Below are 72089 nucleotides of genomic sequence, written 5' to 3'. Positions count from 1 at the left end.
CCAGGCTGACCAATTTGAAACCCTTAAAATAGGTGAACTAACCTATATCTGGTTGTATTTTTTGCTATTGTCACTTATCTAACCTATTGGTCTTCATCAAGGAGGTGAGGGAATGCTAGTGAAAACTCAAAACTTGGGTGCTACTGAGCTGCATCCCTTCACCCTGCTAACTTGTCTTTTGGAAGTCAAAATGACTTTCCTGAGGCCTTTCTTCTCTATTTCCACAACAAGAAACTGGAATGATTTCAACAAAGTGGGTGATCTTTGCAAGTTGTTTCAACTGCTAAGGATGGGATCTTCACATACAGTATGTACATAATGTGATGAAGTGAACACATATGCAGAGTTGATATGAGCAGTGATTTATGAACGAAGCAGCCACTTTGAAGCAATGAATTTGAGAACAATAAAGCCACTTTCTGTCTGTAAAGGTCATCATTATAACAAGCTCTATTCCAAAATGCTGTTGTAGCAGTTCACAAGAATACAAGGGAAGAGGACCACAACTGTAGCTTAGTCTTGTTTGAAAACGGAGTTTTTGATATAACAAGCTGTGTATTGTGAAACTTCTCAAGGGAGCAACAGAACACTGTAATACATGATGGCTATCAGCCTAACAAGACACTGGATTGTGCCTCGGAAGTGTTTTGAGGATTTCAAGCAATCCAGTATTTGTATACTTCTCATGACACCTTGCCATTCTTCTATAGTTATTGTGAATCAACCTGAAAACAGTGAGTAGAGCCTCAATTCCAGCTAAATGCTATGGAAGCACAAGATCCTCCTTATAAAACTTCATTGCAGTACAGCATGTAATGACTAACAGAACAAAAGCGATACAAGCAATGCTGCAGGTTTGAGATACCTTCCTCTCAACAATTAAGAGAACAGCCAACACCATATATGACCTTAGTTTTGAAAGGTAAAACAATTGGCTAGTTCTAAAGGAATATGCTATGAAATTTCACTACAAGCACTTTTGCCTTGGAGCGTTTGGCTAACATTGGTGCATGTTAGTTTTGAAAGGTAAAACAATTGGCTAGTTCTAAAGGAATATGCTATGAAATTTAACTACAAGCACTTTTGCCTTGGAGCGTTTGGCTAACATTGGTGCATGTGCTATGCTGCAATCAAAAGAGACTTTAGAGAGTTTGATAAACACAAGACCTATGCAAGTGGACATTAGGTCGAGAGTATGATAGCATATAATCTCATGCAAATGATAAAATTTGAAGGCATGTGAAAATTGCACTTTTTGTAACTAGGTGAAATGTAGCACTACTTGTTACTTGAATCATTTTTGTTGGCCATTCCTAGAGAACATGTTATAAACAAAGCTGAACTAAGTTACACCATGGCACAATTAACTCAAAAACTCTTACTTGTGCTCTTGTAGGTGCCATGTGACTCAAAATAGAGATGTTAGAGAGTTGGACAAATATATGACCTATGCAAGCACATATTAGATTTAATGTATGTATATGATGATCCAATTGTGTGAGTAATTGCCTAGGTTTCTTAAGAGTTGGCTTTCTCTAATTATAGCTTAGATTGAAAAGGTTAGCAACCTTAATTTTAGACATACTTATGATGAAACTTGAGCATGAATAACATTAGGAACCTTGAATCATTTTACATCTTGTAGAGGGAGCTCATTGCTGAATTGCCAAGACCCATGGACTTCAAGTGTTTCAAGTGAGTACCTATGGCTATCTCTTGCTTAGCCGATGGATGCGCCTTTGATCTTAGGAGTGTAGTGAGTTTACCTTGATGCTCGATGGAGTAGCCTCCTTTGCCAAGCCCTCTGATAGCTCCACCTCCAAGCTCAAGCATCCTCAAGCCTCCACCTCCAAGCTCCATCTTCCATAATTGCGTGTGAGACAAGAGAAGAGAAAAGAGATAAAGAAGAGAGAAGATGGAGAGCTTTACCTCCAAGATCCCTCATCCTCACACACTCCCTTTCTCAAGCACACACAAGTAAGCAAAGAGAAGAGAGGAAGAGAAGAAGAGTCGAATTTTGCCACACCAAAGAATGAGCTTCTCTGTTTACTCTTTGGCTTTTATACATAATCCTAAATTCCTTTTGGGCGGTCATTCCCTTTTTTACATGATTTGCCATTGTGACAAGGTTCTCTTTTTCATTTCTTTTTATTTGCCTTGTCTTTTTACCTATGCTCATCTACCTTTTACAATTTTGCATAGGAGGGAGTTTGGCGTTCTTTTACAACAGTTTTAGGGGCGCCTTGCAATAAAAAATACGTTTTTGCCTTTGACTTGATTTTTGAGGTCGCCCTTGCGTTTTTAGTTATTCTTCATCTTGCTTCTTTCGTTGCATCTGCATTCTTGACTTTTTTTTTCGTCTCGAATTGGGGTTAACATTACCTCCCCTCTTAGATGAGTGCCAGTCCCATGGCACTTGTGGGGCTTTGCTAACAAGGGCTTGGTGCTTGGAAGAGTGGTTGTTGAGGTCATGATGGGTCTTATGTGGGTGGGTATTGGGTGAGAATCTTGGCAAATGATTGTGTTGTTGGAGGTCGAGGATATGTTGCGTGGATGGTAGGGTCTCCGATGTTGGTGGTTTACAATATTCATCATCACTAGAAAGAGAAGAAGTGCGCTACTTGGGGGGGTGTGTCTACCTTACCATGTGGTGCATTGTGCTTGTGCGAGTGGAATTGGAAGCTGGGTCTTTTGCAAGCCTGGGTGGTGTACCACACTTGAGGACCCAGCTCGTGCATAAGGGAGGTGCGGTGGGTGCAACTTAAGGAGATAGGTCTAACCATAGGCAAGTGTGACCTCCCTAAGTATGTCCTACTCTTGATATACCTTAAGCATGTGTAGTGGGGAATCAAAAGGGCTAGGGGGTTAGGGACAGAGCCGATCGACTGAAGCCACACCGGATGCACCTAACTTAAGAATTCCTAGATGTAGTGCTTGTGGCCTATGTGAATTGAGGTGGTCTAACTGCTTTACTCGTGAGGCGCTTCTCTTTCCTCTTAGTTTTTTTTTCCCCTTTATTTATTTTTCCTTGATTATGACCTTGGAGGGGCAGTACAAAATAGAGAATCTATTTCTCGGGCTCTTGAGTGTGAGATGGGGAGGTAGGGGGCTTCAATGATTTACTAAGGAAGTTCAAACTTAGGGTACCCTTTTTGGCCTAACCTAACATGGAGAGGAGTGGTGGACAAAAATGGATGGCTACAGTTGGTGAAATGGCTATCATTCATGTCCTCAAAGAGGGCCATGCAAAATGACGGGAGTAGAGCAGCACACAGCATCGGCCAAGTCATGGCATATCTATCTATTCCTGCATTAATGTACACAAAGAGCAGCGGAAGATAGTACTCTATCGGTGTGGGGTGTTGCTTGAGGAGTGTCCTAAGTAATCTAATATAGTTACATGTCGTTACAAAGGCAGGGTCTGGGGAAGGAAGAGAATTCGCCTAAAAAGTGGGCCATGTTCTCTAAATCTTTATCTGAGAAGGTGAGTGCTTCCTCAGTCTTTGTGGCATTGACGTTGTAGATCTTAGGGAAGCCGTATCGGCCATGGATGTCAGGATCAAAATGTACTCCTACCCTTCAAGGATACAGTAGGTAGGTCGGATCATTTCCTTCGAAGGGCAGGGAGCTACAAAACGACATCCAGGCATCTACATTATCGTTCAAGACTCTTCTCCTCCATTTAGGTTGGGATTCATAGCCTTTTAGCATGTGGGCTACCTCCTTAACCTTATTTTCCTAGTAGTCTAGAGATTCCATTCCCCATGCGGTTGGATTCTTCTCTCTTTCGGAGAGCCATCAGTCACCAAGCATTCTTCCTATGGCGATCACTTCCTCTATCACTTTTGTTGATAGCACTTTGCTCAGGGCTGCTGGGTATCAGAAATTGAAATCAAAGGGCTAGTGATGGTTTTCCCACTGCTCCCACATTGATAGCTCCGTGTTTCAATTCATGGGTAAGTAGTCTTTCTTTGGTGGGATAGGAGGCTCTTAGATTGTAGGTAGTTGCGCTTTTGCTCTTTTGCGCACTTGGTCAAGCATTCTAGCTCTTTTCTTTTCAGCCTTGGCTTTCCTTTTTGCTATGGTATCTTGCTCTTGAGGGGGTTCTGGTTGTGTCGAGGGAGGTGGTGGAACCCACTCCTCATCTTGTTGCGCCCCATCATGGCTTGATCTCACTTCTGCTTCTTGTGGCTATTCCTCTTGGAGTCCTAATGCATTAACCTCCTATGGCATCAAGCCCACTCTCAGCAGATTTTCTTGTTGAACTTACCAAGTCAGATTGAGTCTTATGTCCTGGATTTGGGAGCACATCCCTTGTTTTATTGCTTAGCGAGCTATTTCCAGCTTCCTTTTAAGTGCATCAAGTGCCTCCTCCTCTTTAGAGTGTAATATTCAAGATTGTGTTGAGAAAGGCACATTGCTAGGTCTCTAGACTTGCCTGAGCGGCGTCTGCCCTGCTTTCTGCTGGTATTTTGCTTCCTTTTGCGAGGGCCAAATAGCTCGCCAGGTCTTTCACTTTTTTCTCTCTTGGCCTCCCATTCCTTTGCCTTCTTTTTCATTTCTTCCAAGCCTTCACTTTGCCTTTGTGACAAGGCCACTATCGTTGGCTCCTACCCTTTTCATTTTTATGCCATTTCTTTTTTCTCCTTTGTTAGGCGCTCGAGCTCTCTTTCCAATCTCCTTTGTTCTTCCATCTCCATTTGCACTCTATGCACTATTTCTTCCCTTTCTCTTTGACGTTCCTATTTTTCTTGTGCTCTCTCTACCTCTAGTGCGGTGAGCTCTTCCATGTTCTCTTGCAGCCTTCTCATCCGTGTTTCAAGCTTCGCCTGCTATAGGCAGGAGCTTGTACTCCCTTTGCATTCCAACTAGCTCCTAGTTCTCTTCTTCTAGTCTTTTATTGCCAGTATTTCTCCTTATCTTCATTGGCCTTGAGCTTTGCTCTTAGCTCCTTGCTCTCTTTTTGTTGCATGGCCACTTGGCGTGTCTTTTCTTGTTGGAAAGTAGTCGGCATATCTCTTTCAGCTTCTAGCTTTGCCACCACAGCTTTCTTCTCCTGCTTTGCTCTTTCCAATTGAGCATAAAGCTCCTTGACATGCTCATCATGATTAGTGGGCTGCGGCCCTACAGTGGTGGTAACCTTGACTCTTTGTCGCTTATGCCCCTACTGGGATTTGTTGGCATCCACGGCTGCTGGTCTCTTCATTCCTATAATTGGGGTCCCTGCACTAGAGTCGAGTGTTGAGCTATGTGTTTTTTCTACTAAGAACTGCACCCATGCCATGAGGTTGTTGACATCAACTGCGGTTGGGGTGCCTTGTGTTGCTACAATGGTTGGGGTGGATGGCACCATGGTGGGTGGGATCGGGTGCAGTGCAGCCTTGCCTGGAATGGCAGAGGCAAGTCTTCTGGCAATTGACCATTGGTCCCCATCCTGTCTTGCCTTGGTGGGCTCTTTGCTACCAATTCCTCGTGTCTGCATTGCTGCTCAATGGACATATGCATAGCTTGTGCCAAGTCCTCTTCTTCCTTCCTCCTGAACTCTTCATTTCTTTTGCCTTCCTTCTTTTTTCCTCCTTTTCCCTTTTTGATTCTTCTGCTATTCTTTGTAGTTCGGCCTTCTCTTTGTTTCTTCTCTTTTCTTCGGCTTTCTTGGACTTTCTTTGCACTTTTAGTAGCTCTTCATTCTCCTTCTTTGTCAATCTCTCTTCCTACTTCTCATGTGTCATCTTTTTCTTGGGCTTTTTTGGTTTTCTTTTGCTGGATTGGGCTTCTGGTTCTCCCTTCTCCTCACTAACAGTTTTCTCGCTTGACTGCTTTAGTTCAAGATGGGGAGGTGACCTTTCATGTGTTTCATAAGCTCATTTCTCTCCATCCTGTGCCTCCTTTATTGCTTCATGGATGAGAGCAGTCAAAATTCCCCCATACCCGATGAATGAGGATTTGGACGACGGTTTCTTTCTCTCAGCTCCCTTTGATGCTAGGGATTCTCAACCAGTTGGCTTGCTTCCCAAGGCTAGTGCCTTAGCGGATTGATCAATGGTTTTTCACACGTAGCCATTTTAGTCTATTTCATCCAATGAGTGAGCTGCCAAGCTCTCCAGTATGGGCACAATGATTCTCTGCACAAGGGGGTTGTATCTTTGGCTAGAGAAGAGGGAATGGATGACTTTTGCATGCATTCTGATTTCTGGGTCAGGGATGTCTTGAATGCTTATGCCATCATTTGTCAAGACTTGTTCCTTCTTCATGTTTAACATGGCATAAACGTTTTGCTTCTGTCTCCTTTCCACTTTGGATTCTAGACCCAGCATCTTCTCCACCAAGGCCTCACTGAGCTGAATCTGCACTTGCTTAACTCATTCTCCCCTCCCCCCACCAGTCAAACCGTTCCACATTCCTTGTTAGGGTTGTTGATACTAAAAAATTCCACACATTCGGTGTGGTCAAGAGCTCCTATCTAAATTTCTCGAGGTACTTGGCTAGGTTGCATTGCTCCACAACCCTTTTGGCAACCTCCTCCTTAGCTACCACCTCTTCAATATTGTGGATACTTTGAAACTTGAGCTGGTTATATGCACGATTTTTGAGGAAAAGGCTATACTTTGCTCTTTCCTCGTCCCCTTGAATGGAAGATGGTGGGCACGATTTTGTTGTGGTGCTATCTTTAGCTCTTGTCATGAGACCATGGTTTACCATTAGTGTTCTTAAGACACTTTCTTACTAGAAGATAAGCAGGAGTTGATCATGCTTTTATGGAAGAAGAACATGCTTAAGCACAAAAAGATAAATTTCCTTTGAGCAGTTCTATTCATTTCCAAAAATTTATGACACTTTTTCTCAATCACAAGTTAATTTTTATTTGACACTTTTCCTTAATCACAAGTTAATTTTCATCTATTTTGGACATTGATTGAGACTTTAAATTTTTCCTTGCATATTTCATTCGTCTTACATGTTTGACTTCACCTTACTTTACCTTACCCCCTCCCCCCTTGGGAATGAGAAGAATCCTTCCTAGGATTAGAGGTTGAGAGGTCAAGGGAATTCAACACGTGCTCTTGGTGCTTTACTTCCGCATGAGCCAAGTATAGAAATTTGGATTGTATTCTAGATCAGCATAGTGGTCCATCTCAAAAGGACGGATGCCTACTTGAGTGATGTAGGTGAGAACATTCGTGAGGAAGTCATTGGAGTTTACTCGATTGACAATGTGTAACTCCTCCCCAATCAGAATTCGATCTAAATATAGGTGGGTCAAGAGATGCTTTTCTAGGGGTCGGTTATGAATGGTGGTCAACACCCTATAGGAGGTTGGAGCTACATAAGTGGGTTCATACTCTGAGGTTTTGATGCCACATTGTTGCTTAGTGTTAGTCATGATTTGGTAGCCCTTTAGCTCCCATTAAATTTAGAGACCATACCATTTCCTGAAGAAAGAGGAGTTGGTGTCAACGAGCTATTTTAACTCCTCAATTTCTCGGTCTCTGTGGCAAGGACAATGCTCTTGTGATAGAACGTAATGAGGCATTGGTTTCATGTGTGTTCTTTGGAGATATTGGTGGCAATTAGATCCTCAACTGCTTCGAAAGCCTTAATGAATAAAAATTCCAATTCTTCCTAAGAACAAGGGACTATATGCACATTTGTCGCTATAGGCTCATCTAAAAGACTTAAATCCAGCTTGTCGTAGCTTTTAGCAAGTGTCATAAAGGTAGCATCCAAGTATCTAAGGCAAGCAACCAAGTCATTTCCCATATTTTTCGCTAAGTCTGCGGCCAAGGTTAGAATTGATCTCCGCTCATAAGAGCGTCTAAGGCCAATCGATGGGGTTGGGGTTTGATTGACGAACTAGATAGTTTAGCAAGTGATTGTTGCAGGTTTGGTTGCTCCTAAGGTTGTGGCTTGGCCTCTTGTTTGACGGGCTTGGTTGGAGCTATGGGTGTCATGCTACTAGATGCTTCTGAGGACTTAAGGGCACAAGTGTAATTAGATTGAGACATGTTGTGAGTAGCGGGATGCAGTTTTTGTCGATAGCTCAGTTTAGGCTCTGCTGCCCTAGGCTTTTGAGGTTCTATAGGTTTCGTAGCTTAAATCTCTTGTGGGATGTGTGATGGGACCTAAAATGGGCCGGCACTGGCTATGGCACTGGCCGGACCTCATGCATACAACAGACAACCCCACCATACGGCCTTGCGGGCTAGAAGCGTTTAAAACTCACTTTGCACTAAATGCTTATGACGATTTTGCGTTTGTATCCAATATGTAGTCCAACGTTCATTTTCCCTTCTCCTCAGAGGGAGATCCCATAACATATAGACATAATGCCTTGTAATACACACATAGGGAAGTACCTCTCGGCTGATTGCCGCGACTCCACTGTAACTCTCCTACACCTCGGGGATTGGCCCCTCGATGCGTCGCTTCAACATATAAAACAGAATGCACAAACTCCACTCTTTCATAATTCAGCGTTCCAGGAGATTTTGATTTGCCTCACAAAACTTTCCCCCACGGAAGCACCTGTCTAATCGACGACTTAGGTTTTCTATCCTCTCAGCGTTGATCAAAGTTTCTCAATCAATTGCAGTGCATTCCAAGAGATACCACGTGGCATGCTTGATGCAAAGTGTATGATTGTGCACAACCATTTTATGCTTAAAAAATCAGCCATGCGAGGTGCGAAAAACAACCCTTTCATGAATTTTAACTAAACGTTACGTGCTCGCTGCTTTAGGGACTAGTACTGAAACTTCCATGCTACTAGTCGCCTATATTTAATTATGGAACGATTCCTAAATGCTATGCATAAAGAGGAAAATAAGAATTTGCATCTTTTCAGCAATTGGATCGTCGCACAAACTTCATCCCCCCCCTTACCGTTTAGATGCTGCTGCGTTGTATAGGTGTAAAGGATTGTCTTGTGTCATTTTTGTATGTAAAAAATAATAAACACATATTATAACACAAAGGACGAGGTCAAACTGAGGGTTGACCTCATGTTTTAACCTCGCCAAACATTCACGCACATAAATTTTATTTTTTAATATTTTTTGAGCACGAAAAGTTTAATTTTCTCTATTTTTTACTATTTTTTTCTATTTATTATTCATAAATAATAGGTATTTTTTAAGTTTATTTGTATTAGATTATTATTTTGACTGAAACTTAATATTTTCTCAGATTTTATCTCATTTTCACTCTTTTTTTTCAACTCAAAATCGAAAAAAATCACTAATTTTTATTAAAATGATATTTTTTAAAAGAATTAATAACGACTCTAAATCATTACGAGTTTTACATTTTTGTAGTTATAGTTCTCAAACATGATGCAAACAAGGTTCAAATAAAAATTCATCGCATATGAACAACATTTGGACCATGAAACAACAAAAACAATCAAATTTCTTTCTAAAATTGGAGCATACCGCATGTCTTGCATCTTGCGGGTTTTTTAATAATTATTCTGGGCAGCCCACAGACCAACCAACAACTATTCTTCAGTGCTGAACCTCTTTCCTCAACCTCCTCTTCATCTTAAAGCAATCGGATCACAGTCGGACAAGCATCCTTCAGCCCCTCTTTTTCTTGATTTCTTGCACATGAATTGCCTCTATGCAGCAGGAGAGAGGGAGGAGAGAGAAAATTTGGTTTTTTATCTCTTTGCTTAGTGCATCATTCCTCGCATGGTCTGGAGCGATCGGAGACGCAAAGAATCTTCATCCTATAGTCAGGAGGGTTCCTCTCCATTTGTCCGATCACAAAATGATGAAAAATAGAGGAAAAATGGGACGCCAAAAAACTGACTCCCTCTCCCCCCTCCCCCATGGTGTTTCATTCTTGAGCTTTTAAGCCCTTAATTAGAGCTTTAAGCTTTAAAACACAAAAGAACCGGTTCATGACTTGGGTTTCACACAGCGCGGAAGTGGATTTTTCAGTTTTGAGGTGGCAAACGACATCGGAATCGAGATCCGTTTGGACGGGTGGTTCCGTGACGTTGAAATATACAAAGCTTGGTCCTCACGCTCTTCCTGGCTTTCTAGATCCAGTAGCTGCTTCACAACCCCGAACCTTGTGGGGATTAAATGGGGGATCAAATGACCTCAGAATGGAGATTCGAGACGCATTGGATTCCTAAAATCATTTTGCATCTAGGAAAACTCCAGCTCGGCCATCCGTCACCGTTTGATTTCCATGAAAATAAGCACTATCGCTTTAGGGACTTGCTACTTAAAATCGTACTGATGGCCATCATCGCTTTCGACGAAGTCTATTTTTTTCCTGAAATTCGTAATTTTTGTCTATTTTTAAACACTTCTCGGCATAAAAAATCATTTGTCATTGGTGACCATGGGATAGGGTGACTCAACCTGTCGAATCCCACGAATAGATCTACACGTAAACAACAAAAGGGAGCATCAAGCTGATACAAAAAATACACAACACAACACATCACAGATCTCACCCTACCCCTTGACAAAACCAAGGCATGAAATCCACGAGGAGTAGGCCCAGTATAATCTGATAGAAGGCTCGAAGCTAGTCGCTAACTAGCTACTCCAACACAGCCAAGCTAAAAAGAACTATCAAAGAGGTCGCCCTAAGTGGTTGTCTGAACTACCTACCTAACTAAGGAAAACTCAACCAGGAGCTCCTCCTAGGCGAGGACTCCTATAGCCTGATCAAGAAATGTTTTCTTTTAGCACATTTTTTATTTTAACCTCTCATTTTTCATACTCGGGCGTGTAAAAAGGAGGGAGCTGAGCATAGTGACCCAAGGAGAACAGGGCATTGGCCTCAGATCCTGTCTCGGTATCCAAGAACCTACCAAGCCCTCGCAAGGCGACACTTAATCCTTTTCTAATGCTCACTTTTATTTTCGCTCCAACCTTCCTTTCTTTTTTTCTTTTATGGCAAGATATCACCCCAAGGAAGGCAAGGCATGGGCCTCGGGTCTTACTTGTCCCCAAAAACCTATCAGGCCTTCGCAAGGTGATAAACAACAGCTCAAGGATTTTTCTTTCTTTTCTTTTGTTATAGGGGTTAAAACCCCTTTTTATACACCTTCGTATATTCATATATTGTCTTTCAGATCTTTAGGGTTTTGTCTCTTTCCATCAGTATTTTAATAGGCTTCTCTAACTGCCTCACAATTAGTAGGAACTCCTAGAACGGCCGCCTAACAGGTCAATAGAATAGGGCCACTAGAACTCCCATCTAAAACAAGTCTTTCAATGCTTGACAATGCCTTACAGGAGGCAATGACTACTCAGATTTTCCCCAGACATACCTAATCTAAACCTGGGATTTCATGCCTTAAGTGCCAATCCCCAACAAACAAAAGAAAGTAACCCTCACCCGCACATATATCATTAATTGCTTAAGGGAAAAAACTTGAAAAGGGGACGAAATCACCTAGAATGGCCATAAGAAGCTCCTTCGCAGCAAAGCCTCCCTCCACAACTTCGTCAACTTGTATGGCGCAATCACTAAAATAACAAAGCATTAAACATACCTCCACCAAACAGAGATAGAACCCTCTTAGCCTAAAGAGATAGATTATTAAAACTCGAAAACAACTGGCCCTCTTGGCCTAAAGAAATCAGACATTAACTACTTAAAGCAACTGGCTCTCTTGGCCTAATGAAACAAACAAACTAGCTCATAGAGATCCCTCCTCGGAAAAAGGCAAATATACGCAAATACACTCCATTCCAAGGGGAAAAATAGGGCTCTCAGTCCTAAATAAAATGCATCAAATTATGGCCCATACCTCCTGCATATATAGCAAGAGGTGTACGCATAACATGTCATCGGATCAACCTATGGGTCCAAGATAATAGTGGTAGATGGGTCTCGGCCACTCTTTGCATTACCCATATCAACCATCGCCTGCCATATAACGCATGGTCTGATAACATTCTCCACAAGCGACCAGGTCCTGCCTCATTATCAATAGCAACATCCGGACTAGGACCATAGTTGAAGAAGAGGTCCTCCTCATAAGAAAAATTAGCTAAGAAATCTACAAACTGATTTCAATAATGTGGAATCAGCTGAAGAGATATGCTCTCAAATTCATCAAGTAAGGTTATAGCAGTTCGATGATACATATGAAGGAGAGGATTTCGAATTATATATGTCCCATTGAGTTGATTCAAGATCAGCTGGGAATCTCCTTTTATTAAAAATCGCAAAATACCTTCTTTCTTAGCAATATTCAATCCCATAATCAGAGCTTTATACTCGGCCATGTTGTTAGTAAATCCTACCCCGAGATAAGCAACTAATTTCATTGTAACTCTACGTCGGGGATCTCGGATAACTACTCCAACACTTCCTTTTCTATTAGGGCCCCTGGATGCTCCATCAAAGTATAATGTATACGTCCATAATGAGTTTACACAACCAGCCATCAAGAACTCCCCTACTCGTAATTATAATAGTCAAAGTTCAACATTTTTAAAGGATGAACTGACGGCTCCATTGCACCTTCCTCATTCAACTCAACAGGGATGCTTGTCAAGATTTGTAAACAGTGATGGCAAAAAACTTTAATTTTCCACACAAATGTACCGTCTTCTTGCTCAATCACTTTATATCCCTTGCTCCACCAAATAAGCCTCTCCTGATGATATCTTTGCTCGAGATATGTGTGCTCCAAATATGGGATTAACCACCCCATCAACCAATTTAAGATCTCCTGCAGGTCTCAAATCAGCCCCAACATGGACTTGCAATGCATTTTTCCGCGTTAGCATACTTAGAAATAATAAGGTTTAATCTTATTAAGATGAATCTTATTCTTAAATTCCACTCCTTGTAGATCAGCTAATAGAACTGTGGACTTATTTTTACCTATTCAAACTATCTTGTAAGGGCCATCCCATCGAGGTTCCAACTTTCCTGGAAATAGCTTCCTACACGCATCATATAATATATAACTAATTGTCCCTTTCTAAAATTATATTTCTTCGCTTTCAGATTATGCAACCGTTTCATCCGAACCTCCTGGTGCAACAAAATCTGCAATTTGAGCTCGTCCAAGTGGGCTATAGTTGTAAACCGCTCAAATAGGGCATTTTCATCACCTAGAGAATGATTGATTGCGAATCTAATGGTCAGCAACTCAATTTCTAAGGGCAATACATACTCCTCCCCGTAAACTAATTTGAATGGGGCGTTGCTAGTGGCTCGTTTAAACGTCGTATTATACGCCCAAACTGCCACATATAGTTTTGTATCCCAGTCCCTCTTCTTTTCGAAGACTATCTTGGATAGGATACCCACAAGCTGCTTATTGGTACTTTCGACTTGTCCATTTGCTTGCGGATTATAGGGGGTCGTCTTGTTATGTTTGATTTTTCAAGCTTCAGTCAGACTTTTAATCACTTTATTTAAAAAGTGAGTTCCACGGTCCGATACTATTTCCTTTGGGGGACCAAAATGGCAGATGATTTGCTCAAGTAGAAAACTGACAGTCTCTTTTGCATTGTCCTGCCTCGTCGCCCGTGCTTCTGACCACTTTGTAAAGTAATCAGTTGCTACTATAATGTACCTCTTCTGAGTAGTAGCCGACGCGGTGATAGGACCCACAAAGTCAATGCCCCACTTCTCAAGTGGAAGGATAGCCATGATAGGCGTAAGTTGTCGCTTCCTGTTCTCTCTGCTGTCATACCTTTGATAGGTATAACATCTCTTAACGTACTCAAAGGAATCTTGAAAGATGGATGGCCACCAATAACCAGCTCGTAAAGCCTTCTGTGCCGTTAACCGCCTAGTAAAGAGCCCTCTACAAGCGGAGTCATGGCACTCTTCCAAAATAAAGGGAATCTTATCAGGCATCACATATCGGCGATAGATATTATCAACACACTAGCGATATAATGTGCATGCGATAAAGAAAAATTTCAATGCATGCTGTTTAATTTTCATCTTCTCCAATTTTGATAAAGTAGCTCCAGTCTCTCTCGTAGAAAGTACGTTATAGCAGCATATCAGGGGGGAATAGATGCCGTATCAATCTTGAACAAAGTCTCCATGTCACTTCCTTCAGCCAAGACCTCTTTTGGTTCTCCGAAATTCACAACACTCTACAATGCCCTGAAGCTTCGGCGGCTTGCTCTTAATCTCATAATCAAATTCATGTAAAGTGATTAACCACTTTGCTAAATGGTCAGGCGGCTGTAACTTATTCAACAACAATCGAAGCCCTTCCGCCTTCGTATAAAAAACCACCCTCTCATAAAGAATATAGTGCCTGAACTTCTTGGTCGCAAACACCATCGCAAGGCACAACTTCTCCATATAGGTGTAGTTAATTTATGATATGCCCAACTTCTGACTAGCAAAAGCTATCGGGTGGTACCACTTTTCCTCCCAGATTTGAGCTAAACAGTAGCTAATACTATACATGGTTGCTACCGAAAATATATAGAACATTTTGCCCCTTTTTTGGGGCTTTTAAAATAGGTGCTTTGGTAAGCTCCTGCTTCACATAATCAAAAGACACTTTGCAAGCATCACTCCATATAAATTGACAGTTAAAGGACAACAGGTTTGTCAACAGCAATGTTCTTTCTGCCAAGGCATTGATAAACCTCCGATAATACCCTACTGATGACATGAAGCTATGCACTTCCTCTGGAGTAGTGGCAGACTCATGGCGACTACGACCTTGATCTTTTCAGGATCAGTCGCAATCCCTACGGAACTGACCACATGGCCTAACAAGAGCCCATAAGAGACTCTGAAGACGCACTTCCGTGGGTTAAGAGATATGCAAAATTGTCTGCAATGCTCAAAATACTCCCGTAAGATAATTAATTGTCTATTTCTTACGGTGACTGCTCCCAGATCATCAATGAATACTTTCAATTCCTTAGGGAAAATGTCACCAAAGGATTTGTCGGCTATTCTCTGCCACGAACCTGGTGCATTACACAACCCAAATGCCATCACATGGTATGCAAAGATACCAAAGACAGTAATAAACGTCTTTTTTAGCTTGTCTTGGTCAGCGATCGCCATTTGGTTAGACCCTGCAAAGTAGTCCATGAACGAATATATTTCCCTACCCGCTAGTTGATCCAAACTTTGGTCAATAAACGGCAATGAGTAGTAATCTTTAACAATCTGCTTATTCAGCTCTCTAAAGTCTACACAAAGACGGATTTGATTATTATTCTTTCTGATCACAACTAGTGAGCACCATTCAGTTTGCTGAACAAGGAAGATCAAACCCGCTTTCCGCAACTTCTGTAGTTCCTCGTACAATCCGTCCCTTAATTCAAAAGGCATACGCCTTACTTTCTGACGTATAGGGCATGTACCTTCCTTTACAGGAATAGTATGCATAGCTAGATTGGGAGGAATACCCCGAAGTTCATCATAGCTCCAAGCAAAAATATCGCGGAACTCTCAAATTAAGGATACATAATTCTCTCTTTCTTTTGAACTGAGCATAGACCCTAATTTAATTGGCCGCGAATCATTTAGCGTACCAAGATCCAGCTCAATAACATCCGCGTCTCTTATTCGACCATGAGGCTCTATCGGCTCATTCAAGGTTATCTGATAAATATCCTCTGTAGAGTGGACCCTTCCTTAGATCCATCACTCGATGACATCTCACTACCAGATGGATCATCTACTGTTTCTAGTTCATTAGAGGATAGTGGAGCTCTCTCACTCTAAGGAGGCTCATGGTAAGCATCCACTATTATACGATGGGCACCTCGACTTAGAATCACTCGATTAGCGGGTATATCGACTTGATAGTCTATCCGTAGAATCCATGGCCTGTCTAGCAAAACTCGATAGCTAGGATGTCCTGCAAACCTTATCACCCTAAAGTCCAGATAGCATTCCACGCTCGCAACTGTAACATGGACCTTAGTAATGCAACCTTCTAGTTGTCTTAGACTATCATCAGCCATCCTAAGAAGTGTGGAGCAGTCTTTTTGGATCTCTAGACCTAACCTCTTCATCAAGTCTGAACTTATGATATTGATAGAGGATCCAGTAACACAATATTAGTGAGTTTGGGAATCTTCCAATTTCCATTTTTTGAATACTAAAAAGGTGACACCCGAATAACATGCCCATAGGTTTCTCAAAACCATATAATGTGACCTTTCATTAGAAAGTGCTTGAAAAATGGAATCTATTGAGCTATAGAGCACTCGATTTGGAGTTATAGTGTTCAAGTTATGACAAATCCAAAGAGTTGACCATGTGTCCCAAACTTATGGGAAATTCACATATTCCCCAATATGGTGTTTAGTGTCCACGATAGCGTGCTCCACTAATATTTCATCCACATATGTGGGAACCCCAGGGCAATGCTTTTCAGCATGATCAAACCAATCTTCCCCCACTATGCCCAAAGGTTCTACTATATACCGTATACGTAGGATTTTCTTGAATTCCTTGCGTTGTCGTTGAGTTTAAGGGTTGAAGGTCTACCACCGGGGCTTAATGCAGAAGAGGAGTATGGGATTCAAGGTTCAGGGAAGGGAAAAAGATTGGAGTTTGACAAGATTCGGGTTTTAGAAATGATTTAGATGAGGAAGAAGATTTCAAGCTTTTTCTGTGTATTTAGCATACATGAATGAAATAAATATCTCTATCTTGATTACATCAAATGCTTTTGGAAACATATTCCGTAACATAAAGGATATACTCAGATTCTTAATCCATATACGAATATCAAATGCAAGCTCTAATGGCTTTTATCTCAAGTACATAGATGGATTTCAACTCTAGGAAACAAGTATTATGATGGTAGACTTCAAATACATTCAAGATTTGGGCCAATGGTACATGAAATGCACTGAAGGAGCATAATTTTAACTTCAGCCCTGTTTTAAAATAGAAAATTCCAGCCCATAATCAAGCTCAAAAGGAGTACATAAACTCATGAATAAGCTCCTCTAATCATTAATGAGTAAAGTCCTGATGAAAAGAGGTCATTTTCTTCTATTATAACCACATAAATCTCTTGTTTGCTCATAAAAATGGACAAGAACAATGGGCTGCCCTATTTATGTGATTGGTTATTTCAGCCCATAACAGCCCATACACCTTCAAAATCCTCACCCTTTGCTTGCCCCAAAGTCACTCAAGTACTTGGGTACAAGTCGGGCTTCATTGGACCATGAATAAGGTAGACAAAATGAGAGAAGACATATATAAGAGCAGACTAAATACTTTTCTCTCAGATTTTTCCCTTTTATAGACTGTCATACCATGCATTTTCGTTAGACCAAATGGATGGATCAGTGGAGCTCTCACCTTGTTTGTATCTTTGTCTTCAGCTCTTGTTAATCTTCAGTTTGCATGCTCCAAAGCATGCACCATAGCTCCCAGCTTTCTCAAGTTACAACACGTTGTGCAGGCCTGCATTTTGCACTGAAAAATGCGGGCTGCATCCTGCTCAGCTCCACACTGCTTTTTGACCTACTTAGGCCACTTACTGGTCTCATTAGTCCATTACTCCAGGTCCCCCATGAACCTAGTGGACTTCTGGCATTATATTTTGCACTTGATTCAATGTGATTTATCCTGTAGACTATCAATTACTTCCAGTTGACCAAGTTGTAGGTTCCCATAGACTTATTTTTTAATCAATATACATGGTACAACTGAAAATTATATGCTAAATACAAAGGAACTTATGTAACTAAGCTGGTTATTGGGTAACAATCACTGAATTTTGTATGCAAATTCCTCATATAAATCCCAGTGAAGTGCTTCTGTGTTCATAAGAATCCCATGATTTATATTATGAACAATAAACTCTTTGATCACTGTCGTCGAGTTTAAGGGTTGAAGGTCTACCACCGGGGCTTAGTGCAGAAGAGGAGTATGGGATTCAAGGTTCAGGGAAGGGAAAAAGATTGGAGTTTGACAAGATTCGGGTTTTAGAAATGATTTAGATGAGGAAGAAGATTTCAAGCTTTTTCTGTGTATTTAGCATACATGAATGAAATAAATAACTCTATCTTGATTACATCAAATGCTTTTGGAAACATATTTCGTAACATAAAGGATATACTCAGATTCTTAATCCAAATACGAATATCAAATGCAAGCTCTAATGGCTTTTATCTCAAGTACATAGATGGATTTCAACTCTAGGAAACAAGTATTATGATGGTAGACTTCAAATACATTCAAGATTTGGGCCAATGGTACATGAAATGCACTGAAGTAGCATAATTTTAACTTCAGCCCTGTTTTAAAATAGAAAATTTCAGCCCATAATCAAGCTCAAAAAGAGTACATAAACTCATGAATAAGCTCCTCTAATCATTAATGAGTAAAGTCCTGATGAAAAGAGGTCATTTTCTTCTATTGCAACCACATAAATCTCTTGTTTGCTCATAAAAATGGACAAGGATAGTGGGCTGCCCTGTTTATGACTGGTTATTTCAGCCCATAACAGCCCATACACCTTCAAAATCCTCACCCTTTGCTTGCCCCAAAGTCACTCAAGTACTTGGGTACAAGTCGGGCTTCATTGGACTATGAATAAGGTAGACAAAATGAGAGAAGACGTACATAAGAGCAGGCTGAATACTTTTCTCTCAGATTTTTCCCTTTTATAGACTGTCATACCATGCCTTTTCGTCAGACCAAATGGACGGATCAGTGGAGCTCTCACCTTGTTTGTATCTTTGTCTTCAGCTCTTGTTAATCTTCAGTTTGCATGCTCCAAAGCATGCACCATAGCTCCCAGCTTTCTCAAGTTACAGCAGGTTGTGCAGGCCCACATTTTGCACGGAAAAATGCGGGCTGCATCCTGCTCAGCTCCACACTGCTTTTTGACCTACTTAGGCCACTTACTGGTCACATTAGTCCATTACTCCAGGTCCCCCATGAACCTAGTGGACTTCTGGCATTTTTCTTGAGTTCTAACCATATTTTGCACTTGATTCAATGTGATTTATCCTGCATACTGTCAATTACTTCTAGTTGACCAAGTTGTAGGTTCCCATAGACTTATTTTTTTATCAATATACATGGTACAACTGAAAATTATATGCTAAATACAAAGGAACTTATGTAACTAAGCTAGTTATTGGGTAACAATGATGACTGAATTTTGTATGCAAATTCCTCATATAAATCCCAGTGAAGTGCTTCTGTGTTCATAAGAATCACATGATTTATATTATGAACAATAAACTCTTTGATCACTCTTGTCGAGTTTAAGGGTTGAAGGTCTACCACCGGGGCTTAGTGCAGAAGAGGAGTATAGGATTCAAGGTTCAGGGAAGGGAAAAAGATTGGAATTTGACAAGATTCGGGTTTTAGAAATGATTTAGATGAGGAAGAAGATTTCAATCTTTTTCTGTGTATTTAGCATACATGAATGAAATAAATATCTCTATCTTGATTACATTAAATGCTTTTGGAAACATATTCTGTACCATAAAGGATATACTGAAATTCTTAATCCAAATACGAATATCAAATGCAAGCTCTAATGGCTTTTATCTCAAGTACATAGATGGATTTCAACTCTAGGAAACAAGTATTATGATGGTAGACTTCAAATACATTCAAGATTTGGGCCAATGGTACATGAAATGCACAGAAGGAGCATAATTTTAACTTCAGCCCTGTTTTAAAACAGAAAATTCCAGCCCATAATCAAGCTCAAAAAGAGTACATAAACTCATGAATAAGCTCCTCTAATCATTAATGAGTAAAGTCCTGATGAAAAGAGGTCATTTTCTTCTATTACAACCACATAAATCTCTTGTTTGCTCTTAAAAATGGACAAGAATAGTGGGCTGCCCTATTTATGACTGGTTATTTCAGCCCATAACAGCCCATACATCTTCAAAATCCTCACCCTTTGCTTGGCCCAAAGTCACTCAAGTACTTGGGTACAAGTCGGGCTTCATTGGACCATGAATAAGGTAGACAAAATGAGAGAAGACGTATATAAAAGCAGGCTGAATACTTTTCTCTCAGATTTTCCCCTTTTATAGACTGTCGTACCATGCATTTTCGTCAGACCAAATGGGCGGATCAGTGGATCTCTCACCTTGTTTGTATCTTCGTCTTCAGCTCTTGTTAATCTTCAGTTTGCATGCTCCAAAGCATGCACCATAGCTTCCAGCTTTCTCCAGTTACAGCAGGTTGTATAGGCCCGCATTTTGCGTCGAAAAATATGGGCTGCATCCTTCTCAGTTCCACACTGCTTTTTGACCTACTTAGGCCACTTACTGGCCACATTAGTCCATTACTCCAAGTCCCCCATGAACCTAGTGGACTTCTGGCATTTTTCTTGAGTTCTAACCATATTTTGCACTTGATTCAATGTGATTTATCTTGTAGACTATCAATTACTTTCAGCAGACCAAGTTGTAGGTTCCCATAGACTTATTTTTTTTATCAATATACATGGTACAACTGAAAATTATATGCTAAATACAAAGGAACTTATGTAACTAAGCTGGTTATTGGGTAACAATGATTGAATTTTGTATGCAAATTCCTCATATAAATCCCAGTGAAGTGCTTCTGTCTTTTCTTCTATCATGGCTTCATGATTATTAATTTCATCTAATCGGGCAAAAGCTGAAAATGAATCAACTGGCTCGGTCCATCCGGTTCTTCCTCGGATGCATTGATTGGCAGTAGTTAAGTCATCTTTGATTGCCTTGCCTTTCTCTATGCGATCTAAGGCCTGCATCCACACTTTAGATTTTGCATTAATTCTACATGCTTTAACAATTTCATTAGTTGGCTCAATTTACAGTCCATAGGTTGCTGCATCAACAGCTGAATAGGCTGTTCTTGTTGCTAAATCCTCCAATCTTTTCTTCATGCCACAATTGCCGAAATTTTGCTAAAGAGGAAGCCAGGTTTCGGTTGCATGAATTTTACCATCCTTCCAAAAGACTAAATTTTGTGCTTCAGCTTCATGGAATGCACCGCACTCCCTCTTGTCATGCTGTAGGCTATCACACCAGATACATCGTCTTTTGAACCCTTCTCGTACATGTCTTTGGGCAGTTGACCGTCCCCTTTCTTCCACTTTCACATCAAGCCTTTCCACTTTGGAATTAATCTGTGTTAGATTAAGATGGAGATTCCGCATGCTTTTAATTAGCTCGTCCATGACATCCTTCTTTGGAGATGGAACATCAGAATTTCTTGGTTGCTCGGCCATAGAGACAGGAGGTCGAGAAACAGGAACAGGCTCCTTCATGGATTCAGTTGTTGCAGGGGATGATCCCCATCTTAGGCGCAACCGCTCTCTTCGAGCAATCATATTAACTGCTTCAGTGACATCACTCTAAGCAGTCTTCAATCCCGTTTCACAGTCAGGATCTTCAAGTTGATCAGTTAGCTTCTCTTGAAGGAAAGGATCTGTAGCCTTTAGAAATAATTCAATCTTCTGGCTTTCCATACCTTGCTGATTGTCAGGATCTAGTTGAGCAAATTTACCTTCAAATTCGTGATGAAGAGCAGTGGCGGTTAGACCCTTATTGGGCCTTTCGACCCATTCAGTGAAAACTTTCTTTGTCATAAGGCCAGGATCTAGTTGAGCAAATTTGCCTTCAAATTCGCAATGAAGAGCATTGGCGGTTAGACCCTTATTGGGCCTTTCGACTCATTCAGTGAAAACTTTCTTTGTCATAATGACAGAATCTTCAAGAAAAAATTCTTCTCGAAGAGCCTTCTTAAATGCGGACCATCCCGCGTGTTTTTGAAAAAGACCATGAATTCGGTTCTGGAGACCATGCACAGCTAGGTAGGCAAAATAACGGCTCTAGGCATGTTGAGGAACTCCAAATAAGACCATCTTGTCAGTATAGAGGTGGATAAAAGAGGACACATTTTGCCCATTAAATTGCTGGGCTCTTGCCCAACTGCTTCCAAAGCTTTAATGGCAGCAGCATCAATCTGCTCTTCTTCTTGTCTTCGTTGTTGTTGCAATTGTAACTGTTGCTGAAATTGCAATTGTTGTTGTTGGCTTTCTTGCATTAGGAACCAACTGTTGCAAGGCATCTCCTCCCGAACTTGATGACTCTCCCATTGGACTTCTTCTTCTGCAGCGGACCTTCACGTCGGGTTCACCACTGTCGTGGAGTTTAAGGGTTGAAGGTCTACCACCGGGGCTTAGTGCAGAAGAGGAGTATGGGATTCAAGGTTCAGGGAAGGGAAAAAGATTGGAGTTTGATAAGATTCGGGTTTTAAAAATGATTTAGATGAGGAAGAAGATTTCAAGCTTTTTCTATGCATTTAGCATACATGAATGAAATAAATATCTCTATCTTGATTACATCAAATGCTTTTGGAAACATATTCCGTAACATAAAGGATATACTCAGATTCTTAATCCAAATACAAATATCAAATGCAAGCTCTAATGGCTTTTATCTCAAGTACATAGATGGATTTCAACTCTAGGAAACAAGTATTATGATGGTAGACTTCAAATACATTCAAGATTTGGGCCAATGGTACATGAAATGCACTGAAGGTGCATAATTTTAACTTCAGCTCTATTTTAAAACAGAAAATTCCAGCCCATAATCAAGCTCAAAAGGAGTACATAAACTCATGAATAAGCTCCTCTAATCATTAATGAGTAAAGTCCTGATGAAAAGAGGTCATTTTCTTCTATTACAACCACATAAATATCTTGTTTGCTCATAAAAATGGACAAGAATAGTGGGCTGCCCTGTTTATGACTGGTTATTTCAGTCCATAACAGCCCATACACCTTCAAAATCCTCACCCTTTGCTTGCCCCAAAGTCACTCAAGTACTTGGGTACAAGTCGGGCTTCATTGGACCATGAATAAGATAGACAAAATGAGAGAAGACGTACATAAGAGCAGGCTGAATACTTTTCTCTCAGATTTTTCCCTTTTATAGACTGTCATACCATGCATTTTCGTCAGACCAAATGGACGGATCAGTGGAGCTCTCACCTTGTTTGTATCTTTGTCTTCAGCTCTTGTTAATCTTCAGTTTGCATGCTTCAAAGGATGCACCATAGCTCCCAGCTTTCTCAAGTTACAGCAGGTTGTGCAGGCCCACGTTTTGCACGGAAAAATGCGGGCTGCATCCTGCTCAGCTCCACACTGCTTTTTGACCTACTTAGGCCACTTACTGGTCACATTAGTCCATTACTCCAGGTCCCCCATGAACCTAGTGGACTTCTGGCATTTTTCTTGAGTTCTAACCATATTTTGCACTTGATTCAATGTGATTTATCCTGCAGACTGTCAATTACTTCCAGTTGACCAAGTTGTAGGTTCCCATAGACTTATTTTTTTATCAATATACATGGTACAACTGAAAATTATATGCTAAATACAAAGGAACTTATGTAACTAAGCTGGTTATTGGGTAACAATGACTGAATTTTGTATGCAAATTCCTCATATAAATCCCAGTGAAGTGCTTCTGTGTTCATAAGAATCCCATGATTTATATTATGAACAATAAACTCTTTGACAACGTACTCCTGGAGAAAGTTTAATCAATTGCAAGAGATTCACGTCTGGTTTGACTTCACAAAGGGAACTTGCTAGATCAAAGTCTTGGTAATTAGCCAAAGTTCTCTTCTTGTGCCAAACCATTCTCTCCTTTGGTCTTTCCATAGGCTTTGGTGCCTCTTTTTTAGCCTTTACCTTCTTTCTTGGCAATCCTTTATCCTCCTCCGGATCGACTTTACTACCAACAGGTCTTAACAGTCCACCTTCCTTATCAGGATTCAAGATTCGCTTTTCCCTAGTATCTTGCTTAGGGCTTCCGTTGACAGGTTTTATAATTCCTTTGTCGCCCTCTTTAATCTTTTGACCTCTTGTTATGGCTCGTAGATTAGAAGCTTCAGTATCATTGACACGTATAGCCTCAATAAGGCTGACTCCACTGCCATGATGTAACTCCTCTACAACAGCCTTTCCTCTTTGCAGTATTTGCCTTGGTCCATCGTCTTGCTGGAGATTATTCCCTTGTGCGCGATGGATAACTGGACCTGGTTATTTACTCCCTTGTTGGAGAGAACTGATCTTACTCCAATAGGTAGCGGCTAAGTGGCCAGACTTCCCGCAAATATCACATTTGACATTCGGGCGATTCCTAGGAGAATGTTGGCTCCCACACCACTTATAACTGAATCTTGAGGGGCCACCCTCTTCAGGGCGTTGGCTCCCTATCAAATTCTGTTGCTTCTTAAGGAAATTGACATCCATAGCTATGTGTCGATACTGTTCAGAGATCATATCGGTGTAGTGCTTCATCATGTCCTTAACTTCACCAAGGACATTAGAAGCACTCGACTCACAGCCGCGATCGTCAGTCTGTCATCCCATGGGCCTAACCACTTGATTACGAATTAGCCACTGACCAATTGGAACAACATTAGGATTCATTGTTTGGTTTCCACCAATATTTAGTGAGGCCGCTTGACTAGCCATAGGCATAGTCATGCTAGGAGGTGCTAGTAACATAGGCAAATTCGACATAATACTTCCTCTGCCACTCGTATTTAACATGGGGTCCCCTTGACTCCCATTGGTCAAGGCCAAATTATTACCATTCCAATTTATCCTTACTGCATAAGCCGCTTGCAAGCGCAACTCTACTCCTTCTGCTTGGGTAATGGCAGTATCAATATCGGCCAAAGCAACACTACTCAGCTGCACCTGGATATTAAAATTCAATCCATGTAGGAAATATTACAACTATGCAACCGCTGGAATAGGAATATAAGTGTTAAGTTTGCGAAGAACTTGCTTTAGTTTCTTGGCATATGCTTGGACATTCTCATTTGGCTCTTGGTGTGTTACATTTAGAACACGCAATCAATATTGTCCACCCTTCTCAGGGGCAAACTCCCTACGGAAAGCCGTAAAGAATTTGCCACTGCTAGTTATGGTTCCGGCTTCTAGACCGTGATACCATACTGTCGCTCTTACTTTTAATGTTATATTGAAGAACATCATTAGGTGTCCTTCGTCTTGGATTCGATAGTTGAATATGAGCGTTTGAAACTCCTTAATGTGGAGTTCTCCATCTTCTTCTACTGCTAACCCATGGAAAATGGGCAACAGTGCTTCTAAAGTCGGTAAATTCGGTGTACCTGATGGAATTGCGATAGGTTGTGCCATGGCTACAACTAGATTGACAATAGGAGTTTGTATAGGCAACACTACACCCCCACTTGTTGTGGGTTGATTAACTGGAAATAGGGAAGTACCAAGACTTCCACTTGCACTCGAAGAGCTACTCGTAACACCTAGGTTACTAGAACCATTGCTACTTATGCGTAACGGGCTGCTTCTTTGAGGAGAATAGCGTCTTACAATCTCTAACCGCCGTCTAGTCCTCTTAGCACATTCTGCTTTTTATATTTCAGCTTGACGGTCCTTGTTAGAGGACATAAACCAACGATTTGATTCCTTAAAACCCTAGAATCGAGAACCACCACTTATTGGTGGCTCTCGACAGACGCACCACTGATGGGACCTAAATGGGTCGGCACTGGCTATGGCACTAGCCGGACCTCATGCATACGACAGACAACCCCACCATACGGCCTTGCTGGCCAGGAGCATCTAAAACTCACTCTGCGCTAAATGCTTATGACGATTCTGTATTTGTATCCAATATGTAGTCCAACGTTCATTTTTCCTTCTCCTCAGAGGGAGATCCCATAACATATAGGCATAATGCCTTGTAATACACACATAGGGAAGCAGCTCTTAGTTGATTGCCGCAGCTCCATTGCGACTCTCCTACACCTCGGGGATTGGCCCCTCGATGCGTCGCTCCAACATATAAAACATAACGCACAAACTCCACTCTTTCATAATTCAGCATTCCAGGAGATTTTGATTTGCCTCACAAAACTTTCCCCCACGGAAGCATTCATCTAACCGACAACTTAGGTTTTCTGTCCTCTCAACATTGGTCAAAGTTTATCAATCAATTGCAATGCATTCCAAGAGATACCACGTGGCATGCTTGATACAAAGTGTATGACCATTGTGCACAACCATTTTATGATTAAAAAACCAGCCATATGAGGTGCGAAAAACAATCCTTTCATGAATTTTAACTAAGCATTACGTGCTGCGTTGCTTTGGGGACTAGCACCGGAACTTCCGTGCTATTAGTCACCTATATTTAATTATGGAACGATCCCTAAATGCTATGCACAAAGAGAAAAATCAGAATTTGTATCTTTTCAGTAATTAGATCGTCGCACAAACTTCATCCCCCCCTTACTGTTTAGGTGTTGCTGCATTGTATAGGTGTAAAGGGTTGTCTTGTGTCATTTTTGTATGTAAAAAATAATAAACACGTACTATAACACAAAGGAAGAGGCCAAAATGAGGCTTAACCTCATGCTTTAACCTCTCCAAACATTCACGCATATAAATCTTATTTTTTCATATTTTTTGAGCGTGAAAACTCCAATTTTCTCTATTTTTTACTATTTTTTCTATTTATTATTCATGGAAAATAGGTATTTTTTATTTATTTATATTGGATTATTATTTTTACTGAAACTTAAAATTTTCTATGATTTTATCCAATTTTCACTCATTTTTTCCAACTCAAAATAAAAAAAATCACTAATTTTCATTAAAAATGACATTTTGCGGGTTTTAAAGAATTAATAACGAGTCTAAATCATTACGAATTCTGCATTTTTGTAGTTACAACCCCCAAACATGATGCAAACAAGGTTCAAATAAAAATTCAACCCATATGAACAACATTTGGACCATGAAACAATAAAAACAATCAAATTTCTTTGTAAAATTAGAGCATATCGCGTGTCTTACGTGTTGCGGGTTTTTTAATAATTATTATGGGCAGTCCACAGACCGACCAACAACCATTCTTCAGTGCTAAACCTATTTTCTCAGCCTTCTCTTCATCTTGAAGCAATTCAATCACACAACCGGACAAGCATCCTTCAGCCCCTCTTCTTCTTGATTTCTTGCACATGAATTGCCTCTATGCAGGAGAGAGAGGGAGGAGAGAGAAATATTGATTTTTTATCTCTTTTCTCAGTACATTATTCCTCGCGTGGTCTGGAGCGATCGGAGGTGCAGAGAATCTTCATCCCACAGTCAGGAGGGTTCCTCTCCATTTGCCCGATCAGAAAATGATGAAAAATAGAGGAAAAATGGGACACCGAAAAACTCCCCCCCCCCCCCCCCCCCCCCATGGCGTTTCATTCTTGAGCTTTTAAGCTCTTAATTAGAGCTTTAAGCTTTAAAACACAAAAGAACCGGTTCATGACTTGGGTTTCACACTGCGCAGAAGTCGATTTTTCAGTTTTGAGGGGGCAAACGACATCAGAATCGAGATCCGTCTGGACGGGTGGTTCTGTGATGTTGAAATATACAAAGCTGGGCCCTGTCACGCTCTTCTTGGCTTCCAGATCCAGTAGCTACTTCACAATCCTGAACCTTGCGGGGATTAAATAGGGGATCAAACGACCTCAGAATGGAGATCCGAGACTTGCGTTGGATTTTTGATGTCATTTTGCATCTAGGAAAACTCCAGCTCGGCCATCTGCCACCGTTTGATTTCCATGAAAATAAGCACTAACGCTTTAGGGACTTGCCACTTAAAATCGTACTGATTGCGACCGCCGCCTTTGACGAAGTCTATTTTTCCCTTGAAATTAGTAATTTTTGGCTATTTTTAAGTACTTCTAGGCATCAAAAATCATATGGAATGTGTGTCTGATTTGCCTTGATGCTTTGGGTGGTCAAGCTTGAGAGCGATGTTTGAGAAGTGCCCTGAGCCATCTTGGCTTTAGGTACCCATATCCACGTATTACCCTCATAATTACCTTGAGCTTGCAATAAGCTCTTGGAGACCCATCGCGGCTTGACCGTTCATCGATATCAGTAGTTTTGTCTTGGCCTTCTAGGTTTTGAGTACGGGCTCTTAGCCTTGCAGGGTCGTGGGATTTTGCTCCTAAGTGGCAGGCCTTGATGTTTAGGTATCCATTGAAGCTTTGGTTCATAGGACTCAACTTTGACTTCAGTTATTTGCTTGTCTTGAGATTTGGTGAGTTATGATGGGTCACTACTCCCCTCCTAAGACTTGACGGTGGGTTTCTCTACCGGTGGCTTTGCGGACTTTGAAGGATTTGCGTAGCCCTACCTGAAAGCGGTGACTATACATACGTTGCCTATGGCGAGGTGAATATGTTGGGACTCGTAGTAAGTCAACATTGCAATGAGCTTTCTTTTTAAATGTACGTCCTAACAACGATTCCATACCTGCATCTTTAGTGTTTGGCAATACATAGAAGATCATTGGTATGCTCTCAGACTCGAAAAAGATTGCTACTTTGCACTTTCCCAAAAGTGCATATGATCGGCTCCCAAATGGGCTAAGTTTGACAGTGTTACTGGGTTGTAACTACGGTTTGCCAATTTGGGTCTAATGATCGTGAGTTAGGATATTAAAGTCAGATCCCTCATTGATCAGTGGATTGAGGGTGGACGTGTACTTGCCAATGACCGTTATGCTTATGTAAGCTGGTTCTATTGCTTCCTCATACTCATATTCAATCTCCACAATTGTGGCCACTCGTACGTTGACATGGGACTCTAGCATTGGAGGCTCAAGTAATGGGTGCGTGGGAGGTTAGTACTTCTTGATGCGACTGCCATTAAAGAAGCCTATGCCCTCTTCCTCTAGGTTTTTGAATTTCACATTACTGATTCTACTGATGACGCGGACTCTGAAAGGCCTTAGCCCTCTAAACTTCATCTTCTGTTTATGAACCTTGACTGAATACAAGAGTACCAAGTCTCCCTGTTTGAAATCTTGTTGCTTGACATGCTTATCAAATTACTAGCTTTTGCATCTTGCCTTCTCACATATCAGTGCGTGGGTGGCTAGAAGTTGAGTTTTCGATGGGCGTTCTAGCTCAATTAGACACTCTGTCCATACTTCCTTTCCATCCCATCTCTCTTGAAGAGTGATTCTCAGGCTAGGAATGAAGAACTTTACGGGTAGAATTGCTTCAGTCCAATAGATCAACTTAAAGGGAGTTTGTCACATAGCCATTTTATAGGCTGTGCGGTAGGTCCACAAGGCCGCCATTAATTTGTTATCCCAGTCGCTGCACGATGCAGAGACTACTTTGGTCAGGACGTTCACTAAAATTTTTTTAGTAGACTCAGCTTGGCTATTTGCCTGAGGATAGTAAGGTGAAGACTTTCGATGGATGACTAGAAAGGTAGATAGGAGGTGAGCGATCACTTCATGAATAAAGTGTGTGCCTTGGTCACTAACTAGTTCAATGGGGTAGCCAAATTGTGAGATCACCTACTCCCATAAAAACTTGGCAGTGGTCCTTACATTTTTTTTCTGAGTTGCTCGTGCTTTAGCCCACTTTGTGAGATAATCCGTAGCAACAATGATGTATTTGGCTTGCAAATACTGTGTCGTAGACTAATCGGCCCAATGAAGTCAATTCTCCACTTCTCGAAAGGCTGTCTTGCAATGATAGGAGTTAGCTCCATTTGATCCTTGCGAATCGGGATCTTGGTCCCCATTGGCACTTGTTGCAGTGTTTTACAAATCATACTGCATCTTAGAAGAGAGTAGGCCACCACAGTTGAGACTGCAGCACCTTGCAGATTGTCGTATCTCCATTGAAGTGTCTTACAATCCCATCGTGTGTCTCTGCCAATACGTCATGCATTTCATGCTCCCACACACATCTACGTAGCAACCCATCTTGTCCCAATTTATAAAGTTGACCTGCTATCAACTGATAAGGTTGGATTTTAAGGATGAGTCATCTAAGTTGGGCCTTCTCAATAGGTCGTTCTCAAGGAGTCCGTGCTTAAGCACTTGGAATATGTCGTTTGCCCAATATGGCATAAAATCAACTCTAAATAAATCTCTCGCTAGACAAGTGAAACGGATGCACATATGATAACATGTCCGGGATGCCCTATCTAGGGGCTTCTCCTGTGGGCATGTGAGACATATGGTCAGCCATCTAATGCTGCTTTCCCTTGCATACCACCACAGAGAAGTCAAATTCTAAAAGAAAAAGTAACCATCAAGCAATGTGTCACGTAGCACAAGGTTTATTAACAAGATAAAACAATGTTTGATGGTCAACAAAGAAGGTAAAAGGCGTGGTCGAAAGATAATACCAAAATTTCCTCACAGCAAATACCATGGCTAAGCACTCTCTCTCTGTTGTTGAGTAATTCATTTTTGTATCCATGAGTTGTCTACTAGCAAAGCTCACTGGATAGTCTAGGTTGTGTTCACCAGGTTGGCACAACACAACTTCCACACCGAATTTCGAAGCGTCGATGTGAACATGGAAGGTGATTGTTCAATCTGGGGCTTGTAGAATTTGTGCAGTGGTTAGAGACTTTTTCAATTCCTCATATGTGTGTTGGCATTCCTTGGTTCACTCGAATATAGTCAGCAACTTGTATAGAGGTCTAGCAATCAATGCATGGTTCAACACAAAGCGCCGATAGTATCCCGTGTGGCCTAGGAAGCATTGAACTCCCTTATAATCTGATGATGGTGGAATATCGACAATGATCATGACTTTCAAGAATTCCATGGCAATGCCATTCCTCGACACCACGTTTCCTAGGATGCATCCGTGCTTCACTCAAAATTGGAACTTCAAGGGGTTTAGCGAGAGCCAATATAATCGACATCGTTTAAAGACCACTCGGAGCTTATCTAAGTGTTCCTTCCATGTAGAGTGAACACACAAATCATCTAGGAAAACCTCTAACTCCTTCCTAAGCATGTCTTTGAAGATGGCACACATGAGCCTCTGGAAGGTATCTGGTGCATTAGTCAACCCAAAGGGCATGACTATGTAGGTGAAGACACCCCACTTAGTGGCAAATATAGTCTTATGTCTATCGTCAGAATGCACTTGCACCTAATGGTATTCCGAGAAGGTGTCCAAGAAACTGTAGGCTTATTTACTAGCCACTCTCTTGAGCATATGTTCAGTGTATGGCAATGGATAATTGTCTCTCTTTGTAGCGGCATTTACCTTCTTGTAGTTGATGCACTCTGATTTTTCTGTTCTTTTTCAGCACGATCACTATGGGTGAGACCCAGTCTGTATGCTCAATCTCGTAAATGAATCATGCTCTCAACAACTTATCAATTTTCTCTTTCACTGCATGAGCGTGCTTGGGATTCATTGGATACGGTCATTGCTTGACTGGCATTGCATTGGGTGTCATGGGTATGTTGTGAGTCACTACACTCAGATCTACCCCTTTTAGCTCATCGAGGGACCAAGAAAGCATCTCTATATACTCTTGCAAGAGTGCAATGAGACTTTCTTCCATCCGCTCTTCAAAACCTTCACGCCTGAATTTAGTGAGGAAGGCCAACTTCAGGCCGGTCCCATGTGCCAAAAGTTCATGTTACCTGTCTCTCATACCATTGAAACGTCGCACCTTTGAAAGTGGTGGGGAAGATTACTAATCAATGCTTAGGGATTCTAGCATTTGTTAGCCACATATGCTACCATAAATTCTGCTACATGAATATCATGGTTTTCATTGTACTCTCCACTACATTTGTTGGCCTGTCATCAATATTTCCAAGATGAATCTGACTAGGAAGGGGACCTTGAGTCACCATGGGGACTTCTGTAAAGAGTGCTAGGGCGTCAAAGGAGGCTTCTGCTGCAAGCTCGTTCTCAGCCTTAATTCTTACATTCTCTCTCCTTACGTACCTCTGGACTCGTTCTAGCGCTTGCCTCTTGATTGTGTCATTCATCAGGGGGTTGGCTCCAACTAGTTGGTATGTACTCAACAGAATAGAATCAGAGAGGGGCTTCAGCCTTTGGAGGATTCTCTGGCTAACATCTCTTCTACTTCCTTCTTTTCAACATCTCTGAATTTGGCTTTCAAACCACTACAAAGGGGGAGATATTCTGTTCTAAAAGTATCAAAACTCATTCTTCTTAGGATCGTTGTTGTGCCATCATTATAATAATGCCAGCTTCTGATGGTTTCAATAGTCTATGTTGTAAAGAACACTCTATCTACCAACTTCCAGTGGGTTGCTAATTGGACAAACAGAAGGTTGTTAGAACACCAAGCATCCCACGTATCTTGCTGTTGAGCATCTACGAACAAATTCCAACTCTTTTCCTTCTTGTTTTCGTGAACCTCCACTGACCACGTCTCCTGAAGCTTCTTCACGATCTCCCACTTGATGATGTCTGAAAACTTCTCAATGAATGCCAACTCTTCCATGGATGGTCATTCTTTTTGTTTCTGCTCTTCAGTTTGTTCCCAAACAATTTGCCACCAAGATGTAAGTTTTTGTTCCTTCAACATGAAGAGGAAATAGTCCACCACATAGAGCTTGCATCATGATGGTAATATGTTTTCGCTATTGTGGGATAAACTTCTTGTAGAAAGTGGATTTGGAAATAAGAATCTCCAACTCTTCAGTGGAAGAAGGAACTTTACAAGGATCCATTGAATTCTCCACTTCTTGGCAATGCCATTTCCTTCATTTTCAGCCTCTTCTAATGCTTGTTGATGGTAAGTTTCCCAGGTTGTGTACCAAAAACATGGAGCCCCAAGAGAGACACAAAGGAAAAGGGGATTCTATTGCAAGAAGATCTATCTTGTAACATCAACAAGATTTTATTTCATTCTTTTGATGACCAAAACAAGAAAAATAGTAAATCTTCATGCAACATCATAGTATATATTTCCCATGGATTTGATAAAATCAATCATATCCTTCAACATCTTCATAAAATCCATCATAACAAACAAGAACACAAAGAAATACACCACTTTTAAATAGAAATAAATAACATAGTATTTATCTTCATTGACTTCATAGTTCTCTTATCTCAATCCCTCATAGAAAGATACATTCTTTTGATAGAATTGGCTATCTCTGACTCTCTCTCTCTCTCTCTCTCTCTCAATAGTATATCATCTCCTCACTACAATACTCAAGAATGGTACTTAATTATCCTTCTTAGGTTGTGGATGCACCTCCCAAGAGGTATGGGAGGTATGAAAAGGCACCAGAGCCACTACAGTGTCTCTTCATAGCTCACTACTGTCACTGTCACTCCAGTCTGCTCTTCAGTCTTTAGCAGCTGCTTCTTCCATTTTTTTAGCTATTTTGAATTTAGATTCATCATTTCCAAAAGTTAGAAAACTTTTTCAAAGTCATACATACATTCTACAAAACACTTATAGAAGATCTACAGAATAGAACAGAATAAGAACAGAGCAGAGACAGAGGCTCTACAAAAGGTCTACAGAGGGTTATAGAAGGTCATCGGAGAACACTAGACCCTCATATTCATACTAAAGCCATTTCAAAATATCAAAAACTATTCAATAAGCTTTCAAAATACCTCAACCTTCATCAATCATCAATCCATGCTTCATACAGAAGAAAATAAGAACAAAACAGAAGCTAAACAGAAGGTATCAGAACCAATCAAAACCTCAATAGAACCTACCAAAACATCACAGAGCCTCATATTTCTACTAAGAATCATCATGAGCTTCCAAAAAATAATCAAAATAATCTAAAACACTCTCAAAAACTTCCAAAACAACCAATCATCGCTCAAAATCCATAAAAAATCAACCATTCAGACCTAAAAAACAATAAAAATCAATAAAAAAAATTAATCTTTTTCCTCTCTCAACACCAAGATTTGGAGAGAGAAGATTCACCCTCCATGGATGTCAACATCTAGCCTTCCTTTTGGATAATCCAAAAGGCCCATATATTAAACTATATTATTTTTAAGGGCCCATTTGTGAGTTCATTTGTTTTCTAATATCAGATTGGGCCCGGACGGAGGGAGTGGTTTTGGGGGGTGTTGTGGAGATGTGGATGTTGTGAGCCCACGATCGTCTCCAAATAGAGGTGCTACTCCTCGGTCTCATACAAATTCCAAAGAGGGTGGCTTAGGTGGATGTTGTGGAGGCACCCATGCAGTGTCTCCGTCTCATCGTTCTGGTGGAGGCATGTCACCTCCAGGTTTGTCACACCTGTGGGGATATCTACTCTAGTGACTTTAGCTTTTGCTCAGCCGTCCGTATAGGTGGCACCCCTATGGATTCTACTCTGAGAGACACTACCCCAGTGAATACACCAGATGTACACGGGTATCCTAGTTATGTCTAGGAGTATGGTTGTAGGTGGGAGAGGATATACCTTAGATGTACCCTAGAGGGGTATGGATACCTTATAGATGACATGATAGGAGCTGTGATCATGAATGATGAGGGGAGAAGGGTGATGTCTCACATGAGAGAGTTATGCCAACAAGTTTTTCGGCACGTCTTGGACCATTGAAAGAATATACTTGAGGGTAGCAATGACTATATAGTGGCATCCTTGCATGAGGAGTTTCTGGTACCTTCAGTGGTAGAGATTTTTCACTGGCTAAATGATGGAGTGTATGCATACATACATGTCACATAGACGTTCCATCGGACTCATGCAAGGCACTCAAGAGTGGCACCTCAAAGCCTGAGCAGCTAGACACAGACGATTGGTAGAGACTCAGGGAGGAGGCTATAGATTCTCTAGGATGTTGGGGATAGTAGCGGGAGGCAGTGAGGGCACGATTGGAGGCAGGGGTCGTGCATCATTTGGTTAGTGATGGCCAGAGGACTTATTTGGAGGACTTTGTAAGCTTTTATTTTTTTCCTCTCACTTTCCTATTTACAATATCACTTGTACAGACAATCGTGCTTCTAATAGTTGTATTTTATTTTCTTTGTAGTACTCCCTCATAAACCACGATCCCATCGGCTTGGAGACTCGATATGCAGAGAGATATGATTTCACTGCACTCATTGATAGATTGTATGCATGCGGTGTCCTAGTAAGTCAATCATCTTTTTTATTTGTAGTTACAATTTTTTTAAAATGCATTATGTATGGTGGATTGATGTGTAGTTTTTCATTTTGCAGAGTCCATTCGATCCTCCTTGGCATCGGGACCGGCTTTCTGATGGTGACGATCTATAGCTCATGCTTGGATTTGTGGAGTGTACACTCTCTTCTTTTTTGGTCCTGTGATATGCACTATTTCTTAGATGTACTTATCGTCCAAGTTTGTATCTTGCAATAATTCCATGAGTTTTCATCAGTGATCTTGTACTTATTCTATGTATCAATCTTGTGGGTTCAAGTATATTTTGCGCTCGTCTTGACGACCATTGTGTACCCAACATGTAATTCATTTATATAATATTATACATAACATGATGCTATATGTGGTAGGGCATCTTGTTGCCTTGCCACCAAATTTTTTTCTCTGTACCGTTGCTATTAGTATTGCTAATTTATTGCACGCGGCGTCACTATTAGTGTCGCAATATACGTCACAAACCGTCACTATATGCGTCACTTTGAATGTCGGTATGAGGCCTGCATCTTGTAGTGAGAGAAAGATAAAAATAAGTTAAGACTTTAGAGAAGAATAAGGCATCAACTTTGGGTATTCATCTAAGGACATCCACTATCATATTAGTTGTTCCCTTCCTATAATGAATCTTGAAGTCAAATTCTTGCATGAGTCCTCTTCATTTGACCTTAAGACCAAGGAAATTGGCTTGATCATAAAGGTATTTTAAATGAATAGTGGTTAGTCAAAATAATAAACATTTGGACCAAAAAAGTAATGGTGCTATATTTTATGCACATGGGTGACTACCAATAGTTGATTCTCTTGGGTGGTCTAACACATTTAGGCATCGTTGAGATCCTGCCCCAAGTTGAAAATATGGGCACATTTTCAGTCCTTTTGAGTGTCTCCAAAATAAGAAGGTGATCTACTTCCAAGACTTTTATAATATTGTTGAGGCTCTAGGTATTTCTTTTGAACTGTTATTAAATTATTTCTTTGTGAATGCATATAATAGTTGCAATGGTTATTCCATTAATAAAATTGTATTTGGCATGCATGATCTTTTAAGATCACTGGGTATATAAATGCCAAGAAGTTACAAAACTTTTAAAATAATGGCTATACTCACAATTTCCTTTCTTCTTAGTGAGTGCAAAAATTACAACTCCACATGTTTTCTTTCTTATTGGCTGGTGTAGAAGTTGCAACTCCACATGATACCCACTCATCGAGCATATCATACGATTATGCAAAGGGCCCTATTTGATCACTGAGATCATATAGCACATTTTTTGGATCTTTCAATCTAGTATTACCATCGGCTCGTAGATTTTCAACTTATGAGCCTTGACCATATCAATGCCGTTTGTGGCATGCCATGGTTTTTATAAATATTTCTCTTTGTACATTGAATTAAAACTCATTTACTTTCTTTTGAACTTGATGATTGTGTTCACATGATAGAGGGATATTTACCCTCTAAGATCACATAAATAATGTTTATATGACATCAACATTGAAATTGGGTAAATATTTGATCCAAATGTTGTTACTTATGTTTATTTCATAGAGAAAGTTCAATCATTCAAGTCATAATGTACCAAAATCAATTAATAATAATGTTAATGCCAATTCAAATTTTACATGAATATACTGATATTTTACCAGTCAAACTACATGATAAAAATTCACCATCTCATGGTATCTTAGATGATAGGATCAAGATATTACTTGAGAGCCTTCCATCTCTCAGTAAGCTTATAGGTTTAGCCAAAAGGGAAGTACAAGATAGCTATGCAATTTTATGATTACCTAGTTAAGGGTTTTATCGAGCTAAGTAAATCCCCATGGGGTACATCTATTCTTCTTGCTAAAAAGAAGAATGTCATGACGCATTTTTTCATTGATTATAAATGTCTCAATAAGGTGACTATCAAGAACAAGTGTTTTTACCTAGGATGATTTCTTGATAGCATCTAGAAAAAGGCTTTTACTAGTTAAGGATAATCAGGACGCTAGAATTAGATAGTTCTAACTAGAAAGGTTACCTAGAAAGATTTGGATTCTTACTAGTTTCTTAGACACTCTTACTATTTATAATATGAATTCGCTATATAGCGAGTGATCGAGTCTCTTGTGAATCACATAAGTATGTGATTTCCCTCGCGCTTAATTATGAGGGTGCATGATTGGAAGATGTATCAACTTGAACAAGCGAAGACATTTGTTTTCTGATTGTACGAGGTAAGGTGAGACGCTACGTATATTTGAGAGAAGACTCTTGGCTTTCAAGTTCTGATGAGGGCCGGGCATTAAACAGCTGCAACGATGAGGCGCAGTGGTTGGATTAAAGGAAGGACGAATGAGGCGCAGTGATGGGATTAAAGGAAGGACGAATGGTTAGTAGAGGAAAGGATCATTAATGAGTGCGGGGAGATCATTCCGAGTCAGTGATGATAATTGAGTATATTGAGATGATAAAGATTGATTAGTACTGATGAGGAGGACGATGAACGCGAGGATGAATATGATGATGACGACGATGATGGCGGCGACGCTGATAATCATGGCCGGATCAGCAGTATTATGTATCGCAGCTGCAGATAATAACTATCGTGTTGATGAAGAGAATGATGTATTGGGTCATGTAAGTAATATTGGTATCGTTAAGGAGGGGCTGACGCCTCACTTCTATCGCGGGAGCTGCCCGGGCCTGCAGTGGACGGTGGCCAGCTCCGTTGCCTTGCGCCTCACGCAAGACCCCTCTGCTGCCGGTCCCCTTCTCCGCCTCTTCTTCCACGATTGCTTCGTTCATGTAATTATCATATACAATATACTTACTTTCTCACTTTCTGAATACTTGATCAAATACTTGAGATTCGAAATATAGATTGCATCCCCTTAGATTCGCTTCTTATTAACGCATGCTCACTTCTTCATAATCTTTATCCTTGAGATTTCAGTGTAGAATGGCCTTAAGTAGTTTCTTAACTTATTGATTACTTGTAGTCTTGTAATGGTGTCATGACTTTCTATGATGATAATGATGACATACATGCATATGTACGTAGGTACACACACACATGCATGCAAAGAAACATGTGCACATAAATGGAGGCATGCTCGCATGAAGACACATGCATCTTTGTATCTTAAGGTTACTTTTCTCTTAGGGTTGTGACGCTTCGATTCTATTAAGATCAAACCCAAACAACTCATCAGAGATAGATGCATTACCAAATCGAACCTTGAGGGAGTTAGATCTAGTGGATGGTATCAAAGAAAAAGTGGAGAAGATATGCCCAAATGTTGTTTCATGTGCTGACATCCTTGCTCTTATTGCAAAGGAAGTAGTTGCCCAGGTAGTATATTCTCTAATCGATCTATTTTTAAGTCTGGTTACAATTCCAAAATTTTAATTGTTATTGCAAAGGAAGTGTATCAGATTTGATAGGTTTCAACATTTGAACATTTTCAATTTGTGTTTGTTTTCACATGGCCTCTTATAGAGTGGGGGACCTGATTGGTTTGTGGAGCTAGGACGAAAAGATGGATGCACATCCAATGCTTTTGATGCAACCAACGACTTACCATCTTCTCTTTCAAGTGCTCAACTTCTTATTGATATCTTTCATTCGAATGGGCTAACCATTCGTGATATGGTAACACTATCAGGTAGTACCCTATTGATGAAAGACATTGTTATAAGCATCTCCCCCATTTGCAAATTCCATAATAGTGCATGCATAAAACTACATATAGAGGTCATATCATGAATTGTTTTGATGGTTTTATTTGATAAACTATTACAACATGGTGTTATATTCGTCACATGTTGTATGTAGGTGCACATACAATAGGGAAGGCACACTGTTTCCAAGTTGCAAGGCGATTCTATGGCTTTATCAATAGTACCTATGGTATTGACCCAACACTAAACATGTCTTATGCAAAGAGTTTAAAAGCCTCTTGCCCTTTACCAATAAACTTACAATCAACCATAGCTCTTGATCCATTGTCACCAAACATATTCGATAACCAATACTATAAAAATCTTCTCCTTCATAAGGGTTTATTCACATCAGATTCTGCACTAATCTTAGACAATAGAACAAAAAAATTTGTGCATGAGTATGCACACGATGAACGTGCTTTCTTTCAACATTTTGTATCTTCTATGGTGAAACTAGGTAGACTTAGAGTGATCACATCAAATAGTGTACATGGAGAGATACGTAAGCACTGTCGAAGAGTTAATAGCCTAGATAAATGGTCGAAAGATCATAAACATGGATAACTCTCTCTCTCTCTCTCTCTCTCTCTCTCTCTCTCTCTCTCTCTCTCTCATATATATGAAATTTTAGGAGATGTTTATATGATCTAAAATATCACTTCTTTCTTTTCAACTAGTTTTCCTTGGTAAGATTATACTTTTATTTGTTTTGGTTTTCCTTTGTTGTTTTTTAATTATGAAGTTTCTTGCTTAGCTTTTAATAGCCAATGTTGTTAAGAAGCTCAATCTAAACATTGCAAGAATAGAAAAGAGACATTGCAATCACACAAGGGACAACCAAAAGTGTGGCCTAGAATACACTTTTGGTTTCATTATTGTCAAGGAGAGAGAGGAGAAAAAGGAAGATAACAAAGACTAAGAGGGAGAATGCTCAACAACAATATCTAAAAAAAGCTTTACATCAACAAAAATCACGTGGGTGGAAAGTGAAGAAGAAAAATACTTATTTATTGTTGGGTGATTCTTTATTTTGTTTTTCAATATGCTGAGATAATATGAAAGATTTCCCATAGTCTACCATTAAAAAGGAAGAAAATTGTAATTTCTTGCAATGAATGGTCTAATGCAAACACAAGGGCAAAATATTTGAATTGGTATAAGATGACTTAAGCATTGAATATGTCATGTAATATTTATTACCATGTTAATTGTGTGGACACACTAGGACTATTGGGACAATTTATTTTGCCTCTATAGGAGTTTTCTCCCCCCATACTATATATACCTATTCACTTTAGGGCATATTTAGTCTTATTCTTGTATTGTGCTCTCTCAAGCTTCTTCTTCTCGAAGCTATATTATGCATTCCTACAACCCTAAATCCAACAATTGGTATCAAAGTGAGCTTCCTCCTCTTATGAAAATTATTCAATATCCTCCACTTGATTTTCACTGATTAGGATATTAAGATCTAGTGAGTATTCATTCATAGGTCCACAAATATTGGGGAGAACCCATAAGGGCTTGGAGTCATTTGATTCTTGATTCGAGTTCATTTTGGCCTCCATTTGTACTACTATCAATAATACATGGCTATTTCCTCCTTTGTATATAAATTTTAACACAATAATCAATTCTATATGTAAGTCCCCTTATAGTCTCCTTTAAGCACATCATGCTTTGTTTGTTGAAAAGCTCATCTTAGCTTAACCCTACTTGATTATGTATTCATGGATAAGGGTAGTATCTTATTGGGGCACATAATTTCCAAATATAATAGTTTTGCAAGCCTTTGTAGATTATCCACATTCATATAAGCCTCTTGTCCCTTTTCACCAACAACATACCCCCATTCCCTAGGCAAATCCACTAGCACTAGCACAATATACATCTCCATGACCTAGCCAATGTTATGGTACCCAAGCAACCTATGTGTGCCCAAAAGTTCCTTCGCATAGTTTGACAAGTGCAACATTGCTTAACAACATTGTCTTTTGCTCACCAAGGGCCCTACTTTTGGTTCCCCCTAACTTGAACACACACAATTAATCAACCATGTTGTAGTCCTTCATTGAGCCACTAAGGTCTTCACTCATAGTGATTGCTCAAAACTACCTACTTAGAGAAATCAACAAAATTTACACCAAACTATTGAATACATAATCACTAGTAGACCTTGAATTTGTTATGCAACATGTCTATGAAACCCTAGCTAGGTTGACTATGCCTACTCCATAGCCAAGTAGATATCCATCACCCACGTTTGTAATGTCTTGCAAGTTAAAGGCCTAGTTAATATTCTCTATGATGGCTTGAATTTGTTATGCAACATGTCTATGAAACCCTAGCTAGGTTGACTATGCCTACTCCATAGCCAAGTAGATATCCATCACCCACGTTTGTAATGTCTTGCAAGTTAAAGGCCTAGTTAATATTCTCTATGATGGCATCCACACCAAACGGGAAAAGCAAGTCTCTCACTAACAAAGTGTGGTGCCTCCTATTGCACACACTTGACTCCATCCTACACAAACCCTAGTTCCTAGATTAGGACAACTCTCACAACTCTATTGCTAAAAAGGAAAATGCCATCATGGTCAAGCCAACCCTCACTTCCACTCCAATAGCTTCCCATTTAACAACCCCACCTAAAAATTGCCATTGGCTTAGCGTGACCTTCAAAAGTCGCACTTGCTAAATAATCCAGTCCTAGATTTACAATCTCAAGTTTGATTCACCTGCAAGGAGTGGAAGGAGGAGTAGACAAGGGTAACTTAGCTTAGTCCTCTATGACCCTCATTGTCCACCATGATGGAAGAATGCCAACAAGTTTTTCTCTCCTCATTTTTTTTCACCATAGCTAGTTTCTTAACCTTTCCATTCTACCCTCCCAAGATCCCCTCAATGAGATGACAATGTCATGCATCCCCTCTAATGAGCTGAAGATGAGTAAGACCAATGACCTTTCTAACCCATTCAACCATCACAATACCTCCACTCAATGCATTTTTAAGTTGTCATATTATTTGTCAAATGGAGACTCGGATGGATCTTTCCACTTTGAGACAAAGCCAACCCTAATGATATCTACCATCCCCCTAGTAACTAGACCCCCCCTTCATCTACCCTCATTCCTTCAAACCAATCCTCATCTTCTCATTCCACCCACACTAACCATCCCTTCACTCCCATCACTTCCAACATTCCAAGGCACATATTTATTTGTCTCATTTAAAATTTTCATTTTCTATTTCTATGCTACCTTGTTAACAATATTTTGTGAGGACTGAATTCAAGAAAGGTTGAAGGCAAAGTCAAAGCACAAGTGATAGATTTATTTGATTGTGGATTATTATTATTTGGAGCACTTGGATGATTAATTTTGGGTACTTGTGTTATTTTGTACTTCATGGGCATCAAATAGTTATGATTGTATTATTTTTTGTGAGTCACATGCTCACTCTCGTGCACATTGTATCTATCTCCCATATTATATATATCACACTTTATCACAACCACAACTATTGCATGGAGTGTTCAAGTGTATTTGTCATTGTATTAGTGTAAATATAATCTAATAAGGGTAAGGCACAAGTATGCTTCAAGGTATGACCAGTTAGATTCCATAAATGTTGAAGATCAGAGTTGGAAGCATGAGAGAGTGTGCACAAGAGGGAGAGAGAGAGCTCAAGTACAAGAATAAGATCTTGCTTAGTCAGTTGTTCAAGGTACAACTAGTACACTCACCTCATCATTGAGTGTGTACTTTAGGCTGTTTATATAGCCTTTGGAGGAGTTAGGGTTAGGGTTTCCCTTTGTTCCCCTGTCCTCCAATCCACTTACACCGAGCTACCCTTATCCTCTCCAATATAGGGAGACTTTCCATGCTTACTTCTCAACAATAAAGTGGATAGAATGTTAAAAAAAGGGTGTAAACTCTAACTCTGGTTGTGAAAACCCTATATGCAAAAGGGGCACAAAAACTAACCCTAACCATAAAATGTAGCGCCACTCTAGAGAGATGACCTAAACCTGACCCTTATTTGTATCTATATGTAAGGTTGGGAGGTCTTAGTTATATTCACCCTTTTGATGCATCCATGCTGCAAAAGCTCTATTAGTAAAATTATTGAAGCTTTCTGTTCTCTTTTTCTATTCTATCATATTTCTTCAATTGTTGAGACTAAGGGAGAGAGTGTGTGAGAGGTGTTTTGAGTGAGGAAAAGTGAAGCTCTACACCTTCTTGCTTTTCTTGAGTTTGAAGTGCTGTATGAGGCTGTGAGATTGCAAGAGAGTGAGGGATCTGATGAAGTGAAGCTCTTCTCCATCTTGTTTCTCTCCTTCTTCTCCATCTTCTTCTCTCATCATTGGTGTGCTCAGTGGTGGATGTGAAGGAGTGACAACATTGGATCATATTATTTGGGTTGTGGATCCATTTTTGAGCCTTCAAGATTTCAGACTATAATGCAGGAAAGTAAGTTAGCGAGTTTGCTCTACAACTCGATGCTAGTCTTGTGTTCTTACTTGCTTGGTTTTTTGGAGAGAAGGATGTATAGTTAGTTAGAGCAAAGTGTTGAGAGATGAGATGAGAGGTTGTTGCCGAAGAGAATTGCAACTTTTGAAAGAATAGAAGTCTACCCAATGTCCTGATTGTTGTGCGTTCAGCCTAATGTTTTGGTTTTTTTGCTAGGACAAAGGACAATCAACTACCAAGGATCTCACACTCCTACCATGTGGTAAAATAGGAGGCTTTTTTGCTTGAGTGGATGAGATAAATGGGATATCGATGATCATCCACACTTGCGACTTGCATACTAACACATGTAGTGAGTTCAGAAAGGTCAAATCAGGAGAAACCAATTTGTTGGATTAAGATTGGAAAGCTTATATTTGTTAGAATAGATGGAAACACAAAACCCAAACTAAAAAATACAAAACTCAAAAAATAACACAAATTAAAAAACTCAAAACTCAAAACTTTAACTTTTCTTGCTCAAACAAACTATATGACATTATTGTGAATTAAATATGCATCATGCTTGTTGGATTGTGTGTGCATTAAAGTGAAAACAACACAAAAATGTAAAATGCAAAATACAAAATGAATAACTCAAAAAATACGAAACATAAAAGTCAAAACTTAAAAACTCAACTCTTCTTACTTGAACAATCTATGTACCAATATTATAGATGTAACTTTCTTATAATGGAGGATTGATTGTGTGAGCATTGTAGGCAAAACAAGATCACTTCCACCTAATTCACTTCCACTTTCATATTGGGGATTATTTGCATACACAAGATCACTCATGCATACTAGAGTTCACTCACACACTACTTTCTCTCCACATGTCCCTTAGTCGCATCCTGTTACTCCTCTACAGGCGCAGGCGCACGCACACGCGCACGCGCACGCGCACACGCACACACACACACACACACACACACACAAAATTCTATCCACACATGTGTCTACCCTTGCACAACATTAATTGCATTTAATTGCATCTAGGAGGCTAATCCTTGCATTGTGCATAGGTTTTCTTGACATGTTGCATCTTGCTGATTATAGAAGTGCACCTTGAATTTTGAAAGAAAGAATGACTAATTTTGCACATCTCACTCTTGTATGTTCAAAGTGTCTCAAGTGTCTTGAAGACTATGTTTTGGAATCAATTGTTGGAAGAAGTATTAAAGATTATGAAGCCTAGGAAATGCTCTATCACATCACAAGTACCTAGCACAAATAGCACCTAGGAAATTCACATTAGGCTAACACCACCTAGAGACATTTAGGATCCTACCGTGCACAACCACAACAATCATTTTCAAATCTAGTCATAGGACACACTATAAGTCAAGGGGGGAAAATCATCCAACCAAGCTGCTGTCAAATGCTTACTTCCAACCATTGTATGTGGATGATGACCAAGAGGCTATTGACCGATCTTCCAAGAGTCCTAATCCAAATTTAAATCAAAGTGCACCAAGATTGAAGTGATTGAGAGAAGAAGCATTGGATCCACAATTTCAACACTTTCACTTAGTGCACAATCACAAGGAAGATTGACCAAAAAGAGAAAAATCTAAAGGATAGGAATTCCAACAAACAAAGTTGAGAGATCCACAAAATAGCAGAAGAGTTGATAATTCTAGTGATTCAAAAGAGTGGAAGCACACACAAGGCCATATAAGACCTTGAATTAGCAAGAAGATTCAAAGAGTTGCGATTTGGCTATTAAGAACCTCATACTCATTTGGCATGCTTAACAGTGAACTAGATTGTGAATTCTACGAGTTCAGAACCCCTAGGAGTCAGCTAAGAGCATACATTTCCATCCAATTGTCTATTGAAAAGATGATTGAGCTAGCAACTCAAGGATGTATGGATTGAGATTGAACAACCTAAACTCGTCCTCCCAACTAATGCAGCCATCGCATTATATGGTATCACCATATTCTCTCCTCGAAAGATGCAAACTTCTTTTGACTATTGCGAGAGAAAGATTGCTCATTGTTTTCTATGTGCTTCCAAATTGAGAAGATATGGGCAAGGAAGTCCTACTTAGAAGATCTTTCAAGCATGCAACCAAATGTGTTGTGGACTATGAAGTACACATAATAGACTTGAGCTTACCAGATGTGCATATTGTCATTGCTTTCAGTAAAGGTTATCTTATATCTTGTCATGAGAAGAGCAAGAAGCATGTCTTGGAGTCAAACCAAAACCCTAGCAAGTAAGAATTGACTTGGAATCCAAGGAAAGACCAAAGCTCCTAGAAACACTATAATAGCTTCTTAAGCTATCTGAAAGAGCATTTCATCTAGAAGGAAGAGGAGATCTAAGGCATATCCTTGCACGTGTCACTAGAGATCTAGCAACATGTCGTGATGGGTTGCCAAAGTGTTGTTATGTGCTCAAGGGTTTTATGTGGAAAATTTCTATGTTTGGTTACCAAAACCAACCATAAAACCACCTCTACTGACCACAACCCCAAGCCCATCAAAATCCAAGAGAGAGAAATAGATCCTAATGCAAATCTAGGATAAGGACCAAGATCCTTGAGAAGACAAAACCTGACAAGATAGGGATTGAGAAGCCAATTCTCATGACACCTAAGCCCACAATTCTAGAAGAGCAACCATCAGAGGCATTTGCTAATCCACTTGAGGAACTTGTAGCATCTAAGAAGTTGCGTTAGGAGGAAGAAACAAAGAGTCCACTTCTTAGTGATGTTGCTCATGTTGGAATAGAAAGTCCAAAGGGGGAGAAGATAGAGCCCTCCTAAGTTGACAAGCAACAATCCCAAGAAGTCGATGGTCCTTTGACATAGTCAATGTCTCTCAAGAATAAAGAACCTTTGTCACCCAAGCTCACCTAAAAAAATCTAGCTGCACCAACCTTGTGTAGTGGCTCCATCCACACAAAGAAGGATCCACAAGGGATGACCAAGAATACATCGCAGTATCTCCCATTGAGAGTGTTGTCAATTTTTTTTTAAAATTTTCAAAATTGAGACTACTTTCAATCAATTAGTAGATCCATCTTAGGGGGTGGACCTATAAGAAATCATATATATAATGTGTGTTCAAAGGGTATTAAGAAATACCCTTTCTTTACGTGGTATAAGGTTATAAAATGACCCCTTTTACTTTACTAGACTTACATATTTTTTTCAAATTATATTTAAAAAATACATTTTCTAAATATAATCTTATAAATTTTACTAAACAAAATACCATTTTATTTAAATTCATGTGGTATCTTGCATGTTCTATAAGGTGCACCCCTCGGGGGATCCATGTGTGCAGTCATCTTTGACTATCATCACTATTGACCAATCCATTAAATCCGAAGTCACTCGTTCCAATATCTAAGTTGGAACCCACTATTTAGAGTCAAGCTCATGTGATGTGATGCTTAGCCCGACATGACAAATGTAGTCCCCAACTATCAATAGCCATGTGTGTGTCATTAATATTTCAGGAAAACTAGGTTAACTAGAGTTGGAAAACTATAGTTAGGAAGTAAGATCTAGCTTGATTCACTTCTATTGTAGACAATGATGTGGGTGAGAATGACTAAAGAATAATGAAAGAAGGAAAGAGCATATAGCTCTTAACCTATGCTCCATCTGTATCATTGTTTCATTTGTCTTGCATTTTTATCATGATATTAGAGCGAGTTTTTTTCAAGAAGATCTTTGGCATGGATTTATTATACTTGCTATCCAAGGCTTGTTGAGGCATTAAAAGGGGGTTTAGTGGCCCCTACAATAGAGCTCTAAGAAGTGAGCTATGTGACTAGCATGCAATGAACGTCATCAAACACGTGGTTCTAGTCCCAACCTCCTGGATAGTAGAGAGAGTGCGCCTATTCAAGTTGATGGTGTGGGAGCTTTAGCTAATGCCATTTATGGCTACTATTGAGTAGCACTTACACTGCAACTTGGGCATCATAGAGTGAGCATCTTGGGCAATAACCAACACAGCAAGGGTCATTGTGGTCAGCAATAAAAATGATCCCTATTTTTTGAATTATAAAGATAATTTTAGTAGGCCATTTGAAATGGGTATCTCATTGAGATAATGAGAAGTTACTTAGCATTAACTTGAGGAGTTATTTGGCACTGACCTTGGCCACATTTTGACTCCAAGATGGATTTGTAGGTCTACAGGGACTGTGAATAGTAGATCGTGTGCTGAAATCAATCTTAGAGAGCTTATACTCCATGTTTGGAACTCACTAAAGCTTGTTTTGATGCTTGTGCATGATTGGATGGTGGTGTATCCTTATGAAATGGTTCTTAAGTAGCTATGAGAATTGGATACTCACTTCTAAACTAATCTATTGCTGGTATAAAAACCCCTTGTCTGATCATTAGTTCTTGGGAGGTTTATTGATCATGCATGTATGATATATATGCAATCAATGATGTCTACATGGATATCTTGTAATACTTAAATGCCTTGGCAAATATTTGAAGATGCTTGGCATGAAATTGAGCTATTTATAAGCTGATAATGCCTCATTTATAACAAATACTTGATTGGTATTATGTCATAGATTGCTTGTCTATTCATTGTTGGATAGTTTGTCTATAGAATGGTTATATAGTAAATAATGTCTACATTGGTATGATATCACTCCTAGATGATGTCTAGAGATGCAAAGTAGGTTACTAGGCTAATATAATACTGATACATTAGAGATACTAGTGCAATCACTTTGAATTGGAACTATCATAGTTGAGAAAAAGCATATTTATGTTATGAAACTGAGACTATTAGATACCTTTGATGTATTGATGTGGCTACTTGATGATTGAAATGAGTTGAACTAGACTATGTACGGAATGTATGAGTATTGCTTGAGTGTTATGCAAGCATTGACTCATTAAAGGGACTATCAGTTGTGTGTAGGGGTTCAAGCATTCACACTTAGAATACTGTAGTGAGTACATAGAGTTGTGACCATGGTAAATTCTTACAAGACAAACAATATCACTCAGATAGTGGGTGAAAACTAGACAATAAAAACTATACTATATGGAAGTTCCATATGGAGAATTTCCTCATTGGCAAAGGTTATTAGGATCTGGTGATAGATAAAACAATTGAACCTAAGCTTAAAGAACATAATTCCATGGTTGTACAATAGAGAGCAGATCATGCATGGCTTGAACATGTTTGCAAAGTCCTGCACTAGCTTTCATTATGTATTTATGTTGCAATAGTCATGCAAATTATGAATTGTAAGACACCAAAAGATGCATGGGACATTTTGATGGAGTACTATGCTACTACCACTAATGCATGCAAAATTTAGTTGAAGTAGAAATTTAATACCATGGACAGGAAAGGACGATCCATACATGATTATGTAATAGAGATAAAGACCATTGTTGATCATGTAGCATTTGTTGGAGTAGAGGTTGATGACAAGGATCTAGTTGCAGTTACATTGAATGGCCTTGGACTAGAGCATAAGTTATTATGTAATAGAGATAAAGACCATTGTTGATCATGTAGCATTTGTTGGAGTAGAGGTTGATGACAAGGATCTAGTTGCAGTTACATTGAATGGCCTTGGACTAGAGCATAAGTTATTTGATAAATCCATATCAATACGATAAAAAATGCCCGAGTTCAATGAGTTGGTTGTTGTACTTGTTCATGAAGAGGTTAAACTTAGTTTAGCTATAGGTTCAAGTAGCTCGAAAGGGAGAGATGTGATTTTAATTCTAATCAAAGAGATCATGGTAGCAATGGCAAAGGGTTCTCTTGTGGATGAGGAACTCAATAGAATGCATTCCAGAATGTAAATAATTAGCAGGGACAAAATACTAGAGGTGGTGGATACTACCGAGGGAGGGGGAGATCCAACTCTAGAGGCAAAGGATCATGTCAATCACGAACTATGCATGAAAATTTAAACAAGGATAAGGATTGTCATTATTGTGGAACGTATGGCCATATTGCTAAGGAATGTTGGAAGAAGCAAGCCAATTAGAAAGGCAAGTAGCACATTCATTATGCTTTGTCTGGTCATGCTAAGGATGCTTTTACTGACAAGTTGTTTGCTATGACATATGTTTTGAATCATATTGCTAAAGAGAATAAGTCAAATGATGCCTAGTACATTGATTCTAGGGCATCCAATCATATGATACCACATGGGGAATGGCTTACTAACATGGTTCTAGATAATTATGGGTAGGTTTGTACTAGGGATGATACTTAGCATAGTATTGAGCATAAGGGTGTGGTACACTTGGTAATTCATGATGGCTAGAACAAAATTTTGCATGATGTATTACATGTGCCCTCTATTACAAAGAATTTATTGTCAATTGGTCAAATGATAGAGAAAAACTTACAAGTTCACTTTAATAAGCATGGCTATTTTATAGAAGAAATTGGAAATGCCTGCAAATTAATAGCTTGAGGAAAAAGATATGGTCAGATGTTTACACTGGATGCTACATTGCCTCAGCTAAAGTCAACCATGTTTGCACATGGTTAGGATATTGTGAGAGACCTTGAAATTGGGCACAAGAGGATTGGTCATGTGAATATTCAAAGGCTACAAACTATGCAAAGAAAGCAACCGATTTGCATAGATTGAGTTAGGTCATGTATGTGGTGATGCATGTTAGTTCCACAAGCAAGCACTATTTCCCTTAATGAAACATGTACGAAATAGCTCTAGGCCACTGTAGTTAATACACTATAACACCATATTGGGGAATATGGGAATTTCCCATAAGTTTGGGACACGTGGTCAAATATTTGGATTTGTCATAACTCAAACACTATAACTCTAAATCGAACAGTCTATAGCTCAATAGATTCCATTTTTCAAGCACTTTCCAATGATAGGTCAGATCATATGGTTTTGAGAAACTTATAAGTATATTTTTCGGGTGCCACCTTTTTAATATTCAAAAAATGAGAATTGGGAGATTCCCAAACTCACTAATATTGTGTTCTATGATGTATGGGGACCATCCCATAATGCATCTCTTTGAGGATCCGAGTATTATGTGATATTTGTAGATGATTTTAGCATATATATATGGGTGTATAACTTGAATCATAAAGATGAAGTGTTTGATGTTTTTAAGGACTTTAGATAGCAGGTTGAAAAGGATTTTGATTGCCCTATCTCATGTCTGAGATCTGACAGTGACGGTGAATATATATCTAATGAGTTTGATAAATAATTAGTAAAGAATGACATTCACATAAAACTCACATGCAGTTCTTGGGCGATCGGGGGGGATCACCCTATAAAAGCCCTCTATATAACATGCATTCAAAGGATATTTTAAAAACCCCTTTTAAAAAAATTTACACCATTTTATATACCCCTTTTGTGAATTTTGGAGGGAATACTTATATCCCTTTTGTAAATCTAAAATTCAAAGAGAATGTGTGTTTTCATGGCCCCTTTTGTACAATTCAAATTAAAACATGATGCTACAATACTTTATCCATGGAATTTTCACTATGATCCAAAATGGATATCTGGACATGATGTCAATATTATGAATGTTTTAAATTAGCATATGACATAGGGTTGTACATAAAAAGCTCCAAGATCCACATGTCCAAAGCATATCCTATACACAATGTGTAAGGTTTTTTGGTTGTCGTATGTACACAACCTCTTGTACTCATTCTGCCTTGTTTATTCAATGTTCAACGTTTAGGATTCTCAATGTTTTTCTCTCCCTTTTCTCCTTGTTCAGCATCTACGATTAGTACATGCATACACTTTTGCATCACTACATTGTGATGTGATATTAGAGCAAGTTCAAGGTTGATTAAGCATATACAGATCCAAAGAGGTGGATTTAGTGTGGCACAAAGGCTACATTTTCAATGTACAAGTGCAAATGGGAAGATTGCACATCAACACATGATTGGAGTGAGTAGAGATGCATGTAAAAAGAGGTTTCGATGATGTCTGTTTGTGCAAGAATAACTATCAAAGTGTGAAAAAGATTGCATTTTGAGACTTTTGAAGCAAATTTGAAATTTTGTCACCTCCCACAATAAAGTTCTTTAGTGAATGAGCAAAGAAAGTCCAAGCCAACTATCTTTATAGAGCCAAAGAGGAGCTATCCATCACATCAACAAAGTATAGTAAAATAGATATCTCATGTGTAAGTTTGTGCATTACATGGCATTTATGTACTTTATTGTTAGTGTTTATAGATTGACCACTCATTTTATGATGACAACATTTTATTGGCCAACTTATATTGTTGGATTGGATAACTTGTTCATGTCTAGAGACTATTTAAAGGTAGGCAAGCTCTCTCCTCATTCAAATCAATCATCACTATACTTGCAAGTATTGAAGGAAGGGAAGCAATGCCCATTGTTGGCGACTCATGTTCAAAATCTTATATTGTCTTGTGCCATGGTATATGGATTCAGTTTCTTGAGCATTCTCTTCTTAAATTCTTTATTCTTTGCAATGTTTCTCTTGTGTTTGTGCAATCTCTTACAATTGATTATCACACTTCTATCACTACTCTCACTTTTGACATAATAACAAGGTGTCCATGTCAAGTCTTATGGTGTTTTTTACTATGGCACATTTGCGTTTATCCCTCTAGTGTTGATTTAACTAATGTGCATTGTGTTCAAGCTTGAGTAACCTCAATTCTACCAACTTAGCTTGATTCCTACCCTACCAACCTCCATTTTGGCAACTCAATATGTGTTTACTCTTTTTGCATCTATTGACAAGCTAGGCAATCATTCTAATTGCTACACAACATAATTTTCAACCCACCATCTTTGCATGTATGCTATAACTCATTGGAACAATCCATATCGTGCTTCTTCTCCTTCTCCTTCTTCCACAATGTTGCTAGTTCTTTGAAATCTTTATGGAGATATTCCTTCCTAACATAGTGATAATGTTGGCAAGACTACAAAATCTATGGCAAAATAGCATGTTCCTACTGCTACTCCTACCAAGGATGATGGAATGGATAAATTGATCAAAAGTATGTGTGACTTGCAAATCAAGATGGCAAAAATTAAAGAAAACAAGCAACCTACAAGTTCAACAAGTCCTTCATTTTCACCTATAAATCCAAGTCAAGAAGACTTTGTCCGTTGTTGCATGTGGCATGATAGCACTGAGCATGACCGTAAAAGGACTATGAGGCCTACAAGGATGCTATGCAAAAAAGTTTGATCTTTTGGAAAGACAAAAAGATCCATGCAACTGAAACCAGGTTGCCACCACTAGCTACAACTTTTAGAAGAGGTGGTAGGAAAAAGAGACTTGAGGATATAACTACTCATGAATATATGTATATATAACGTGAGTTCAAAATAAGGGTTTTTAAAACACCATTTTTATACATTTTTTAGATACACAAGGGTGTCATATAAAGGGATTACTTACAGATTGAATAGAAAAGAGTTGTATTTTATTCAAGAAAAATTCACAGATTAGGATATTTATAAATAGTCCATGAACGCACGTCATATAGAGAATATATATAGGGTGAACCCCCCGAGATATAACTATGTAGAATGCTACAACCTATGGGGTGCAGATAGAGAAAATGCCAGACTATAAGAAAGCAAAGATTTGGTTGCACTCTACAAAATACAAAGAAAGATATCAAGGCAAAAATCAAGTGGGATTCACCTATAGATTCATATACAATATATGTATATTTAGCAAAGACACATAATACAAAAGTTTTCGTTGAAGGCAAGATAAAGAGAGAGAACATGAACATCAATCTTGGGATATCTAATAGCAAAACTAGAGGGGGTGGTAGGACTGATCTCCTGATTAGTTTGCACCTCTTGCTAGGATAAAAATTGAACATGTCATGTAGGAAGTACCAAAAGAACAAAGAGAAGAGAAAAAAGAAGAGTAGAAAGATCAAAGAGAAGAACAAGAAGAGCAAAACAAAGATCAAAAGAGAAAAAAGGTAAAAGATAGGATACTTTGATAAAGAGTATTACAAATGTTGATGTGGTACATGATATACATGCTTTAGTTCATGAGGATATCTAAACTAAAGATATTGTGACTGAAAGTGCAGATTCTACAAAGCTTGTGGATGCAAATGATACAATCTTAGTATATGAAAATAATGTATTGAGAGAGGGTATACAAGATATTCATGCCTTATTTGATGTTTTACCCGCATAAACAAAGAACCTAGTTACTCATGATGTAAATGAGATATATGCTTTGTTTCATTTTGATGGAAATGAGTCAAAATGCTTGCATGAAGTTGAAGATGCAAATTATGTAGGATACATAGTATCTAGATAGGTTGAGGATACGTGTGATAAAGAATGGTTGGGCGAGTACCTTTCACTAGTATTTTCTTCTATGCAAGGTAAGTAGGGAAAGATGATTAAAAGCAAACAACCATGTATTTGTATGTATGATCACATACATATTGAATGCATGATTATGGAGGATACAAATTTTCAGGTTTATGATCCAAGTGAATGCTTTCATGAGGTCGACTTATGCAAGAAGATGACGTGGAATTTTGATCTTAGTGGTCTTCATGTATTGGTATGTGTAATATGCAAGCCATATGGACCAAGAGAATGAATGTGGTTTGTATGTATGATTTATGGGTAGTCCTAATTGTGATAGTTTTCAAAGCAAAGAAGACTAATCTTGATAGATGCAAGATACTAATTTCAACATATGCTTTGAGAGAGTTAGATGGAACCACCTTGAGGATACTCATAATAGGTAAGAGGATCAAATTGTTCAAGAAGATGAAAGTAGAAGAGAATGCACTCAAAGTGCACTAAAAGAGTTGATGGATGATACGCCACAGGACAACACTGTTGTGGAGGAAGGAAAAGAGTTTGCAGAAGATGAAGAACTTGGAGCAGATGAAAGAAAGTTTTGAACTTAATGATTGAGCTTGTAGATGATGAAGAGTGAAGCTAGCACATGTTGGGGGATGTGCATGTTTAGAGGGGATGGATTACCATGGACACCTAACAACTTCCCATTATCATCTAGTGGACTACATTTGTTCCTAATCTACTAATGTCATTAGATTATTACTGTTAACACTACCAATCTCGTGCCAACTTGATCTAGTGGAGTTCTTTTCATCCAAGTGTCATATCTACTTTTTTGCAACATCTCCATCAACAATTACCCCTCAACTTGCCTTGATATTGCTAGCTCCCCCACCTCTTGTCACCATCAACTCCATCTTGTATTTTTAGTGTTCCATCTTATGTCTACTTACTAGATATGTCCTCATCCTCTACTATTGCTTACCTGCATTGCTTGTGTTTTCTTAACAATAAATCTATTTTTTGCATTAATGGTGTAATTAGAGAAATCCTTCCTCTTCTTCTTGAAGTCTTGACTTGAATTAATAGAAACACAAAGAAGCTATTATAGCATGTTCCTAAAGGCTATGAGCAAAATAAAGTTGGTAGGAGGAGAATGGCATATGACATGGCTACAAGAACTTGAGGTGTTATTCTTTGTACTTTTGGTGTTGATCCTAATGACCCAATGTTACTTGGGGTGTTTAATGTCTTGAAGTTTAGATTTTGGTTTAACATAAAGATAGGTCTAATGTTCTAAGGTTGGTGAAACATAGACTTAACATCAAGCTAATAGACCGGCCACTGCTATGGTTGCCATCCATGTGGTTGGTGAAAGTATTTGTGTGGGGTAGCAACAAGTAGTGTGAGTTCTTATCTATAGCACATCTTATCAAGGTTAGTAGCAATGTAAGTTCTTATTGGGTCAATAGTAGTAGCATAAATCCTTGGTGGGAGCTTAGCCTATAATCCTAACTATGCTACACAAGGATGTAATTCTTCATTGGATACTTTAGTCAAGCAATGTTACAAAGCTATAGGTAAATAAGTATATATAAGTAGGTACAAGTGAGTTGTTTCCCAAGCATGCATGGATGTTGGTGTGTTAATTCATCAATACCCTCTCTTGGGCTTCTTCTATAAGACTACCAATCATGAGGCATAGAAACTGCCTATCAATGTCATATTATAGCTCTGAGAGAGAGAGAGAGAGAGAGAGAGAGAGAGAGAGAGAGAGAGAGAGAGAGAGAGAGAGAGAGAGAGAGAGAGAACCAAGTCTAATTATTGACTCCCATCCCCTACCTTTCCCCCCATCCATCCCCTTCACCCCACATCCCCCTCAGCCCCACACACCCCAAAAAAAAAGTGCCTCTCAAAAATTTGAATAATATGTTTATCAATGTGTGACTTCTACATTATGTAATATGTTGAATATTTGACTTATAGGACTATAAAACAAATGAAATATTTGTGGGGTATGATATTAGCTTTGGACATAGTTTTATATAAGAATTTAGAAAAGCACATAATTCCAAAAGTAGCCTCCCTTAATCATCTCCACCTTTGTCCAATTAGGGGAGCTTGCCCTACATTCTTCCCACCCTTTGACCTTTCAATATGAATTATTCATCATGGAGTGAAGAGGGCATCTCATGAACTATCTAACTCACTTGAAGAGACACAAGGCATAGAAATTGCCTAGGAATGACATGTTACAGCAGCTGTGTGTGTGTGTGTGTGTGTGTGTGTGTGTGTGTGTGTGTGTGTGTGTGTGTGTGTGTGTGTGTGTGTGTGTGTGTGTGTGTGTGTGTGTGTGTGTGTGTGAGAGAGAGAGAGAGAGCTAATTCCAAGTATTTACTCCCCTCCCCACACCCCCTCCAAAAAAAAAGAAAAGAACTGTGCTTCTAAAAAATTTCGAATAAGAAGTCCCCTAATGTAAATTGTACATGAGGTGAATTTATTAAACCCTTCTATTTTTGGAAAACTATAAGTTAATATGTTAACCCGATGCAAAGAAAGCGCAAAGAAAGCAAAGAAAATTAAAAAGACACACGACCAAGAAAAAAAGCAGTCCAATGGAAAAATAGGAGGAAAAGAGCCAAAAGCACAAGCAACAACCTCAAAATTACAAGCCAAGCACACAGTGGAAATGCACATTTTAAATATAAAAGCACATCTTAAGTCCTTGTAAAAGAACGCTAGGCTCCCTCTTGTGCAATTTGTAAATGTAGGTGGGCATGGGTGAAGGAACAATGTAAATAGGAAGGGAATAGGCAAAGAGGGCCTAGGCTAAAATGGCCAGTCATGTGAAGAAGGGATGGGCATCCAAGAGGAGTAGGGCATGTATAAAAGGGAAAAAAGTGAATGAAGAAGGTGATTCTTGTGTGTGGCCAAAACTAGCTCTCTTCTCCCTCTTCTCCTTGTTCTTGCTCGTGCTTGTACTTGAGGGAGGGAGTGTGAGGGAGTGAGTGCGTGAGGGTGAGGGACCGTTGTGGAGAAGCTCTCCATCTTCTCCTCTCTTCTTCTTCTCTTCTTTTCTCTTGTCTCGTGCATGGCAATGGAGCTTGGAGCTTGGAGCTTGAGGATCTTGCTTGAGCTTGCACCTTGGATCATAGAACTACTAGAGAGCTTGTGGGAGGTTGTAACTTGATTGAGCATGAAGATAAGCTCACTACACTTATAGCTTTGAGAGATTGTGTGCATGACTATGTGAGATGTAGCCATTGCACTTGGCTTGAAATGCTTAAAACAATAAGCACTTTGTGGGCCTTTGCCGTCGAATGAGAGCTCCCACATTTTGGTTCTGTTGCAATGGATTCAAGCTTTGAGTGCTTGAGAACTCTGAATAGAGCACTGGAGTAGGTTTTGCTCCGAACTGATGCTTGAGATAGGTATGAAGTGAGTTTGAAGTGTTGGGGTAAAAGGCCTTTGGGCCTGCCTATGTACACTGACCACCCATATTCTTTATTCATATATATGAGATAGTGTAATAAGGCTGTCATTTCATTCTTAACAGCACCTACATTGTGTGTGCTCTTCTCTCCCGCATCTCCCTCTTCAACTGGTATTAGAGCTTTGGATCAGAGCTTGGCCCGGCATTACTTCAGCCCGAATTGAAGACCTAGAGCTTGGAGCTTCAATGCCATCCATGGCTTCTTCCTCTCGAGGTAAGATTTCATCTCCCGCCTCTCCCCGGCCCTCATAGGCTCTTTGCAGGTGTTCCTTGGCTTCATTGGGAACGTTGTATGCCCCCATTTGCCCCCTTATCCTTAGCATAACCAGCAAGTCCCATAGTAGTAGCTCACGTTTTTTTGCGTATGTTTCTAAATCTGGCTTTAAAATCCCATTTTTTCTCATATCTCGGGCATTTGGAACCCGATTTAGGCAAGCTAAGAGTCTAACTTGGGGTTTTGGCATGCTCCTGATGCAATGTCAATGTCAAATCTTCCAAATTCTAATCACATAAATTTTTGCAATAGATTTGAGTTGATTTACAGCAAGAAAATGTCATGCTCTTAGCTTTGTGATGCTCCCGAGACTTGGTATTTGATGCCCAGATGCTTTGGGGATGTTTGCCCAATGTTTTGAGATGATTTGGGACTTGTTTTGAGCTTTCATAGCTTGATTTATGTAGGGATTTACTGCTGTATATTATTTGGGCAGCAAGGTTTTATCAGGGATAGCTTATGTGTAATGCTCTTTGTTGACATTCAAGTGTCCTATTGGATGTATTGATGCTTGTTCATCATGGTTTATGCCCGGATATGATATTTGAGAGCTATTGAGCTTTGATTTGGATGGGGAAACTTCATTGTTGATTGGGATTTATGCTACCTTGGTTGACAGGTTATTTTACCTCTAGTTTGGTTATGCCTATGGTCTATGGGTGCTCCCGACTACTTGAGATGATATGCTGATTTGGATGATGCCACTTTGATGTCTATGCTCCCGGATGCTTCTTGAGCAAATAGTAGAGCTCAATTCTTGGTTCACAATCATTTTTTTTGTAGTTGGCATTTCACTTGACAAGGTTTATGCCCTGTGCTACCCATTATGGGGATGATGTTTGATGTGGATGCTTTTGGGCCAGCTGCAATATGACAGATGTTTGGGCTTGAATCGACTTGCATTTGAGAATTTTGTGGAGTAGTTTGCATTTGGTTGGCTTATCACTTATGCAACTTGGATGCTATTTGGCCCTTAATGCCTCGATTATGGATCTTGGATTTATTTTTATGTAGACATGTATTGAGTAGTGTTGCTTCCTTATCTTGGCAGTTGGTTATTGAATAGTGATTGCTCATTGATACTTGGATTTATTGTGGGATACCTGGTTGATTAGTGGACCTTACAGTGCTTGGGCATTGCAGTTATGGTTGTCTTGCTCCCTTGTTATCTACCTTCTATGCTAGTTGGGCTCTTGTTGCGCGTCCATGTTAGAGAGCAGATGCTATGTATACTTACCTGTCTATGCACATGTTCTATTGTTGTCTACCTTACAGATCCACTTGTATGGATGATGTTGTACATGTGTTTGGGCTTCTCCTAGAGCTTGATTCTTGTAGGATGCTTTGCCACTTTTCGGTTGCCACTTTTTATTTTCCACTTAACATGGATGTTTCTAGGTGGCATGATGTATTGTAGAGCTATGCGTATGCATATGGTTATGGACTGATTTCATGGCTGAATACCATATGTTCTTATGATAGATGTCTTGTGCTTTACCATATTGTGGTTGGTTATGTCGTGTAGTTGGCTACGCCTCTTCTTCATGTGGGAGCTTTTGCATCCTTGGTTGATGCCTTTTTGTCCTCTTATCCATTGAGGTTTCATGAGCCTTTGTAGCATGCTTCTACCATTGATGTACTTGCAGATGATTTTCTTCATGAGCAGGCTCCCTTCATTGGGACAACCCTTGACTCCTTGAGCTCCATGGATGCTATGGATAGTCTTATTCATGATGACTTGGATTCCTTGTCGTCTTCTATTACAGGTTCTTCAGTTACAGATGTTGTATGCTTCCATTGCGGAAAGCTTGGGCATGTTAAAAGAAAATGTTTTAGACAGATTAGAGAGCAGTAGAGAGAGAGAGACGGTGAGCAGAGAGTTAGTGATGCAACAGGTGTTACCACACTCTCTAGTGGTGAGGTACATGTAGTTACCCATGATGATACAGTTGAGCATGTCCTCTTGTCATCTAGTTTCCCTATAGCTTACTTGCTCAATGATCAGGCCTATGTCTTTGATTGGTTGTTGGATTATTTAACCTCTTGTCATGTTACCCCTCATAGAGCATGGTTCTCTTCTTACAGGGAGGTTGACAGATGTATTGATTTGGTCCTTGAGTAGACTTATGCTATTGTTGGTACAGGGGACATACACCTAGCTTTGCTTGATAGGACTTTTCTTATGCTCCATGATGTATTACATGTTCCTATGCTTAGTAAGAGCTTGATGTCTATTTGTCAGTTGCATGATGCAAGTTACTCTATTTCTCTTCATAGGATAGGTCATGGAAGATCTGTCATGGTTATTTGGTTTTGCCCAAAGGTTCTAGAGTTGGTTCTCATTACCCAGTGCATGTCTCTCATGTGGGAGATTCTATGGTTGCAGTTATCCAGATACCACATGCATTGTTATGGCATTATCACCTAGGCCATATGCACCACAGAGAGATGGAGATATTGTCTCATTCAGACTCATTGCTGCCTCCTTTGTCACATGCAGATCTTGATGCTTGCCCTGATTGTACTTATGGTCCTTGTAGAGTCCCTTTGGCTCATGGTGATCATGAGAGGCATGATCCTCTAGATCTTGTCCATTGTTCAGTATATGGACCTATGCCTTCCCAATCACTTGGTGGAGCATCCTACTTTATGACCTTCGTGGATCATGCTACCCATTGTGTTTGGGATTTTCCCTTGGTACGGATTGAGGATGCCGCAATTATGCTTGACATATTTATGGATTTTGCTGGTTGCAGGCTAGGTGCTTACAAATGGATTATGAGAGTCATGCTATCTCTCCTAGCTTTCAGTCCTATTGTCAACAGTCTGGCATTGATTTCCTATGCCCATGGTATTATGGGATTGCTCATGGCATGTGCCTGACTCTATAGGCAAAGGTTGCTTCTATGCTTACTACAACTAGGTTAACTTATGGCTTTTGGGCAGAGGCCCTTATGACGGAAGTCTACTTGCTTAATAGGACTATGTGTTTGACTTTGGATGGTATTACACCACACGAGGCATGGAGTGGCATGAGACCCTCCTATGATTACTTGAGGATGTTTGGCTGCTAGGCATTTGTATGTATGCTAGATATGCCTATGTCACATAGATATATCCTCCTTGGTTATGGATATGGGATTTGGATGCCCAACAGGTTATACGCAGCCGTCATGCTATCTTTTATGAGACGCAGACATCTCTCAAGTCTCTTGATGCATGTTCAGTGCACTTTACGGTTGATGCTATAGTCGTATGTCAGTCTTTCGCTTCGCTGAGGTTGCATACTATCTTGAGACCCCGTCTAACATGCGTCCACTGGGATGTTGGCCCTTCTTCTATTATTGAATTTGGAGAGTCTATGTGCTCTCAGTTGTCTACTATGCACCATGCTGATGCTATGCGTTACTCTAATGCTTATGCATTACAACCTTGCACTCATGAGTTGTGCTTGCTTCATGAGAAGCATTCTTGGATTGCTCCGCTGTATGGAGCTGCGAGATTGCTCATCTCCTAGATGTCATGGACTCGGGGATGCTTGACTCTTCTTTCATAGAGGTTCCCACTTATTGCACAACTTGCTTTCCGATTGGGGGTTGGGTGAGATATCATGATTCCTCACCTTGTCTCTTTTCTTTTTTCCTTATTTTTTCACTCCCTGGCCCATTGGCCTTTTAGTGGGAGGTTGTTGGGTTAAAAGGCCCTTGGGCCTACCCGTGTACACTGACCACCCATATTCTTTATTCATATATATGAGATAGTGCAATAAGGCTGCCATATCATTCTTGATAGCACCTACATTGTGTGTGCTCTTCTCTCCCGCATCTTCTTCTTCTTCTTCTCCATTTCCAGTGCATCCCCTTCAAGAAGGCATTCGATTCCTTTCACAAGTAAGTTTTTTGGTTTTTAGGTTTAGGCAAGTAGGTTGGATCATCTTAAGTGCTTAGTTGTGATTTGGATGCATTTAGGTAGGAAAAATTGAGGGAAAAAAGAGAAACAAACAATAGGATTACTGCTATAAACAGGGTGAAACAAGGAGAAAAAGGGGCTTCAATGCATTGAGAGAGGAAAGAGAGGAAAAAAGGTAGTGGAAGACTGAAGATCAAGGGGTTTAAGAGGCAGAGAGAGCAAAGGGGAGCTCATTTCTACATTCAGAGTTTGAGAGAGGGAGAGAGCTATACAGGTTGTTGCAAGGCAGCAGGGAGGCAAGAAGAGCTTCGATTCATGCAATGAAACACATTCTTAGGCTATAGGTGAGTTGGTTTGATTACTAACTCCTTATTGTTTGATCTTGGATCTTGCCAGACACTAGGGGGAGCATAGTGAGCATCACATTGGATTTTTGCCAAGTCAACATTTGTTTTTGGTGCCACGGTTCAGTATACCATTTGATTCCCAAAATTGGATCATCTGATTGTCCCAAAGACATCCAATTTTGCAAATCGGATGCAATCATATCATCCGATTGGAAAACCTTGACTAGCCCAAAATTGGTGGCCCAAAAATCGGACAGCTTGATCATACGATTTCAAAAAAATGGGACTTGAACAGTCTAGAATTAGACAGCCTAGAATCGGACTTCGGATTCTGGGAATCAAACCAAAAACATGCAAATCAGGCAAGAAAATTGAACAATAGTTTTTGGTAAATTCTGGCCTTCTTAGACCTTGTAGGGGCCAAGCCCTAATTGTAGGACATCCTCATAGATCCCCAGGTGAGTAGGGCAATAGAGCCAATTAACTTGCGAGTTGAGACCCAACAATCCAAGAGCGATTGCAGTCAATGACCATACCACAATAGAGGCCTGAATTGACAGCCTGAACCTAGTACCTTTCAGACCACACATCAATCATGTAGTAGGGACCTAGGGTGGACTACTATGAGTGGCTGCCATTGGTATGGGAGAGCTAGCATTAGCTGAAATTAATCAAGGGGAGTGTGTTCTGCATTGATTGTGATTGAATTCACTCACTTTATTACATAACCACTTGAAGTGCACAAGAAAAGATAGAAAGCCTGATTTGGTACAAACCCACTCCACCACTCGTGTGTCCAGTTCATGTAACATTACAAGCTAATTTTTATAACAGGGAACACTCTAATGGGGCCTAAGTAATGAGCAAACCCACTAATAGGAGAAAACCCCGAGAAGTGGGATACACTCTGGGAACCAGAACCTGAAGTGTAACAATTGCAAATCGACACGATTCGAGACGTTTCTTTACCTGATCTGAGCTATACCCTAGTTGCTCAGGAAACTTCAGACATGTTGAGAGCTAGCACTACCGCTATAAATGGCAAGATCAACTTGAGAGAATCCCTAGTCGACATTCAGCAAATGGTAAACTAGTATGACATGCAAATCAAAATGGTGCATCATGGTAGACCAACGAAGGAGATCATAGCTGATCTTGAGGAAGATATAAGGTTAGTAAGAAAAGTGCCACAAATCATAGCTACCTACAAACCAAGAGTAGCAAGCTCATAAATTGAGATAAGACATAGAAATGTGTGAGGTTCAGCATGTCCTCGCACTCTCATCAATAGGACCAAGGCATGACCAAATGCTGAGAGGGAGAGATCGCTATATTGACCGAGCTTCTCACAAAGCGACTCTTAGATAATACAAGTATAGAGCAAAGTGGAGCAGTCCTACCAACTATGTTGCTAGCAGGATCTAGGAATCACACCAAAATCTAAGAGTCACCAAAATACATGTGATTGCTAAGCAACTTAACAAGTATCAGCCTGACAATGACCTATATAGCTTTCTGGAGTAGCTCAAGCAAGTATGCAAGGAAAATGGCTTCATGGACCTTGCTCAATGATCACAAGCTTTTAGACTTTGCCTAGAAGACAAAGGGTGGACATGGTTTACTAGCCTAGACACTGTCAAATAACCTCAAGAGTCTCTTCATCAAGAGGTTCTTTGAAGTGGGATACTCTGACAACCTCATCGTAGGTTGATGAATGTTAGCCAAAAGGACAAGGATGATATCCGAGATTACATCACCCACATGCGGAGTCTCTTTAAGAGAATCATAGTAGCGGAATGACCTAACGAATGAGCAGAACGAGTGGTCTTCAGGGTATTTATAAACGAAATTTGAAGTGAAGAGATCTACAAGGCCTTTGTGGGAAACTTGAACTTTCAAAGGGATGTTCTAGCTAGGGTATTTAAAGAAGCCATACACGTGGATGACTTGCTCAAGGAGAGAAGCTCCATAACCGCCACCCAAGAGGGCACTACCTCTAAAATTAGTGCACACAGGACTTGGAAAATTTGGGGATTTGTCCAGATTTCATGCGCGCAAGATGCAACAGTGATATTTGTCTCAGAAATTGCAAGAATTTGTGACATTTTGTCCTCGACATTTGGGGCTTTTCATGTACATGCACAAATTGGGCCGAAATTGACCCAATTTCTCAACATTGAGGCACATTGGACCCCGTGCAATCTTTTGCATTGATGTGCAAATTGTGCGGAATTCAACCTGCATATACATTAAATGACCAAATGCTGCACAAATTTTGCCCAAACATTCTAGTCAGTACACACAAGACAAGGGAAGGGGCATTGACTAGAGCCAAGAGTTGGGATAGGAAGCTAGAGTTGGCTAAGCTTCAAGAGATGATGAGAAGGCCCACATGACCTCATGTGCAATGTGTAAATTATGGAGGAAAGCACCTCCTAGCTAAGTGCTTGGATCCTAGGTCAAGACCATGCACTACTTGAGCTAGTTTTGGGCATGATGTAATGCATTGTAGATTGCCAAGGCAACTTCCATACCCACAACTGCACAACCAGCCATACTACCTAGCGAATAGGCCGAAACACTTCAAGAGGGGTGCTCTATTAGCTCTCTTAGCACCCACTGAGTCAAAGTCACCCATCCCTAGGATGGTTATCAATCCTATAGGGATACCTAGACCACCTCAACCCATTGTGAACCACCCACCGAGCGATGCTTTGATACATTATGAAGAGGAGTTGAACGAGGATGAAGCATAGGTGAACCTTTATGTCTTGTATGACAAAGAGGATAACCCCATCTAGATGGATTTTAGACTAGTACTGGTGATGGCATTAGACAAGGAAAGAGGTAGAGATCTAGGAGGACAACACTAAGAACCCATTGCGTGCTGGACTTATAGTCACCTATGGCATATTTCATCTCACTGCCCTGAAAGGGAGCAAGCCAATTGAGACAAAGCCGACCTAAGATATCCAGAGTGTGGAATCACACACTAGTGTCCTAGGCAGAGATCTTCCACTAGTTCAACAATCGTTCCATCCGTACTCTTGGGGCTGTTCAGAGTCGATACACTTGATGTTGAGGCAACATCAATCTCGTTGAACATATTGACCTGAGCACAAATGAAGCAGGCCGTTATCTCATTACCTAAACCTAGCAACCTTGATGCAACTTCAATAGGGAACAAGAGCTGTAGAAAAAGGAGGAAGAGGGCTGAGACAAAGGTAACACTTAAGACAGATTGTGCCACCACACTACCTAAGGGGAAGTAAGTCACAGATGCAAAAGTGAAAACATTGGCTCCTAAGATGGTAGAAAAGGAGAGTGCCAAGATTGGGGAGTACCCCGATCCGGGGCACCAATTGGAAGTAGTGGATAAGGTCAAGGAGTAGGTGTGAGAAGCTCAAGAGCACCTCAAGGATGCCAAACCCATCATGGGAGATGAGATCAATGAGCTCTCTAGCATGAGCACACTAGTGTCGGCTACCTAGTTAAGATCGAGAGATGCAACCGCACCCCATGTAGCATCACACAAGGGCAAAGCCTAGACACCACATGTAGGAAAACTTATCAAGATCACTGGAAAATGGACATAGATCCTAACGGAAAGAAAGTGGCTGGCAACCTACTCATGACATTGATATCAAGCCTTGTGACTCTACCTCTAGGAGAGGTGCTTAGGTAGAGCTGAACACTATGGCAAGGGTTGAAGAAGCGGGTAGAAGAACCTAACAAGCTTGGAGCAACTGACTTGCTTGACCACGACGTAGTGATGCATATACCGTGCTTAACCCTGAACTCAATTCCTAAGTCTTTGCATATAGATGCTTTTTGGGAAGGCATAGAGATGCACGCAGTCTTACCTATCAATGCATTAGGAGATGCCACAAGGAAGAGAATTATAGATATAGGAGTGGGAGTCAGTGTGCTCAGCCATACAGTCCTACAAGCTTGGGGTAACCCACCTGTGGAGACCGCTAGGTTTAACATCACACTAGCTAATGGAATAAAGATTAAACCGTTCAGAGTATTAGAGGACTTGCCCTTGAAGAAAGGGGGTGTCTAGTTCTCAGTGAACTTCATAGTCATGAAGGGAGTGGACTATGACATCCTACTAGGCCCCTAACTGTGGATGCAAAATGCACTAGTGATAAAATATTGGATCAATAGTCTAATATTCTCAAGCAATAGAATAGAAGCTATAAGAGTCAAGATAGATACTTGGAAAACCACACCGGTCGACCTAGATGTCGTGTCCGCTATACAGAAAGGAGACTCACAAGTCAACAATTCCTACATGCCACTGACAAAGTACATCCCTTGCCCCGAGAATGAATGGGATTGAATACATATACTAGCCACCACCAATTTTCCATTCTCAAATGATGAGGAGGATTATATGTAGGCCACTAGGGCAGCCGTTGACATTCATAGTATCTTAGCTACTGAAGAGTAGGACCCCAAATGATGAGGAGGATTATAAGTAGGCCAGTAGGGCAGCCGTTGAGTCCCAAAAATTCACAGTATCTTAACTACTGAAGAGTAGGACCCCACCATTAGTACCACTCTGCGTGCTAGCCGAAGCTCTCGCAAACGATCAACACCTTTTCCCTTCTACGTCCCATCTAATAGACCATAAATCTAGGGGATTCTTGAATACTTGACAAGAGAGCTGATTGGTAACCTAGCTACCAATCTCAAACCTCTCAAGAACCTCATGGATGAGCCAAAGTGGCAATGGATCAAAGTGCATGACTTGAACCTATTGTACAATTGGGCACTAATCACAAACAAAAAGAAGGCTGAGAGAAAAAGCCTAAGAGATGAGGAGTAGTCAAAATATGATGATTCAAATGACAAGTACAAAGACTGCTATTTTATGAATGAGGAAAGTGAGAAAGAGGCCGATACAGTAGAATATGATGTGGATGTTCGAGTAATCAAACAAATACTAGTGGACTCCAAGCCCCAGAAAGCTAATGTCTTTAGAATTGAAAGGAGAGTCATCAGGATGGAATGCGATCATACTTGGTTGGACTACTTAGGCGTAATGGACTATGAGCAAGCCAGATTACTTCAATCAAGTACCACACCATCTTTAGAACTGAATCAACCTTAGAGCTGCAACCACAAAGAAAAACTCCTTCCTCTATCGAGGGTTGTGAGTTTAATCCCAAATTGGAGGTGAGCTCTGAGAGTGATCTAGAGATACCCTGATAACCTAAGACCAAACGCACCAAAAGGTGTTTGATATGATCAATGCCCCACCCTCATTAGGTGCTACCAATGATCCATGGTGCTCAAAGTTGTAAGGCCCCCATTATGAGGAGAAGCCAAATGTGAGCCCGAACATTGGTTGAGTCCTGACTTGTATATTAGATGAGGTCTATGTGACCGGATGGCAAAAAGGTGACCATTGTGGGTCTAATCATTGGGTTAGACGGAGTGGTTAAGCTGGTAGAAACTCGAGGTGCATTGCATAGAGTTGTGGGGTACCCCTGGCTGGGGGGTCCTAGGGGGGCCAGCGGCCCCCCTGGCGGGGGTTCGAGGGCAGCGCCCCCAGCCCGATGGTAAAGGGAATATTCCCTGGCCGACTAGTGGAGGCTTATATGGTAGGTTGGTCACGCCAAACTCACGGCCTTCGCAGGCTATAAAAGCTAAACCCCTTCACAGCCATCGATCACTCATCTTTCACCCAGTCAGAGTTGTTGTTCCAGCTTGCCTTAAGCTCTTCACCTATCTTCTGTCTAGATCGCCATCTAAGATTCACACAGTGGAAGCGCACGGGTGGACAGAGCCATCTTTGTATCAGTTTTTTGGAGTTAAAGAATTTACTGATTCTCCTCTTATCTATTATGTACTCTCTATCTCTTTCTCAGATTCTGTTCGTTGCGCAGTGTAATATTTTACAAAAAAGACCTACTAGTCCACCTAAGGTGCAGGCACTTGAGGGAGGAAAAGAGGAAGTAATCAAACAGGTCAAAAGCTAAAGAGCAAAGGAAGCCCCAAGATCTATCGATGCGCCTTAGAAAGCTCAAAAAAGGTGACATAGTGGTGATCTTGCTAGGAGCTAAGAGGCAAGGACAAGCAAGTGAACTGATAGAGAGGCCTGCCAAGGTCAATGAAGCTAACTTAGCAGGGAAGGTAAAAAGCCTCGACTTGTATTCATAGTCAAGGCTCTAACTGAAAAAGACGATGCTAATCTTGTTCCTCACCTAGGAGAGTACATAAATGTGTTTTCTTGGTCCTTAGATGAACTAAAAGGAGTAGATCTGAGGGTCATGACTCATAACATCCCCATGACTCTTAATGCAATGCCAATTAGGCAGTGACCATACCCAATAAATCTGAAGCTTACGCATGTGGTTAAGGAGGTCAGATTCATCTATGAGATTGAGGACATAGACTCGGTGTCACCTATAGTGATTTTCCTAAAGAAGAATAGGAAGATTCAGGTGTGTTAGAATTATAAAAAGGTCAATGCTGCAATGAAGAGAGGGACAACTATCCATTACCCTACACGAAGCACATGCTTGAAAGAGTAGTAGGGAAGGAAGCCTATAGTTTCCTGAAAACTTCTCAGGCTACAACTAGGTGTAGGTGCACTGTAACCACAGACATAAGACAACATTTGCAACCAAATGGGGCATATTTGCCTACATAGTTATGCCATTTAGACTAATGAACCATTAGCTACCTTTCACAGCACCTCATATATGCCATCTTCAAAGACATGCTGAGGCGAGAATTAGAGGTATTCATCGACAATCTATGTATCCACTCTAGTTGAGGGACACCTAGATAAACTTTGTGCAATCTTTGAGCGGTGTAGGTTGTATAATCTTTCTTTGAACCCCCTAAAGTGTCATTTCTATAGGTAAAACATGGATGTATCCTAGGGCACATGGTGTCTAAGAATGGCATTGCCATTATTGACTTTTCCAAAGTCAGGGTAATTGTTGATTTACCACCACTTTCCACGAACTATAAGGGAGTTCAGTGCTTCTTGGGACACACAGGGTACTATCGACGATTTCCTAAACTATGCATTGATTGCTAGTCCCCTTTACAAATTGCTGATCGTATTTGAGTGGACCGAGGAATATTAATGTACTTATGAGAAAGTGAAGAAGACTCTTATGATTGCACCATCCCAGATTGGAGCATAACATTCTAGGTGCACTTTGATCCATCAAAGCTTGTCCTGGGAGTCGTTTTGTGCCAACCTCGTGAGCATAATCTTGATTATCTTGTGAGCTTTGCTAGTAGAAAAATCACAAATGTGGAGATGAATTACTCCATGATGGAGAGGGAAGGCTTAGCCATAGTGTTTGTTGTGAAGAAGTTCCATTATTATCTTCTAGCTATGCCCTTCATCTTCTTTGTTGACTATCAAGCTTTGCTTTATTTAGTAAATCTACCTTGTGCTACAGGATGCATAGCTAGATGGTTAATTTTTGTACTAGAGTTTAACTTCTTCATGGTTGTATGCAAGGGTAAGCAGTACGACATGGTAGACCATATGTCCTGCATATCCATAGGAGAAGTTGCTAACCATGGCATTGTAGACAACCTACTAGATGTGCACCTTTTTAGGATGACCAATGAGAGAGACCTTTTTAGGGTCGATGTAACACTGTATTGGGCAATGACATAGTCCAAATCCTATAGCATGGGATTGCCTGAGACATCCATAGAGAAGGCTAGGCTAAAGTGCCTTATTCTCAAAGTTCAGCTCTATTTACTTAATAGCTAGCTAGCTCTATAGATTAGGATAGGATGGGTTATTACAAAGATGTGTGTGTAAGCAAGAGTTGCATGATGTACTTGCTGAAGCAGTGGTAGAATCACTAGAGGAAACTTCAGTGGAGATACCATAACATGCAAGGTGCTGCAATCTTAGCTGTGGCGACCCACCCTATTTTGTGATATAGCTAAGTTTGTGAAGCATTGTAATGAGTGCTAGGAACTAAAGTGCCAATTTTTAAGGACAAGATGGAGTTGAACCCGATAATAGCACAATAGTCCTTCAAAAAATGGGGAATCGACTTCATTGGGCCAATTAGTCCTGTAGTGAAAAATACATAATTGTGGCAAATGGAATATCTCATGAAATCTTGGCCACTAGAAAGAATGATGCTAGGGTGATGGCTAAGTTCCTTTGGGAGCAAGTGATCTTGTGATTTGATTGCCCCATCAAACTAGTAAGTGATCAAGGCATGCACTTTATTAATGAAGTGATTACCCATTTGCTATCCACCTTCTTGATTATCCAATAGGGAATCCTCACCATATTACCCTTAGACTAATGGTCAAGTAGAATCTACGAATAAGGTCCTAGTAAATGTCTTGATGACTAAGGTGGTCTCCACCTCTCGTGGCGCAGTGACTAGGACAATAAGATCATGGTAGTGCTATGGGCCTATAGGATAGCTTACAAGATGGCCATAAGGTAGACACCATTCAAACTAACCTATGGGACCAAAACAATTTTGTCAATGGAGTTCTTTGTTCCAAGCCTGAGAGTGGCAGTGCAAGAGAGATGGGATGGAAAGGAAGCATGGATGGAACGCCTATTGGAATTAGGACACCTCTCTAAAACCTGACTCCTGGCAACTCATACACTAATCTGCAAAAAAGAAAGACACAATAGCTGGTTTGACAAGCATGTCAAACAACATGACTTTGAGCAAGGCAACCTAGTGCTCCCATACGCAGTGAAGAGCCATAAGCAAAAGATGAAGTTTAGGGGAGTGGGACCTTTCAAGGTCCACAACATTAGTTGAATCAACAATGTAGATCTCGAGACTCTATAGGGAGAGAGCATATGCTCATTTAATGGCAGTCACCTCCTCCAGAAGTACTACCCTCCAACACATCCACTACACGAGTCCCAATATTATACTTGCCTATGAATGTAAGTGTAGCCACCATCACTGACATACAGGACGAGGATGAGGAAGCAATGGCACCTACATACTTGTATATAATGGTCATGGGCCAGAAGACATATGCCTTTGATGCACTCATTGATGAGAGAGCTGACTATAATATCCTCACACATAATCGTTGGACCCTCCTTGATCAGCCCCAATTGCAATCTATTAACACAAAACTTAGTTTGTTTGGGGGGCTGTCTTATTCACTTGTTAGAAAAGTGCAAGGTAGTGGTCTTTATTGAGATGTAAAGCCTACCAATGATCATCTATGTGATGCCTAACACTAAAGCCATCAGTAAAAAATCATTGCTAGGACGTGCATTCAAAAAACAAGTACACTGCAATGTCAACTACGACTCACACTGCATTCACCTTGCCATTGGTAATGTTTGGATAGTGACATCTTTTAGTAAGGGTAGCATGGCTCCATCTAAAACCATAGTGCCACTAGGAAAGCAACTTAGTGCCAAGCCTAAGTGTTGGGGGTAAAGGCTCCTCTGCCTAGTCGCCCGTGTATTACTACACTGACAGTCACCACCACTGCACATTGCAGGTGGCGGGTGCCTGTCACCCTCACTTTATTCTTTATTCTTTTAGTGATAGTTTGAATAAAGGAAGGCCTGGTCACACATTGTGACTGTTGGAGTTTCCATTTCTAGTCTCTCCCTTTCTTGCTCTTGCTCCCCCGCCATAGCTCTCAAGTCCAACCTTCGATTTGTCGCTCCCTTTCAAGTGATATCAGAGCTTTGCTTTTTGACTCTTGAGCTTGGTTCATGGCATTCTCAGCATCCCATCGACTCCCTACTTGCATTGGGTCTCCTTCCCGGCAAACATATCCGACTCCTTCGAGCTTCGTCACTCCCCGGCATCCCGAGCACCTTCCCGGCATTGCTGCACACCTTCAGGGCATTACATCAGAGGTATTTGATCATTTTCTTCACGGTTTACTTCAGTTCTCAGGTCTCATAGGCTGTAAACAAGATTGGGGCAGCCACCATTGAAGCTCCCTTGCTTCATATCTCACTTGCCTTTGAACAAGACTTGCTGGAGCTTGTTTGAGGCCCTCCTTGGCTTTAACCGGACCCCTCCGAAGCTTGACAACCATTTTTTGCAGCCCCAAGACCAGCATTTAAAGTTGGCAGAATCACGCAGCCCTCCCATCTGTGTCTTCAGCATTGACAGCCACAATAGCAGCTCTCCCCCTCCATTGGCACTTGGAAAGGCTCCATTTCGGGCATATGAACATGCTTTGATACTTGGTTTTGATGGTTGATGTGTTGGCATAGCATTTGGACTGATTTAACACTATTTTGGGATTGTCATAACAGTCCATAGGCAGTTTATGACAGTGTTACACTGACATTTGATGCTACAGCTTGTTTGGCATTGTCATTTGATGCCCGGTTGGTCCCGTTTGATGCCCGGATGTTAGGGGAATGTATGCCTATTGTTTGGCAACCATTTGGAGCTGATTTTGGTGCTAAAATTCTCAGCTTTGAACAGTAAATCATTGCTGTACACAGTTGGGCTGAAGTCATTTTACTCATGTATACTTATGCCTATGCTTTTCGGGCTATGTTTTGGACATATATGGTGATGTATTGACACTTGGGGCTCAACATAGAGCTTGGTT

General features: G+C 40.2%; 2 protein-coding genes across 3 annotated transcripts in view; both read left to right on the top strand.

Annotated features, from left to right (window-relative positions):
* The window catches only part of LOC148010943 (uncharacterized), a 5658-nt gene extending 4745 nt beyond the window's left edge, over positions 1-913 (top strand). For both annotated transcript variants that reach the window (XM_087671727.1, XM_087671726.1), the window contains exon 3: positions 1-913. This exon is cut by the window's left edge and continues 500 nt beyond it. The gene's annotated coding sequence lies outside the window, so the exon portion shown is untranslated.
* Positions 914-37483: 36570 nt separating this feature from the next.
* LOC148010942 (peroxidase 66-like) lies at positions 37484-39235 on the top strand. The gene is made up of 4 exons (XM_087671600.1): positions 37484-37753; positions 38112-38300; positions 38448-38613; positions 38784-39235. The coding sequence occupies exons 1-4, from the start codon at positions 37484-37486 to the stop codon at positions 39233-39235; spliced, it is 1077 nt and encodes a 358-aa protein (XP_087527726.1).
* Positions 39236-72089: the final 32854 nt, after the last annotated feature.

This window comes from Lygodium microphyllum, chromosome 29 (genome assembly GCF_053477565.2).
Source record: "Lygodium microphyllum isolate KBCC chromosome 29, Lygodium_microphyllum_v1.1.10, whole genome shotgun sequence".
Taxonomy (NCBI): Eukaryota; Viridiplantae; Streptophyta; class Polypodiopsida; order Schizaeales; family Lygodiaceae; genus Lygodium; species Lygodium microphyllum.
The sequence above is the reverse complement of the archived record's forward strand: the minus strand, read 5'-3'. Positions and strand labels throughout refer to the sequence as shown.

What these genes read in the sequence shown, in the direction of transcription:
- LOC148010942 (XM_087671600.1), top strand. Translation starts at nt 37,484, where the DNA reads ATGGCGGCGACGCTGATAATCATGGCCGGATCAGCAGTATTATGTATC. An exon ending in TCCACGATTGCTTCGTTCAT is followed by an intron (nt 37,754 to 38,111) that starts GTAATTATCATA and finishes CTTTTCTCTTAG; the next exon opens with GGTTGTGACGCTTCGATTCT. An exon ending in TGATATGGTAACACTATCAG is followed by an intron (nt 38,614 to 38,783) that starts GTAGTACCCTAT and finishes TGTTGTATGTAG; the next exon opens with GTGCACATACAATAGGGAAG.